Source organism: Heterodontus francisci, chromosome 19, assembly GCF_036365525.1.
Source record: "Heterodontus francisci isolate sHetFra1 chromosome 19, sHetFra1.hap1, whole genome shotgun sequence".
Taxonomy (NCBI): Eukaryota; Metazoa; Chordata; class Chondrichthyes; order Heterodontiformes; family Heterodontidae; genus Heterodontus; species Heterodontus francisci.
The window spans coordinates 31144457-31216545 of NC_090389.1; positions in this window are offsets into that span (position 1 = coordinate 31144457).

Sequence of the window (72089 nt, forward strand, 5' to 3'; positions counted from 1 at the left end):
ACCGTGGAATCTCCCTGCTCAGCATAGTGGGGAAAGTCTTTGCTCGAGTCGCTCTGAACAGGCTCCAGAAGCTGGCCGAGCGCATCTACCCTGAGGCACAGTGTGGCTTTCGTGCAGAGAGATCGACTATTGACATGCTGTTCTCCCTTCGTCAGATACAGGAGAAATGCCGTGAACAACAGATGCCCCTCTACATTGCTTTCATTGATCTCACCAAAGCCTTTGACCTCGTCAGCAGACGTGGTCTCTTCAGACTACTAGAAAAGATCGGATGTCCACCAAAGCTACTAAGTATCATCACCTCATTCCATGACAATATGAAAGGCACAATTCAACATGGTGGCTCCTCATCAGAGCCCTTTCCTATCCTGAGTGGTGTGAAACAGGGCTGTGTTCTCGCACCCACACTTTTTGGGATTTTCTTCTCCCTGCTGCTTTCACATGCGTTCAAATCCTCTGAAGAAGGAATTTTCCTCCACACAAGATCAGGGGGCAGGTTGTTCAACCTTGCCCGTCTAAGAGCGAAGTCCAAAGTACGGAAAGTCCTCATCAGAGAACTCCTCTTTGCTGACGATGCTGCTTTAACATCTCACACTGAAGAATGCCTGCAGAGTCTCATCGACAGGTTTGCGTCTGCCTGCAATGAATTTGGCCTAACCATCAGCCTCAAGAAAACGAACATCATGGGGCAGGATGTCAGAAATGCTCCATCCATCAATATTGGCGACCACGCTCTGGAAGTGGTTCAAGAGTTCACCTACCTAGGCTCAACTATCACCAGTAACCTGTCTCTAGATGCAGAAATCAACAAGCGCATGGGTAAGGCTTCCACTGCTATGTTCAGACTGGCCAAGAGAGTGTGGGAAAATGGCGCACTGACACGGAACACAAAAGTCCGAGTGTATCAGGCCTGTGTCCTCAGTACCTTGCTCTACGGCAGCGAGGCCTGGACAACGTATGCCAGCCAAGAGCGACGTCTCAATTCATTCCATCTTCGCTGCCTTCGGAGAATACTTGGCATCAGGTGGCAGGACTATATCTCCAACACAGAAGTCCTTGAAGCGGCCAACATCCCCAGCTTATACACACTACTGAGTCAGCGGCGCTTGAGATGGCTTGGCCATGTGAGCCGCATGGAAGATGGCAGGATCCCCAAAGACACATTGTACAGCGAGCTCGCCACTGGTATCAGACCCACCGGCCGTCTATGTCTCCGTTATAAAGACGTCTGCAAACGCGACATGAAATCGTGTGACATTGATCACAAGTCGTGGGAGTCAGTTGCCAGCATTCGCCAGAGCTGGCGGGCAGCCATAAAGACAGGGCTAAATTGTGGCGAGTCGAAGAGACTTAGTAGTTGGCAGGAAAAAAGACAGAGGCGCAAGGGGAGAGCCAACTGTGCAACAGCCCCAACAAACAAATTTCTCTGCAGCACCTGTGGAAGAGCCTGTCACTCCAGAATTGGCCTTTATAGCCACTCCAGGCGCTGCTTCACAAACCACTGACCACCTCCAGGCGCGTATCCATTGTCTCTCGAGATAAGGAGGCCCAAAAGAATTTCCTCCAACAAGTAAACCTAACAATCAGAAAATCAGAATGAATACAAAATTGGGTGGAGATCCAGCATAGCAGATCTCCTCCTATTTTTCTGATCAAGAATGCCCACTTCATACCCTGATTGGAAAATCTAACAGAACCTTCACACAAAAAGAGGTAGAATTGTAGAATAATGCAGCACAAAAGGTGATTATTTGGCCTATCATGTCTGCGTCAGAAAGCAGTATGAAGAACTGTCACTTACAATACATGTACACTTTTTGTAACATAAGATCAGATTCCCAATATAACGTGGTCTATACGCCAGGACGAGTTGATGTACAATAATGGATAGTGCAGAGAACATTGTTGAACATTTGCTCTAGCTTTCCACTTGGATCACCTATTTCCTGGTCACAAATGTTAATAAACGCTAAAGGCGTATTTAGGAGTGATTGAGACATCAAGCTGCAACTGTCAAATGAAGTTCAGCATTCAAGGAGCTAAAATATCTCCAGTATAATGACAGGGACAGCTCACAACTTATTCTATCAGATGCATTTATATTTGAAGGTAATCCAAAGCTAATACTTTATTGAGTATGTCTGGTGATGAATAATTTATAATCACTTTTTACCATTTGGAGATGTCAGTACTTCCAGTCCTCAATATTTTACATGGCCCTGAGCCTTCATAATAGAAGTTTTTTCAGACCCATCTGTTAGTTTACCCTTTAAGGTAACTTGGTGATTAATAATTCATTATTACTCATTGTGATTCATCACAAACTTGCTGAGAAATAATTCGGAAGACTTGACTTTCTGTCTTGCAAGGTTAGAATTTGGTGACCGTCAGTTCTGTGCCTGACTGGACAGGAACTCAGCAGCAACAGCTCCATTTCTGTTCCAATGATGCACTTTTTATTCATTGTAAATAAAATGAGATAAGATTACAAAATGCTGTTCAAAATCACACACAAGTGAGACCAGGATTTTCCCAGGGGTGTTGAGTGAAATTTTGCACCCCATAGTAATGTGTCCCCGATCGTTCAACCTTAAGTTCATTAGAACTTTTCAAGTATGCTTCCTAATCTCCACCAAGGAGTTGCAATCAGACTAAGTGCAGAGTTCTGCTTTGGGCTACTGTTCCAAGGGGATGGTGGCAGCAGTGAAAGTGGTTTCTTAAAATATTTTGAAGCCTCTTCTTTAGCCTTTGCAAAGCCAAGCTCTGTTAGCACAAAACACGACTGTGACAAATAAAAATAAACAATGACCCTCTTTAGAGGACTGTACGCCTTGGCCTAAGTGGCATCCCTTGAATCTGAATTTGAAACTTGCAAGTATTGTGAACTGTGAGGAGGATAATGATGGACTTCAAGAGGACATAGGCAGGCTGAGGGAATGGGTGGACATGTGGCAGATGAAATTTCATGCAGAGAAATGTGAAGCGTTACATTTTGGTTGGAAGAAAGAGGAAAGGCATGAAAAAATAAAGGGTACAATTCTAAAGGAGGTGCAGAAACAGAGAAACCTAAGATAATATGTGCACAAATCATTGAAGGTGGCAGGGCAGGTTGAGAAACTGGTTAAGTTGATTAAGTGGGATCCTGGGCTTTATAAATAGAGGCATAAAATACAAAAGCAAGGAAGTTATGATGAACCTTTATAAAACACTGGTTCAGCCTCAACTGGAATATTGTGTCCAATTCTGGGCACTGGGCTTTAGGAAGGATGTGAAGGCTTTAGAGAGAGTGCAGAAAAAATTTATGTAAAGATCTTGATTCAGGAGCACCATGTAAGTTGATTCTAATCACAAACAATGCTGAACTAGAGGGCCATGAGAGTCTGATAAAGCAGCTAAAGGATTGACTTATGAGGAGAGATTGGGTCGACTAGGCCTATATTCACTGGAGTTTAGAAGAATGAGAGAGGATCTCAGAGAAACCTATAAAATTCTAACAGGACTAGACAGGCTAGATGCAGGGAGGATGTTCCCGATGGCTGGGGAGTCCAGAACCAGGGGTCACAGTCTCAGGATACGGGGTATGCCATTTAGAACCGAGATGAGGAAAAATTTCTTCACTCAGAGGGTGGTGAACCTGTGGAATTCTCCACCGCAGAAGGCAGTGGAGGCCAAATCATTAAATATATTCAAGAAGGAGATAGATATCTTTCTTAATGCCAAAGGGATCAAGGGACATGGGGAGAAAGCGGGAACAGGTTACTGAATTAGACGATCAGCCATGATCTTTTTTGAATGGCAGAGCAGGCTCGAAGGGCCGAATGGCCAACGCCTGCTCCTATTTTCTATGTTTCTAGATCAGGGTGTCATTGGACGTGCAACATTGACTATGTCCTGTGTAGCAGCAATTAGCAAAGCAAACTAAATGCGAACCTATGTTATGAAATCAGCAGATCTTAAGTCTAAGGCAGTCATACTTGAAGCTATATTGCAGTTTGGCCAAGCTTCACTCTGAAAACTGCATTCAGTTCTGGTCAAGGGCATACAATAGAATTACCACCACCCACTCCCCACCCTCCTCAGCAGCAATGCACAGAATAACTATGTGTCACCATGAAGATTCTATAGTGTCAGAGGACTGATTTATGAGGAAAGTGTTACAACCAGGTGAGAAAAAGATCAACGGTTCCCTTTTACCCTTTACCTGGTCTTACCGCAACAGGGTTTAATTTTAAACACACTGTTTTTAGCTCCCCCTTGGTGAATCCTTGTTCACCGCTTTCCAACTAAAAGGCAAAGAAATGAGCACAAACAGGCTTTCCTAGGCTTAAAGAAGAAAAGTGAAATTTATTAAAACTTAGACTCTAATTCGGTTAACACCTACGGATACATGCTGCGCCGCATGCTAGCAGGCATACACATGCAAATATAGACAGAAAAGAGCAGAAGAAAAATAAAGTGGAAAGGTTTGAGGCAATAGCTGAAGAGTTGTTGTTACAGTTCTTCGAGCTTACTGTAGAGTCTTTGATTGTAGGTAGATCTTCTTTTTCATTGGGGCCCAATATTCTTCTTAAATCTTGTTCGCTGTGGGAGACTTTTCTCTCTTTGGGTTCATATATCTTCAGTGGATTCAGAGGTTTTTTGAGAAAGAGATGAGAGCAGACAGGAGAGATCTTCTCAGTCCAGGAGCAAACAGCTTTCTACCCAAACTGTTTGTACAAATTCAAAAACTCAAGTTACCCAGCAGGTTAGTCATGTGACTAGCTGGTTTGACCATGTCCATTTGTGTATTCGGCCATCTTAGCAGTCAACCTGGAATGCAAGCTCCCCCACCTTCAACGTCTGGTGATCAAAAATCCATTGTGAGTTGAATGTCAGGGAATGGCTGCTTTGTCCTTCCAAACACTGTCTGTTACTATGCAAGTGTCTTTTCCAGCCATGGCTGATCTGTTTAATAAATCCTTTCTTAACTCCAGTAACAGTTTAAAATCAATGTTCATGACAAAATTATGTGCCTCGTTCTTGGCAGGTGGGGCCTAGCATGACAAAGGTTTAAAACATTTTTTAAACTGTTCAGCTTTGAAAGGAGACTAATGAGAGAGGACTTTACAAGATAAATTAGGATAGAGAAGATAAATTGTAAATAAGAACAGAAAGTGCTGGAAATACTCAACAGGACTGGAAGTTTCTGTGGAGAGAGAAGCAGAGTTAATGTTTCAGGTCCGTGACTTTTCTTCAGAATTGATAATTGTGGTAAATTGTAAGCTGTCTATCAAGTTAAACCACAAGTGCAGGACAAGGCAGGATAGCTACAAACATTAAAGGTAAATTCAGGACTGATGTAATCTAGGCTGAGACTCCAGTGCAGTACTGAGGGACTCCTGCACCGTCAGATGTGCCATCTTTCAGATCAGATACAAAACCAAGGCCCCATCTTCCCTCTTTGCTGAACATAAAATGATCCCATGTGCTATTTGAGGAAGAGCATGGGAGTTTTTCCTGGTATCCTGTCCAATATTTAACTCAACTAACACTTGAAACATTGCTGCTTGTGCGAACTTGCCAAATGCACATTAACTACAATGTTGCCTGTCATGAGTTTCTTTGTGTTACCGTAAGCAACACAATGAGGTACATGGATTCCAGTTTCTTCAAAATCTGTAGAAGGTTTATTGACAGTTAAAACTAATACACACAATACAGAACAAACCATATACAGAATCTTTGTCCAGGGTTTTGCTGTGCAGAGTAACTATGGCTTCTAGTCATATGATTGCATCCTGGTACTTAGCTCATTAGCATACTGAGTTCTTAAAGGGACATCACTCTTATCGCGATCATACAAGATCCCCTTTCTTTCCAAAGAAAAATCTCGTAGGCTACAAGTAAAAGCACATAAGATTGGATAATATCAAAATTAGTTATACAGGGATAGAGATTATAAAATGTACAAGTATAAAGATAGAGATTGTGAAATTTATGAGGGCAGAAGCTTAAGAGTCCATATATCACTTTGGTGGTTTGACAACTTATCCAGATCTTGTTACGATATAATCATCTGGGGATGTGGATTTCACCCTTGGCTGTTTTTGGTTTGTAGACATGTTGTCAATGTGTTGGCTGTTGTCCTGTTGTTCTGTCACTGCATGTCGGTCATGCACATATCTTAATTCTCCCTTGTTTTTCGAGCAGTGTCTCCTGCACCTTGGAGAATTTGCATCTAAGCTGTTGCTATTTTTTCTGAAGTTTCTCCCTCCCTGCATTCAGTTTCTGTTGCTCTACCTTCAGTCTGCTAAAATATTCTGTTGCTTTTCTCAGGATGACCACTCTTGAGGCCTTGTCATTCTTGGAATGTTCTGGCACCTCATCTCGAAAAGCCAACTGACACTGCTTCAACTCATTCCACCTCTGCCTCTCCAGGACATTGTGTGTTCTTTGCCTCACCTAATCCTGTGCGTCTGAAAGCCTGGGGACTTGCTGCAGGAGGACTACTTGGCCTCATGGAGGCACCTGTCCATTCTGGCTCATTTTGATGCTGCCGGTTCTCTAGAGAGCAGAGATGAGGGCGCGGCATAGTTGTGCTGCTGCTGGATTTCCAGTCTACATCCTTTGATGCTGGCCAATGTCTGAGAGTGGGTTACGATCCTTGGAGATTTCTCCTTGTCAATGCTCCCCACTGCCAGCCTTTGCTTCTCAATGGTTAAAATGTCAACCTCTTCTTCTGAGTCACTGGAGCGTGAAGAAACACTGCCTGTTGAGAGAGAACTTTCATTATCTGAATTTGGATCTTCATTCTCTTGGTGTGCCATCTCTGAGAAGAGTGTGATACTCTCCAGACCAGAACTACTAAGATCCTGGATAAACTGTGACTCAATGTCAGGGAACAGGGGTCTGGACACAGGGAGTGCATCCTCTCTGAGGTGCAGTACAGCATCACCTTTGAAATCTCCTATGGCATCGAACCTGTCAGGGTACATTTGTTGTAAGTCCTGGACTGACTCAGTGTAGGTACCCTTGGTCTCTTCTGCTATAATGGGTACCTAGGTGACCTCGTGGATAGTCACAATGTTGAGGTCCTTACATGCTGGTAGTCCTGCCACTGCTGGTCCACTCGTTTCTATCAGAGAAAATATTTGTGGTTTCTACGTCAATTTGCCATAGCTGCATTGCATTGTTAGTGTGCCACTGATAGCGATGGGTGACCCATTGTATTCAATTAACTTTGCAGTTGCTGGTTGTATCATTAATTTCGAATGACCCCAGTACATATCCTTCAAGATTCAGACTGGTAGGATATTTGCACTAGCTCCCATGTCAATCGTAGTACTAAGTGTGTGTTTTCCAACTTTCTTTGGGTACGTGATATTAATAGTAGTAAAAGCTTCCAGTTGTTTGACTTCATCAACACAACATGTCGGGTTCACAATGTGAAACGCCTGCTGATCTTCTGGCAGAGAATTGCTCCACTCTGCATCTTGTTTCATGTCTATTTCGTGGTGGATTTTGTGTATCAGCTTGCATTTACGCTGGTCTCTGGCACTCTCCTTGCTGTTGTTTCCATGTTGCTGTGCCTGTCTTCAGTTTTTTTGTGTCGTATTGTGACTTCTGGCTGAATCTTTGGAGCCAGATTTCTTGCATAGGCGGGCCTAGTGTCCTTTTACACCACACACCTTGCACAGGTCTTGAAATGCAGGGCAACTTCGCAGTGAGTGGACAAACCACACTTTCCACACAGCTTGCATGCTTTTTGTGACCTAGATACTGTGCTGATACTGTTGGCAGCATCTAATGCTTGCAGAGGCTGTTGTCCAGCTACAATGGCTTCATATTTCCTATCATCTTCTAGCAACACATCAATCTGTGACATTTCTTTTTCCCCAAGGGGTCTTTTTGAAATGCTTCAATAGGTGTTGAGACAATCACCAGCTCCATTATTTGCTCCAACAGCTCAGTTTCTGAAAAATCGCATTTGTTGCCCTTACTACGGCAGCTACTGATGAACTGATCAATTGATTCCTGTGGCTATTGCCTGTAGAACATCAATTCCAGGCAATGAATTCTAAAATTCACTCTTACCCGAGGCTGAACTTCTAGTACTTCCCATATCTTTGCGGGATCTTTCTGGTCCTCTTCAGATAAGCCAGACATTTTGATTCTGTATAATCCTTCATTTCCAACTGTTATCAGTATTTTTACAGCCTGCTTCTCTAGTTCTGTAACATCTTGGTCTATGAAGCATAACTGCATTCTTTGTTTAAAAAGTTTAAACCCAGATAGGATATCAATGGCCTTCCAGTTCATGCTGGGAAATTTGATATCCATCCTTTATCTGTTCTTTTGTTTTTTGCTTTATCTTTAACTTTGTTCAGCTCTGTGTGTGCCTTCAGCACTGTACTTATTATGACTTTTCTATTTGTGACTTTAAACTTGTTTTAAAACTTGTTCTATAAACTCTGCACTGTTCCCCTTTACAAAATTGTTTTTTCAGTCTAGGTGCTTCGACGGGGTGTAACAGGTGCTTGACAGTTTTCTGTTCTTTCTCTTTCAGCACTTCACTTTTATGTTTACAGTTTTAATGTTTCTTCACTTGTTCCTTCAAATCTTCTCTTCTGTTTTCTGTGCTGCTTTTAAATCTTGGGCTGGAATTTTATGCCCCTCCCAAAAGAGTGGGATGATGATGGTGGTGGTGGGGGCCAGGGGGAGGGGGGGGGTGGGAGTTGGCTGGTGGTGGGGGAGGGGGCATGAATTGGAGTGGGAGGCCCAGGGGGCCCTTCCCGACCCGCTTCTGCCTCCATCGCAATTTCACGCGGGGTGGCTGCAGTAGGAAACGGCCCACCCACCCCAGGCCAATCAAAGCCTTTAAGTGGCCAATTGATGACCACTTAAGGGACTTTGCCAGCCACCACATGGATTTTACCCTTGGCCGGTTGGGCGGCCCAGGCCTAAGAAAAGCTGCCTGACAAAAACAGGTGGCTCTCTGACAGCCTGGGGGGATGACAGAGGGCCACCCTCAATGCCCCAACCACCCCCAACGTCCAGCACGCCCCTTGCCCCACCAATCGACCACCCTTGCCTTGCTGGGGTCCAACTGATGACCCCCGGCGAGGCCCCAAAAAATTACCTTTCCCGGAGCCATCCTTTCTTTTCTTTGTGAAGCTGGGTTGCAGTCCCAGCAGTAGCTACCACTTCTGGTGGCACTGCTGGGCCTGCCAGCCCACTGATTGGCCAGCAGCTCCATTAGGCAGGACGTCCTGTCTCAATGAGGTGGAAGTCCGGCCTCAGCACTATTAAGGGTCTAGGGGCCATAAAATCCAGACTGGATCCCCAGGCCAGGCAGAGGCGGCATTGCCACTGACTTTTCAGTCGGTGGATGGCTCCTGTCCAACGAGGGTAAAATTCAGCCCTTGTTTGCTGTTTTACCCATGGTCTTCAAGCTTATATCTTGTCTTGTCACCATCGCTGCCACCACATCATGAGTTTCTTTGCATTATCTTATGCAAGGCAATGAGATATGTGGATTACAGTTTCTTGAAGATCTCTGGAAGGTTTATGAACAGCTAAAAGTAATACACATAATACAGAGCAAACTATATACAGAACCTTTGTCCAGAGTGTTGCTGTGCAGAGTGACTATGGCTTCTATTCACATGACTACATCCTGATTCTTAGCTCATTAGCACACTGAGTTCTTAAAGGGACATCACTCTTCGAGTGATCATACAACAGAGACTGAGTGAGACCAGCAGAGTTTAAAAGTGCAGCGGCAGCAGAAAGGAGTTTTGAAAAAAAAAAAGCCAACAGTGACATCACAGCAGAGTTTAAAAGTGCAGCGGCAGCGGGAAGACGCGAGACTGAGTAAAACCGGTAGAGTTTAAAAGTGCAGTGGGAAGGAGCGATTCTGAGTGAGACCGGCAGAGTTTAAAAGTGCAACGGCAGCGGGAAGGAGCGAGACTGATTGAGATCGGCAGAGTTTAAAAGTGCAGCGGCAGCGGGAAGCAGCGAGACTGAGTGAGACAGGCAGAGTTTAAAAGTGCAGCGGCAGCGGAAAGGAGCGAGACTGAATGAGACCGGCAGAGTTTAAAAGTGCAGCGGCAGCGGAAAGGAGTTTTGAAAAAAAAGCCAAAAGTGACATCACAGAAGACCTGCAAGGTGATTGGTTGGTGAGTCACTGCTGGGTAAGTATCTCAGGTAAGAAACGTTTAAAAGTTTAAAATTTCAAATATAGTAAGTAGTGTTTTTTTTAGGGAGTTCTGTAGTAACGAGGACCAGGGAAGAAGGGCCCTAGAGTAACTGATATTATTGGACATTAAATCTTCCAGAAGGTTTAATTTAATTTAAAGGGTTAAGTCATGGCAGGAGAGCTCCAAGCTGTGGTTTGCTCCTCGTGCTCCATGTCGGAAGCCGGGAACATTTCCAGTGCCCGGGACCAACATGTGTGCAGGACATGTATCCAGCTGCAGCTCCTGGAAGCCTGGGTTTCGGAGCTGGAGCAGCAGCTGGGGACACTGTTGAGCATCCATGAGGCGGAGAGTATGGTGGATAGCACGTAGAGAGAGGTGGGCACACCGCAGGCTCGGACCCCACTGGCAGGAGGGGAATCGGTGACCACCAGGCAGAACAAGAGGACTAGGCAGGAAGTTCAGGAATCTCCTGTGGCTATTTCCCTGCAAAACAGATATACTGCTTTGGATACTGTTGGGGGGAATGGCCTCTCAGGGGAAAGCAGCAACAGCCCAATTCATTGCACCATGGTTGGCTCTGCTGCACAAGGGAGGAGTAAAAAGAGTGGGAATGCAATAGTTATAGGGGATTCAATTGTAAGGGGAATAGATAGGCATTTCTGTGTCCACAAAAGAGACTCCAGGATGGTATGTTGCCTCCTTGGCTCTAGGGTCAAGGATGTCTCAGTGCGGTTACAGGACATTCTGAAGGGGGAGGGTGAACAGCCAGTAGTCGTGGTGCACATTGGTACAAATGACATAGGTAAAAAAAAGATGAGGTCCTAAAAGCAGAATATAGGGAGCTAGGAAGTAAGTTCAAAAGTAGGACCTCAAAGGTAATGATCTCAGGATTACTACCAGTGCCACGTGCTAGTCAGAGTAGAAATAGCAGGATATATTGGATGAATATGTGGCTGAAGAGATGGTGTGAGGGGGAGGGTTTTAGATTCCTGGGATATTGGGACCGGTTCTGGGGGAGGTGAGACCAGTACAAACTGGACGCGTTACACCTGGGCAGGACTGCGACTGATGTCCTAGGGGGAGTATTTGCTATACTGGTTGGGGAGGGTTTAAACTAAAATGGCAGGGGGATGGGAACCTTTGAAAGGAGTCAGAGGAGGGGGGATCAAAGACAAGAACAAAAGACAGTAAAGGGAATAAGAAAAGTGATAGGCAGAGAAATCAAGGGCCATAATCAAACAAGGCCACAGTGAAAAATAGTGGAAAGGGGACAAGTAATGTTAAAAAGACAAGCCTTAAGGCTTTGTGCCTTAACGTGCGGAGCATTCGCAATAAAGTGGATGAATTGATCGCGCAAATAGATGTAAACGGGTATGATATAGTCAGGATTATGGAGACATGGCTGCAAGGTGACCAGGGATGAGAAATGAACATCCAGGGATATTCAGTATTTAGGAAGGACAGACAAAAAGCAAAAGGTGGTGAAGTTGCATTGCTGGTTAAAGAGGAAATTAACGCAATAGTGATGAAAGATATTAGCTCTGATGATGTGGAATTTGTATGGGTAGAGCTGAGAAACACTAAGGGGCAAAAAACGTTAGTGGGGGTTGTATATAGACCCCCAAACTGTAGTGGTGATGTTGGGAATTCCATTAAACAGGAAATTAGAGATGCATGCGATAAAGGAACATCTATAATTATGGGTGACTTTAATCTGCATATAGATTGGGCAAATCAAATTAGTCACAATACTGTGGAGGAGGAATTCTTGGAGTATATACGGGATGGTTTTCTGGACCAATATGTTAAGGAACCAACTAGAGAACAGGCTATCCTAGACTGAGTAATGAGAGAGGAATAATTGACAATCTAGTGCTGCGAGACCCCTTGGGGACGAGCGACCATAATATGATAGCATTCTTCCTCAAGATGGAGAGTGACGTAGTTGATTCTGAGACAAGGGTCCTGAATCTTAGTAAAGGAAACTACGAAGGTATGAGGCGCGAGTTGGCCATGACAGATTGGGAAATGTTACTTAAAGGGATGATGGTGGATAGGCAATGGCAAACATTTAAAAAGCGCATGGATGAATTGCAACAATTGTTTATTCCTGTCTGGTTCAAAAGTAAAACGGGAAAGGTAGCCAAACCAGGGCTTACAAAGGAAATTAGAGATAGCGTTAGATCCAAGGAAGAGACATATAAATTTGCCAGAAAAAACAACAGACCTCGGGTGCAGAGCAGGCAGATCATGACATCAATTAGCGTGCAATGCTGATTTGATGCCAGTGCTGTCATTTTGCAGCTCAGTACTCCAGCTAACACTCTCTCTTAATCATGCACAGATGAATATGGATTCAACAGCAGGAAGGAACCTTCACCAGTGCTTCTCTCAGCTTGCCATCCACTGTTGCATAAGGGAGGCCACTTCCGCTCTCTACTCAAAAAGAGCCAACGACATTTCACTTTCTCTTGCCAGAAACAAGCGGGTGGAGTGAGCACATAGCTTCGTGAGGATTGCAGGCTTCCCATGGTGCAAAGCACCATTGGCTGCACAAATATTGTTTTGCAGGCGCTGCATGTCAACTTTTCCCTATACCTGAACTGAAAGAGATTCCACTCCCTCAGCATCCAGCTGGTATGTGACCAGCATTAGATCCAAGGAAGAGGCATATTAGGTTGCCAGAAAAGAACAACAGACCTGAGGATTGGGAGCACTTTAGAATTCAGCAAAGGAGGACCAAAGGATTGATTAAGAAGGGAAAAATAGAGGACGAGAGTAAGCTTGCGGCGAACATAAACTGACTGTAAAAGTTTCTACAGATATGTGAAGAGAAAAAGATTGATGAAGACAAATGTAGGTCCCTTACAGTCAGAAACAGGGGGATTTATTGTGGGGAATAAAGAAATGGCTGACCAACTAAATACATACTTTGGTTCTGTCTTCACAAATGAGGACACATATATCATACCAGAAATGTTGGGGAACACAGGGCTTAGTGAGAGAGAGGAACTGAAGGAAATCAGTAATAGGAGAGAAATGGTGTTGGGGAAATTGAGAGGATTGAAGACCAATAAATCCCCAGGGCCTGATGGTATGCATCCCAGAGTACTTAAGGAAGTGGCCCTAGAAATAGTGGATGCATTGGTGGTCATGTTTAGTTTAGAGATACAGCACTTAAACAGGCCCTTCGGCCCACCGAGTCTGTGCCGACCATCAACCACCCATTTATACTAATCCTACACTAATCCCGTATTCCTATCACATCCCCACCTTCCCTATATATTTCCCTACCACCTACCTATACTAGGGGCAATTTATAATGGCCAATTAACCTATCAACCTGCAAGTCTTTGGCATGTGGGAGGAAACCAGAGCACCCGGAGGAAACCCACGCAGACACAGGGAGAACTTGCAAACTCCGCACAGGCAGTACCCAGAATCGAACCTGGGTCCCTGGAGCTGTGAGGCTGCAGTGCTAACCACTGCGCCACTGTGCCGCCCAAGATCATCTTCCAAGATTCTATAGACTCTGGAACAGTTCCTACAGATTGAAGGGTAGCTAATGAAACCCAACTATTTAAAAAGGGAGGTAGCGAGAAAGCAGGGAATTATAGACCAGTCAGCCTGATGTCGGTAGTGGGGAAAATTCTAGAGTCCATTACCAAAGATTTTATAGCAGAGTACTTAGAGAACAGTGGTAGATTCGGGCAGAGTCAGCATGGATTGATGAAAGGGAAATCATGCTTGACAAATCTACGAGAATTCTTTGAGGATGTAACTAGTAGAGTTGATGAGGGGGAGCCAGTGGATGTGGTTTATTTGGACTTTCAGTAGGCTTTCAACAAAGTCCCACATGAGAGATTAGCGAGTAAAATAAAAGCGCATGGGATTGGGGGTAGTGTATTGCGATGGATAGAAAATTGTTTGGCGGACAGGAAACAAAGAGTAGGGATAAATGGGTCTTTTTCCAAATGGCAGGCAGTGACTAATGGGGTACCACAGGGATCAGTGCTGGGACCCCAGCTATTCACAATATACATTAATGATTTAAATGAGGGAACTAAATGTGATATCTCCAAATTTACAGATAACACAAAACTGGGTGGGAGGGTGAGTTGTGAGGAGGATGCAGAGAGGCTTCAGGGTGATTTGGACAAGTTGAGGGAGTGGGCTAATGCATGGCAGATGCAGTATAATGTGGATAAATGTGAGGTTTTTCATTTTGGTAGCAAAAACAGGAAGACAGATTATTATCTGAATGGCTATAAACTGAGAGAGGGAAACTTGCAACGAGACCTGGGTGTTCTTGTACACCAGTCGCTGAAGGTAAGCATGCAGGTACAACAGGCAGTAAAAAAGGCAAATAGTATGTTGTCCTTCATAGGGAAAGGATTCGAGTACAGATGCAGGGATGTCTTGCTACAATTATACAGGGCCTTAGTGAGGCCAGACCTGGAATATTATGTGCCGTTTTGGTCTTCTTATCTGAGGAAGGATGTTCTTGCTATAGAGGGAGTGCAGCGAAGGTTTACCAGACTGATTCCTGGGATGGTGGGACTCACATATGAGGAGAGATTCAGTAGGTTAGGATTATATTCACTGGAGTTCAGAAGAGTGAACGTGCATCTTATAGAAACCTGTAAAATTCTAACAGGACTTGACAGGGTAGATGCAGGAAGGATGTTCCTGATGGTGGGGGAGTCCAGAACCAGGGGTCATAGTCTAAGGATACGGGGTAAACCTTTCAGGACTGAGATGAGTAGAAATTTCTTCACCCAGAGAGTGGTGAGCCTATGGAATTCGCTACCACAAAAAACAGTTGAGGCCAAAACATTGTTTGTTTTCAAGAAGGAGTTAGATATAGCTCTTGGGTCTACAGAGATCAAAGGGTAAGGGGCGAAAGCGGAACAGGCTTCTGAGTTGGATGATCAGCCATGATCATAATGAATGGCGGAGCAGGCTCGAAGGGCCGAATGGCCTACTCCTGCTCCTATTTTCTATGTTTCTATGTTTCTATTGCCTACATTACAACTGTGATAACATTTCTAAAGCACATCATTAGTTGGAAAGCATTTTGGGATATCCTGATGCCATGAAAGATGTGATGCAGATCTTTCGATCTTTCTTTTTCATGTTAGGAAGCATTTTGTTCCTCCACAAAGAGTGATAAATACCTGGACTGGTCTTCAGATAGGATACCAGAAGACAAATTCAAAAGACAGTGAGAAGCTCGAATGTAGGCTCAAAGGTTTCTGTGAAAGATGGGCTACATGACCACACCCCCACCCCCCCTCAACTGTACTTTTGATCTTTGTAATATCTGCTCTTAGATCGATCACTGAACTCATGGAAGTAATAAATCATGTTTGTTGAAGAATGACCAAGCAACAATCAGTGTGACCTTCTGGGAATTCACAGAGCAAGGCAACAAATTTTCACAAATTTAAGGACATTATTGCAGTGAAGAGTCACATGAAAATAGTGTTGATACTATCACACTCCATCGCCAGAGTGAAACCAAATAAAAATATGCAGTGACCCATATTTATCAAAAATTGTATATAATCATTTATATGCAGTTTAAATCTACCTAAAGAGGCTTATATGTTGCTTTGAAGATTAACAAGAAAGATTCCTCGTAATTTTAAAAGGGTAAATATGTATTTTAAATGCTCTGAGTAAGAGATTATGCAAAAGCAAAGTACTGTGGGTACTGGAAATCTGTAATAAACACAGACAGTGCTGAAAATACTCAGCAGGTCTGGCAGCATCTGTGGAGAGAGAAGTAGAGTTAACGGTTCAAGCTGATGACCTTTCATCAGAACTGGGAAAGGTTAGTAATGTAATAGCTTTTACGCAAGCAAAATTGAGTAGGGTGGGAAGAAGAACAAAACGGAAGGTCTGTGATAGGGTGGAAGACCGGGAGAGATTAAATGACAAAAGGTTTGATGGTGCAGGGCCAAAGGGAGTGGTAATGGGAGAAAAACTAAGGTAAGACTAACACTTTTGTTTTTCTTTTATTTGTGCTTTCGTATGGCAGCTGCTCATCATTCTGCCATTCACACCTCCTCTAGACACTTATTTTGTTTCTTTTGTCCCATTACCACTCCCTTTGGCCCTGCACCATCAACTCTTTTGTCATTTAATCTCTCCTGTCTTCCATCCTTTCACAGACCTTCCCTTTTGTTCTTTTCCACCCTCCCCCTTTCAGCTTAAAACCTATTACATTTCTAACTTTTCACAGTTCTAATGAAAGACCTTCTGCCCACATTGTTAACTCTGTTGCTCTGTCCACAGATGCTGCCAGACCTGCTGAGTATTTCCAAGAAATTATGCAAGCTGTGTTCTACAACAAGTAATATAAAATGATGATCAATTTAACGGAAGTAAATATTGTGAAAGCTCTGGTAATCTAAGAAATATGATAGTCTTAGGATAGATTTTGACTTTGTGTGGTAGCGTAAAATGGGTGATAGTGACTCAACAGCCCGTTTTACATCTCTGCCATTTTTTACTTCCATTTATTTAGATCTGTATCACTGGGGTGTGTGGTGGTTTGTGTTGGCAATCGCAGAGAGTGAGGCTCTCAGGGCTGCAGTGGCCCAGCCCTGGGTCCTCTTTTTGCTAGCATTCCCCATGCAGGGCTCCACTTAAAATTGCAGTCGGGGATCAATTGCTTCATTGGAGCCTGACCTGCATATCTAAAGAAGGACACCACTGGTTTCTGGTGGGTTTCCATCTTGCCTGCTGAGACAAGAAGGTGAAGAGTGGCATCTGCAAGAAGATTGTTGTGGCTATGTCCCACAGGACCTTTAGCTACCTACTTGTCTGGGCAGGTTTAAAATTAACCCTAATATCTTAGTGGAAAGAAAATGCTTTCAAAGTACATAGGAATGGGACATGGTGTCTGTGCCTTAAGTGGAGTGGGAAATTGGGCCCTTAATCAATACTGTTAATCAATCATGTTCAGTTTAAGATCCTGTACTCGACACGTTTGAATAAATAATGATGGGCTGGAAATTTGTTGGCCACTTCTGCAGTTGCAGATTCAAAATATATTTGGCTTGCATCACCTTTTAACTTATATTATTTTGCCATGGAAAGTTATCCTTGTAGTCTTAATTAAACATTAGGGGATAGAGTTTCTGCTTGTTTACGCTGATACTATCAGCACAATCTGACCATGATTGGCCAAATCAGCACAAAAAAAATCAGGGACCTTTAAACACAAGTGAGTTACACCCCAAATCACTTGGACAAGGACAGCAAATACATGGGAACACCACCACCTGCAAGTTCCCGTCCAAGTCACACACCACCCTGACTTGGAACTATATCGCCATTCCTTCACTGTCGCTGGGTCAAAATCCTGGAACTCCCTTCCTAACAGCACTGTGGGTGTACCTACCCTACATGGACTGCAGCGGTTCAAGAAGGCAGCTCACCACCACCTTCTCAAGGGCAATTAGGGATGGGCAATAAATGCTGGCCTGGCCAGCGACGCCCACATCCCGTGAATGAATAAAAAAAAAATTCATATTCTTCGTGATCTTTTCCCCTAATTTAAGATTCAGTGCACCTTGATCAGATCTTACCCACAAACCTTGCCATGCCCGCATGTTACAATTGCGAGATTCTGGCGATTATGACTGATTGCACTGGTTCGGGAAGGCTCTTCAAATTGCATTAATTTTCTTAGGTGCACAGGCACTAGTAGACACATTTTAAAAGTCTTTACTAGAAAGTCTTTAATTGAAAATATTCAATTTATTAAAAAAAAGTTGACTAGTGTACACCATTGGAAATAGTAATTGGTTCAGTATAGTTTTTAAAATTGTTTTCAGTGACTTTCAATTAGATTACTCACAGACGGAGGACTGGACACTTATTAAATATGTTTGTTTTTGGTGATAAAGCCATTTTCAGCTGTATTAATGAACCTACAACAGGTTACCACTCTTAAATACATCAAGGAGTATCTTTTATTGGGAAAAAAACTATTACATTCTATTTTGCTGCCCTATTGCACTGGTTTAGGGAAGGTTTTATGTTTGTTATTGTGCAAATTAATTTTAACAGAACCTTGAACTACAATTCAACCAATCCAATTTTGAGCACATTTTGGCTGTCATTTTCCGATTGTACCCATAGTGGAAACTCTAATCCCTAGGATTATACACTTAACAAGTGTGATGAATCTAGAGTGGTAAGTTTGATATTAATTTAATAAGGTATAAAGACCATACAGAGTAGCCATTAAACCTTTATTGAATACATTAATGAGCTCGTCCTTTACTCCAGCTTTGGATGCAGACTCCCTGATTATACTAGTGTTATCACTTCTTGTGGTTTCTTACTTATTGATATCCATTATCTGAGGTTCCTGCAGATGTTTTATTGCAATGACTTGGTAAAGGTAAATAGCATATTTTAAATCAAATGATAGGCTTTCAGAACTATCCTCAATTATTGTCAATGAATCAGTTCTTCAACTGTGGTTTACAAAAGAGGTACAAATCAAACAAAACATAATAATGTATGGTTTTACCAGCAAAATTGCTGCCAGAGGGGAAAAAATGGGATGTGATGGGTTTGGGAACAGTGCATCTGTGATCAATGATTCAAAACTCAGCACCTTCTCCATATTTATCAACTTAACAACTTGCAGTCTCAGCTCTCGGTGATCTCATTCCATTTATTTTTATTATCTGAATAAAATTGTGGAATAACTTTGTATGATTACATTAGTATCATTGGTTCAAAGTAATATTGTGCCATCCTACCAGCTGGTAAAGGCACTCACATTGCCAACAATGCTGCCTCGATCTATGGAAAATACCATGTTTTTTGCTACAACATATGAAGTATGAGCCTAAAATATACTGCAGCTTGTAGTAGGAATGGTTGTACGTGAGCTATGAAGCAATCATCAATCCATTGTCAAATGAGGCAACAGACAAAGAAGTACATTTGGCCATTATTTGCCATCTGCTTTGTTACATTTCAGCTCTGTGCTGTAATCTTATATAATTTGTTAATTTCACACCATCAACTGTGAAATAGCTTATCCATTCAATAATACAGCTAATGTAAAAACAAAACCTACAGATGAGAAATTAAATAGACATCTCTGTAAAGTTCAATCTGCCATTCAGTTACAGATTCTACAAACATAAAGAATGTTTCCAGGAAACCAGATATAAAAACTCTGGCAATCAGTGAAGCATGATGATCCAAATACAGACATCCACTCCTCCATTGCTTTGAGAATTTCGTTGTTTTAAAATGAAAGGTGTAATATTTTGCAATAAAAACTATGTTTCATTTTCATCTCATGCAAATTAGAATGCATGATGAAGAAAAAAGAGATGTTGTATGTAAATAGTTTTTGGTATTTACCTGTGTTTCACCTTCTATCGTTAACATTATCCTTTGAGCTTAAGCAGTGCTTCAAACAACCTATCATGGTGGAGCAGCTTTTTGTCTCAAGTGCTTGGGTGTAGGTGATTGCCTGGGTGGAAGATGAAGGGAATAATTTGGTGGGAGATTACATAGAATTAAATAGGATATACAGCACAGAAACAGGCCTGTCAGCCCAATTAGTTCATCACACACACACACGTAACAGAGCCCATCTGATCTTCCATCATAGAACATCAAGCAGGCTGTATTCCAGGCATGAAATCTCCATCACCTGATTTTCCTCTTTGTGCTTCATCTGGGTGCATCTTCGGATAATCTGTCGAGTGTGTCTTACCAATGTTTCCTAGTTCCACGTTGGCTCCTTTGTCGGTTTACTTCTGAACAAACAGTAAGCCAGCCACAGTCTATGAAGCAGTTCCTACAGTTAGGTTTTGCAGCAGTCTGTAGAAGATTGCTGTGCTGTGGTCCAACTTTCTTTGCTTTACTTATTAGTAACATTGTTTCCTGCAAGTTTCTCTGTGAGGTTGTTATTTTGGACACCAGGCTACACAGTTAAGTTTTTGTACTTTGTAATTTTGTGAGAAAAATCCTACGCTATTTTAACTTTCAGTAACCCCAAAAGGAAAACAAACAAAAAATCCAATGTGCATATCACAACAAAAAGAAATTATGTCATGTTCAGTGATAGGTACTGACATGTTGCACCATGGACATTTGACAAAATTATTGACTCAGCCACGGACATGGCGGTAATTAAGCTGTATCTAAAGTATATAGCCAATCAAATGCCATCAAAACATACTCTGATTTAAAACACATTGCTCCCTATAAATAAAGTAGCTAAGCATACAAACATCAATGGAGAGCAGTACAACTGTACTAGCTAGTAAGGAAGCAAAATAGTGCGCATTGCCAATGCGAATTACTTTTGTTGACAGAATAGAATTGGCTACACCACGTCACGGGGTGATAGATGGATCTTATCAGATGACCTCTGTGGATTCACACTGTATCAGGTGTGCAAATTCATCCAATAAACCATGAAACTCAAGAAGAGGATTGTTATTGTGGTCATTGAGGTGAGGCAGCAGAAAAATCAGCAGTAGGAAGACAAATCATTTCTCACACTGTTATTGTCACAAGACAATTTAACCCATAATGGTCAATGTTTGTGCAGCTTCTCCACTTGCTTGTAATATGTGTCTGAAGACAGGGCAGCCAACAAAAGGGCAATGATCTCCAAATCAGAAAAATTTTATGGAATGGAGTAGATAGTATTTCAGCAGAGTCATATAAAACAGAAAAACAGAGTGGGACAGGAAGGCACAGCAAGATTAATAGTAGGTAGCCAAGGTTTGTTTATTTATCTTGACAGGCTATCAAACTAGGTCTGGATTCTAAAATACAGAAAAAACAGCATCTCTCATGGACAAAATGTCATTTACTCAACAAAGTTAGTGGCAAAATTATATAAACACAGTTACAAATAAAGAGCACCCTTCAGTTCCTCCAATAAAGCAATCCTCTTAAATTCACTTATGTCTTTATCTCAGTCTATCATTGTCGATTCCGATTCAGTTCTGACAAGATAATTGTTAATATGGGTCAGCAGCATCTTGTTTTTGCCAATATCACGCAGCCCCATTACACAAACTCTTGTGTTCATGAGGAAATTACAGTGCTGTCTTCTGGAGATTCCTTGGAATTTCTTGCCTGTTTTCTCCTCAATACAAGTTTTGGAACAATGTGATTCCAAATGGACAGTAGCAGAATTGTGACATTTATATAGAAGTAAAGTCCAGTGTCAGGCAAATACCCCACCTGCCAAGACTGAGGCACACAATATTTTGCCACATGAACATTAAGACTTAAAATTGCAAGCCCCTGACTGGAAAGACATTTGCATATTAACAGACAGTGTTGGAACAATGGGGACCCAGTCGTTGATTCCCCAATACACAGAAGAAGTGGTCAGACCAGTTTTAGTCACATGACTAACTGGCTGTTGCAGAGCTTTGAACTGAGAGTTTTAAATTGGAGGAAACAGTGTTTGAAGTCAGAAAGCTCCTGGCTCCTGATTTGAGAACATCTCTCTCCTGTCTGCTCTCATCTCGCTCAGACCAGCTTCGGAAACCATTGAAGACACAAGAATCTCAAAGAGTGAAAAGTCTCCTTCATTGAACAAGGTTTAAGAAGAATACTAGGCCCCAATGAAAAGCAAGACTACCTACAATCAAGGATTACAGCGAGCTCAAAGCACAGTAAAAACCCCTCTTCAGAGGTTGCCTCAAACTCTTTATTTTTCTTCTGCTGTTTTCTGTCTCCATATTTGCATGTGTGTATCGTGTGTGCATGCTGGCGTATGCACGTTATATATCTGTAGGCTTTAACCGTGTTAGAGTTTAAGTTTAAGGTTTAATAAATTTCATTTTTCTTCTTTGAACCAAAGAAAGCCTGTTCATGCTCATTTCTTCATCTTATAATTGGAAAGCTGTGAACAAGAATTCACAAAGAGTGAGCTCAAAACACAGTGTGTTTAAAATTAAACCCTGTTAAAATAAGACCAGATAAAGACAGCAACAGACCCCTACACACCTTTCTCACCTGGTCATAATACCAGCAACTTTCAACATGTCACTGAGCTTGTGTCCCACGTGAAAGTAATGCATGCCAGTGTGTAGAAATTGTGACATTCTCTAAGTGAGTTTTATCTTTTTAAAACGAGTTTACATAACACAAGCCTTTAATCTTGTGTTAAAATAACCTAGCTGCTAGGTTATTTTAAAACACAAGTTTAAAGACTGTAAGATCTGGGGTTTGCTTTAATTTAGTTGTAAGACTTAGGTCAATTACAATTACAGTCTAGGTTGGGAGAGTAGATCTCAAAGGGGCTTACAGCTCAGACTAGCTACAAAACCACACGGGTATGAAGGTGCTTTCACAAGCTTCTCAGAATTTATTAAGTTTTCTACAATAAGCACAGAATCATGATACTTATCAAAGGGCAGTGGTCAGCAGTTATGTTCACAATGGAACACTAGTCCTCAACCTCCAGTTAACTGTGGCGTCTTGTCTCTTGATTATAAGATCATAAGAACTAGGAGCAGGAGTAGGCTGTCCAGCCCCTCGAGCCTGCTCCGCCATTCAATAAGATCATGGCTGATCTTTTCGTGGACTCAGATCCACTTACCCGCGCTCTCACTGTATCCCTTCATTCCTTTATTGTTCAAAACGATATCGACCTTAGCTTTAAAAACGTTTACTGAAGAAGCGTCAACTACTTGACTGGGCAAGGAATTCCATAGATTAACAACCCTCTGGGTGAAGAAGTTCCTTCTTAATTCAGTCCTAAATCTGCTCCCTCTAATCTTGAGGCTATGCCCTCTTGTCCTAGCTTCACCTGCCAGTGGAAATATCCTCTCTACTTGTATCTTATCTATTCCCTTCATAATTTTATATGTTTCTATAAGATCCCCCCTCATTCTTCTGAATTATAATGAATATAATCCCAATCTACTCAGTCTCTCCTCATAAGCCCCTCAACTCCGGAATCAACCTAGTGCACCTCCTCTGCACCCTCTCCAGTGCCAGTACATCCTTTCTCAAGTAAGGAGACCAAAACTGCACACAGTACTCCAGGTGCGGCCTCACCAGTACCTTATACAGCTGCAACATAACCTCTCTGCTTTTAAACTCAATCCCTTTAGCAATGAAGGACAAAATTCCATTTGCCTTCCTAATTACTTGCTGTACCTGCAGACCAACCTTCTGCGATTCATGCACAAGGACACCTAGGTCCCTCTGCATAGCAGCATGCTGCAACTTTTTACCATTCAAGTAATAATCCTTTTTACTGTTACTCCTACCGAAATGAATGACTTCACATTTATTAATATTGTATTCCATCTGCCAGACCTTTGCCCACTCATTCATTGTATCTATGTTCCTCTGCAAAGTTTCACAGTCATCTGCACACTTTGCACTGCCACTCATCTTAGTGTCATCTGCAATCTTTGACACCCTACACGTGGTCCCCAACTCCAAATCATCTATATAAATTGTAAATAATTGCGGTCCCAACACCGATCCCTGAGGCACAGCACTAGTGACTGATTGCCAACCAGAATAGCACTCATTTATCCCCACTCTCTGCTTCCTGTTCGTCAACCAATCCTCTATCCATGCTAATACTTTACCCCTAACGCCATGCATCCTTAGTTTATACAGCAGCCTCTTGTGCGGCACCTTGTCGAAGGCCTTTTGGAAATCTAGGTACACTGGGTCCCCATTGTCCACCTTGCTCGTAATTTCATCATAGAATTCCAAAAGATTTGTCAAGCATGACCTGCCCTTCATGAACCCATGCTGCGTCTGCCCAACGGGACATTTTCTATCGAGATGCCCTGCTATTTCTTCCTTGATAATAGACTCAAGCATCTTCCCCACTACAGAGGTTAAGCTAATCGGTCTATAATTCCCCATCTTTTGTCTACCTCCCTTTTTAAACAGTGGCGTCACATCTGCTGTTTTCCAATGTGCTGGGACTGTCCCAGAGTCCAGCGAATTTTGGAAAATTACCGCCAGTGCACCTGCTATTTCTCCCGCCATCTCTTTTAGTACCCTGGGATGCATTCCATCAGGGCCAGGAGACCTATCAATCCTTAGCTCCATTAGCTTGCCCAACACTACCTCTTCCGTAATAATGATTGTTTCCAGGTCCTCACCTACGTTTGTCTCTTTGTCAATTACTGGCATGTTATTAATGTCCTCCACTGTGAAGACCGATACAAAATACCTGCTCAATGCCTCGGCCATTTCATCATCTCCCATAATTAAATTCCCCTTCTCATCCTCTAAAGGACCAACGTTTACTTTAGCCACTCTTTTTCGTTTTATATATTTATAGAAACTTTTGCTATCTGTCTTTATATTCTGTGCTAGTTTTTTCTCATGTTCTATCTTACTTTTCTTCATAGCTCTTTTTGTGGCTTTCTGTTGACCTTTAAAGTTTTCCCAATCTTCTAGTTTCATGCTGTTTTTGGCCACTTTGTATGCCTTCTCTTTCAATTTGATAGCCTCCCTTATTTCCTTAGACACCCATGGCAGATTACCCCTTTTCTTCCAGTCCTTCCTTTTCACTGGAATATACTTTTGCTGAGCACTTTGAAAAATTGCTTTGAAAGTCCTCCACTGCTCGTCAACTGTCCCACCATAAAATCTTTGTTTCCAGTCTACTTTAGCCAAGTCCTCCCTCATTCTATTGTAGTCCCTCTTGTTCAAGTGCAGGACCCTGGTATTGGATTTTATCTTCACACTCTCCATCTGTATTCTAAATTCAACCATACTGTGATCACTCCTTCCAAGAGGATCCCTAACTATGAGGTCATTAATTATTCCTGTCTCATTACACAGGACTAGATTGAAGTCTATCTTCTGTCTTCTTCTTGATAATGATGCACACTTCTGGGGTCTTACAAGTTCTTTATGCACCTTACCCAGCTTGGTTCTGTGCGTTATTAGGTAAAAACCTGTTTCTGTTCATCTGCTTGGTCAGGCATTACCTAACTGCCCTTCGTGATGGTATTTTGAGCCTTGTTTAGGTCATTGGCATTGAGGGGGGCTGCAGATTCATGTTTCCTTGCTGTGTATTCATCCACACTGACCACTTAATGAGATTGATATGTGCTTGTCCTGTTTCACAGCTATTTGGCGAGACATATTTACAGTCTTTACTGGTTAAAAAGCTAACAGTCTCACTAGGGTAATCAACAGTCTAACGACTTTTAAATAAAAGGTCCTAATATTATCTTAATTAACTCTTTCCAACGCTTCTTGACATGTCATGACTCATATAGAACTTTAGACAACATCACACCATGGTTATGTTCCATACGGAATACAATTTTAACTGTTATACTTAAGGATATGACAACTAAATTCTAACAGTCCTATAATAAAGTAAACTCAATCCTACATGGCTTGGAGCATGGATGTCCAACCTTTTCATGTGGGAGGGGGGGGGGGCCACATTAAATTTTTCGCTTATATAGGGGCCAGTGAGACAATTTTGGAAAAATAAAGGCATGAAAAATTTATCTTACTATTAATCAAAACAACAATAAATGTGTATTTTTGTGAAGAATCTTTAAAATGAGAAGACTAATTAACTGATTTACTTTCTCATCACTATGTTGGATAATGATTTAGTGAGATACGTGGCATTTTTTTTTGTTTACACAAGTAGTCAATATCTGCCTGCACACTTGTAGCAATGAGGAGTATTCTGAATAGATATCCACCTGTAGGGAGTGATCTTGATCGCACTCTCTCCCTCCTCTCTCTCTGTCCGTCTCTTTCTCTTGCTCCCTCTCTGTGTCCCCCCTCTCTGTGTTCCCCCCATGTTCCCCCTTCTCTGTGTCTTCCCCCCTTCACTGTGTCAACCCCCCTGTGTTATTCACTCCCTCTCTGTGGTGATCCCCCATATCACCCCCTCTGTATCATTTTCCCTCTCCATGTTGTCCCCCTCTCTCTGCCCTCTCTCTCTGCCCATCTCTCTATCCCCCTCTCTGTGCCCCCTCTTTCTCTCTGCCCCCTCTCTCTCTTGGCCATCTCTCTCTGTCTCTCTCTGTCCCTTCTCTCTCTGTTCCCCCTTTCTTTCTTTGCCCTCTCTCTCTGCCCCCTCTCTCTACTCCCCCTCTCTCTCTACCCTCCTCTCCCTCTCTGCCCCCTCTCTCTCTCCACACACCCCTCTCTCTCTTTCTACCCCCCCCCCCCCACCCCCCCCCCTCTCTCTCTCTCTGTCCATTGCTGAAAGTGGGAACAGTGGTTTATGAACTGCAGACAGACATGTGGTTTTCTGTCAGGGTATTTTGAAAAAAGGAACCTGCCAGAAAACCCCAAATGTGTCCAAAGTTCAGAAACCACTGTTCCTGCTCTCAGCACCTGTCAGCAGTGAATATGGAAAGGAATGTTAATGAGCAATAGATAAAGATCTGAGCTTAGAAATTCCAATTCAGCTGTGAAGCTAACATTGCAATTATTTTAAAACCAGTTTGGTAGGAAAGATTTCATCCCTGAAATTACCTCAAAATGTTTTTACCAAGGGCACTGGTGTCCGTGTATGGACATGTTGCCGTCCCTTGGTCATGTTGAGAATGTTATGTCTCATTGTTCCCATGAGTTAGAAATTAGCACACTTTAGATCTTTTTTTATTCGTTCATGGGATGTGGACATTGCTGGCTAGGATAGCATTTATTTCCCATCCCTAATTGCCTTTGAGAAGGTGGTGGTGAGCTGCCTTCTTGTACTGCAGTCCTTGGGGTGTAGGTACACCAACAGTGCTAATAGGAAGGGAGTTCTAGGATTTTGACCCAGCGACAGTGAAAGGACGGCGATGGTGGTGTTGTTCCCATGCATCTGCTGCCTTGTCCTTTAGGTGTGGGTTTGGAAGGTGTTGTCGAAGGAGCCTTGGTGAGTTGCTGCAGTACATCTTGTAGATGGTACACACTGCTGCCACCATGTGTCGGTGGTGAAGGGAGTGAATGTTGAAGGTGGTGGATGGGTGCCAATCAAGCGGGCTGCTTTGTGCTGGATGGTGTCGAGCTTCTTGAGTGTTGTTGGAGCTGCACCCATCCAGACAAGTGGAGAGTATTCCATCACACTCCTGACTTATTCCTTGTAGATGGTGGGCAGGCATTGGGGCGATAGAAGGTAAGTTACTCACCGCAGAATTCCTAGCCTCTGACATGCTCTTGTAGCCACAGTATTTATGTGGCTGGTCCATTTCAGTTTCTGGTCAATGGTACTTCCCAGGATGTTAATAGTGGGAGATTCAGTGATGGTAATGCCATTGAACGTCAAGGGGAGATGTTTAGATTCTCAGTCGTTTGAGATAGTCATTGCCTGGCACTTGTGTGGCATGAATGTTACTTGCCACTTATCAACCCAAGCTTGGATGTTGTCCAGGTCTTGCTACATGTGGACAAGGACTGCTTCAGTATTTGAGCAGTCACGAATGGTGCTGAACATTGTGCAATCATCAGCGAACATCCCAACTTCTGACCTTATGATGGAGGGAAGGCTGAAGTTCTTTATTTATTTCATATAGCCCGCCATGCTGCTTGGAAATGGCTGCGTATAGTGGTGTAGAGATACATGTCACATGACTCCAGTGCAGCAGTGATATGTGGCCCCGGAACACAGTTACACACGATGATTAGTTCCTAGATAATTAGTTCCTTGCTTTTTATGACTAACATAACAACATATAATATTCCTCTTTGTTTAATAAACACAATGCCTCTAGATTGGTATGACTATTCCAATCATTAACTTTTGTTTTCTTAACTAAAGAAGATTTATAATTGAATCTTAGAAATAAAGTGAACCCCTTTTATAGTCTTTTATAATGTGTATTCTTTTCTAAAATATTCTACACAATATCGCTTAGATGGTAAGATGTCGTGCCTCCATCTTGTAGACTTGGCATTCTTTGCTCTCAGTGGTGAATTGTCATGCTGCACATGTGATGTGTGTGTTGCTCCTTGTGTTGTCAGAGTCATGCTTGCTGCTGCTTATGTTGTTTAACTGCTGGTGATGTTGTTAATGTTGTCTCACTGTGTAGTGATGTTTCTGGTGTTGTTGATGGCCTTTCTGTTTATCCAGCTCCAGTGGGGCGGCACAGTGGTGCAGTGGTTAGCACTGCAGCCTCACAGCTCCAGGGACCCGGGTTCGATTCTGGGCACTGCCTGTGTGGAGTTTGCAAGTTCTCCCTGTGTCTGCGTGGGTTTTCTCCGGGTGCTCCGGTTTCCTCCCACAAGCCAAAAGACTTGCAGGTTGGTAGGTAAATTGGCCATTATAAATTGTCACTAGTATAGGTAGGTGGTAGGGAAATATAGGGACAGATGGGGATGTTTGGTCGGAATATGGGATTAGTGTAGGATTAGTATAAATGGGTGGTTGATGGTCGGCACAGACTCGGTGGGCCGAAGGGCCTGTTTCAGTGCTGTATCTCTAATCTAATCTATATATCAAATATGGATTCTGTTCCTTCTCATTTGCTTACTGGTTTTGGTCTCAATGATATATGACCTTGGAATCTCAGCTTCACCAACAACTTTTGCTGGGCTCCAGGTTTTCATGATTGGATCCCGTGTGTGTATAGTTTGCCCTTTCAACAGCTCAGGAAGGATTTAGCATGTTTGTTGAAGTGTTGATCTCCTTCTACCTGTGGTTCAGTGCGTTGTTGTCTCACTTCCTCCTAAAGGATGTATTTTGCTTCAACAGCTCTGTTGTATTCAACAGCTCTGCAGGTGATTTCATGTCAGCCTTGAAAAGTGTGGATCAAAGTAACAATAAGGCAATGTTTGGATCTTCCTTCATCGCTGGCATTTTGCAAGGGTTCTTTCGGCCGTCTGGTTAGATTAGATTAGAGATACAGCACTGAAACAGGCCCTTCGGCCCACCGAGTCTGTGCCGACCATCAACCACCCATTTATACTAATCCTACACTAATCCCATATTCTTACCAAACATCCCCACCTGTCCCTATATTTCCCTACCACCTACCTATAACTAGTGACAATTTATAATGGCCAATTTACCTATTAACCTGCAAGTCTTTTGGCTTGTGGGAGGAAACCGGAGCACCCGGAGAAAACCCACGCAGACACAGGGAGAACTTGCAAACTCCACACAGGCAGTACCCAGAGTCGAACCCGGGTCCCTGGAGCTGTGAGGCTGCAGTGCTAACCACTGCGCCACTGTGGTTGTGCCTTTCTAGAAACCCCTGTCCCCATGAATGGTGTGGGGATGAGGTGATGGTGTTGAATACATACTGTTCAGCAAATTCCTTAAATTCTCTGGATGTGAAATGGGTTCCATTGTCACATATTAATCTTTCAGGAATCCCTTTCTCAGTGAACAAAACTCATACTGCCGAGAGGATTGTTGTGGCTATCAAGTCTTCCACCTTTTAGATCAAAGGAAAATTTGAGTAGTTGTCAGTGAGATACCATTCTTGACTTAGTGTGAATAAATCGTCTCCTACAGTATGCCATGGTGGTACTTCAGTTGCTAACATCTCTTTCTGCTGTGTGTTTCTGTACTTCTGGCATACATTGCAAGTAGACACCATATTTTCGATGTCTTTGTATATGCCTATCCAGTAGCAGAATGTCTGACCATCATTTTCCAGTCCTCACTGGATACAGGTGTTAATGTTGAGTGTAAACCTATATAGTCTTTCATGTAAAGCTCCCACCTAATGCTTTTTATTTCTGTTCCATAAAATGTAATTCTGATATTGGTGTATTATAGTTCCTTATTTCAGCTGCTTATATTTGCTGAAATGAATAAGTTTGGTTCGGACTTACACTGTTGACTACTATTACTAGCTGCAGTACAGTGTATCACCTTTCTGTTGACAGATATTCCCATAATAAACACTTGCTGAAGCACTTGTAGAGCATATTCCTATCAAGAACAAATGATGTTAGGCATCTACCTACAACGGGAAAAATACCAAGCAGTCAGGAGCTCATTGTTGGAGCTCAGCCAATGCCAATTGCCCACTTCCCCCCAACACAGCAACACAACCGTTGACAACAAAAGACAACAATCCCAACCAACATGGCTGTGACTGAACACTGCTAACATTTTAACTCTCAAGGCTCCCCCTGTAAAGCTTTGGCAGAGTGTGAACTGAGTCAAGTTACAGTTCAGTGTTTGTACTGAATTAGCTAATTTCTGCTATAAAAGGAAGGCTTGCATTTAAATAGTGCCTTTCATGACCTCAGGACATTTCAAAGTGCTTCCTAGCCAATTAAATGCATTGAAGTGTTTTCACTGTTGTAATGTAGGAAACATGGCAGCCAATTTGCACACACAGCAAGCTCCCACAAACAGCAATGTGATTATGACCAGATAATCTATTTTGAAGTTTTGGTTGAGGGATAAATGTTGGACAGAACTCCCCTTCTCTTCTTCCAAATAACGCCATGGGATCCTTTGCATCGATTGGAAAGGGCAGACTGGGCCTTGATTTAATGCCTCAGCCGACGGCACCTCCAACAGTGCAGCACTCCCTCAAGTGCTGCATTGAAGTGTCAGTCTGATTATATGCTCAAATCTATGGAGTGGGACTTGTGGAAATAGGAATGCTACAACTGATTTTACTGCCCTTGTGCTAGGAAAGGATCATATCAGCCAAGGTTCTTGTGTCTGATTACTATTAAGTGACACCTATGTAAGGTACAGAGTTATATTTGTGAATGGGAGGAAGTTATCAATTGGGAAGAGCCAACAGCTGTTGTTAAGTCACTTAGTTTAAGGAATTTGCAGCTTTAAAATATCTATTTGGGATACTGGCCTCTGCCAGTATCACTAAATAAATAAATAAAATAATGTTAATGTAATTTATTTTGATATCGTATGTTCTCCTGGTTATCTGCAGTACATATCAATCACACAAGCTCCTCTCCTCAGTAGCAGCATTACCTTTACCAGTTTCCAATGTTCCCAGTATCTCAAGTGATCCCTGTGCTCCTGAGGTGTCACTGACCTACACTCCATTTTGCTGAGGTATTTCACTCGCTCTTTTGCCAATCTCTCCATCTCCCAAGGTGGAAGTCTGAAATCTGCAGGTAAAAGGAGAAAATGTGTTGCATAAATGTACAAAAATGAGAGGAAAGGAAGGAGGCAAGATAAATAAAAGAAAAAACGAGTGTAGAAAGTGAAATAGAGGAGAGCTAGCAAGAAGTAAAATAAAACCAAAGGAGTAAGAAATGAAATAGCAGAGTAAAATACAGTGAAGTGGACAAAAAGCAAGAAGTAAAGTAGAAAATTGAGGGGTGTGAAGTAAAGGAGCAGAGTGAGAAATGGCAGAATGAAAGAGAGGAAGAAATGTCAGAGCCTAAGTAGTGAACAGACTCATAGCAGAGGGGATGGAGACAGAGGATGAAGTAGTGGTGGAAAAGAAGGGGTTAGAAGTGGAAGGGAGACAGAAATGGGAAGAAACAGAAGGGAAGGAACAGGAGTGAAGGAGGAGAAAGTGTTGGATACAAACAAGCAAAGGAAGTGTAAGATAGATCAATTTTTTCTGCAGATTGACCAGCACAGGTAAATTAGAATGGTGCAAGAAGCTGAAATTTTCTTTTTGGTGGGGCTTTACAAAAGGAGTTTGGGAATTATTGAGTTAAGTAGTTGAGCTGATGTTTCGTGTCAAAGATGGGCATGTAGTGAACCATGGGTAATGGCAGGACCAAAGATACTATTTGTTTTAGAAATTTACTCCAGTAAAATGAGTTGTGCCTATAATTGCCTGTTGGCCTTCTCAGACTCAAGGCACAGGCGAAACTAAGGTTTTCTGAGAGAAAACTGACTTGATTGGTATTTACAATAGAACTTCCTCCTTTAGATTCAAGCTTAAAAGCAGCTTCAAAGGAAAGAGCGTTGATCCAAGCTGATACAGTACACTGTCAATCCAGCTCTTATCTCTGCATAGCTGTGCAATTCAATTGGATTTAATATCACTGACATTGCTTCAGAGTGTAAGTCACTATAACTGCTGAGGAATTCAATAGATCCAAATGGAATTTGATCTTTATTTGAACTTAACTGTTGCCAATTTGGATTATTGTGAAGAAGCATGTCTCTCGCTTGTGGTTGTCTAATTGTGGGGCATGGACCTCCCCTTTACCACACAGTAATCATTATTTATACTCTATCTGGAGGGCTTGAACTTTTGATGCTGTATTTCCAATCTGTGTTTATGTAATGCTCATCCTTACTAGCCTCCTAAACCGAAGATTGAAGCAGCAAAGTCTTGATGTATTTCTGGAAGCAGAGACCTAGTGAAATAGAGGAGAGTGAACAAGAAATAAAAGAAAACCAAGGGAGTACGAAATGAAAAAACGTAGAAAAATGCAGTGGAACAGCAAGAAGGGAAATCAAAAAGTGAGGGAGTGAGAAGTAAAAGAGCAGAGTGAGAAACTACAGAATGAAAAAGAAAAAAGAAGTGGTGAAGAATGGTGTGTCTTTGCTGATAATACAAATATCTTGCTACAGATCATAGAGAGAGATTTTGGTTTATAGATTGTTTTGACAAATATTCTTTTAAGAAACAGTCAAACTGGAATTGGATGGCCTTGTCTTTCAGGACACATCCTTTTATTTTAGAAACGAAGGTGGCTAAATTGGATAGCCTCCAAAAATAGCCATGGGGATCTCAATGCGCAGTTAACCCATGCCCGGTCAGTGAAATGCAGGCAACACGCCAACTTCGTGCTGCCTGCTCATTTGAATGATTGTTGCCTGCAGGCAGTGCTAACTGTTGTGTTCATGGACTGCATGCATGGGCAGGGGACTTAAAATTGTATCTTCCTGGCACCACTTAAAGCTAACATGTACCTTTTAAAAGGGAGATGCATTGTGGCTGGAGAAGGTGCTGACAGCTGTGCAGCAATTAATTGCTTTCAAAAGGCAATTGGATAAGCATCTGAAGGGAAAAAAGACTTGCAGGGCTACGGGGAGTGGGATTAACTAAATTGCTCTTGCAGGGAGCTGGCACAGACTCAAAGGGCTGAATGGCCTCCTTATGGGCAGCACAGTGGCGCAGTGGTTAGCACCACAGCCTCACAGCTCCAGCGACCCGGGTTCGGTTCTGCGTACTGCCTGTGCGGAGTTTGCAAGTTGTCCCTGCGACCGCGTGGGTTTCCGCCGGGTGCTCTGGTTTCCTCCCACAGCCAAAGACTTTCAGGTTGATAGGTAAATTGGCCATTGTAAATTGCCCCTAGTGTAGGTAGGTGGTGGGAGAAGTGTGGGAATGTAGTAGGGGATATGGGATTAATGTAGGATTAGTATAAATGGGTGGTTGTTGGCCGGCACAGACTCGGTGGGCCGAAGGGCCTGTTTCAGTGTTGTATCTCTCTATGACTATGACTCTATGTAACCATTCTATGATTCTAATTGAATCTGACTGGGAAAACAGTGAAGAGTGGCACAACATGGAAGAGAACAGGCTCAAAGTTTTCAGACACTGCACTGGAGGCATTGGCGGCGGAGGTGGAAAATAGGAAAGATGTCCCAGACCCCCGAGGAGCCAGGAGGCTCTGCAGAAAAATGGCAAAAAGGCAATGGAAGTGGATAGTTGTAAAGGACAATGTCAGGAGTCAGGTCCTGGATGTAGTGCCACGTGAAATTCAGTGACCTCACACAAGTGGTCAAGGTCAGTGAATGCATTTTCAAATGTCATATCCTATCAACTGCACCACTAACCTCAGATACTACTCAAATCACCATGCCCCCTTCATTCACCTATCAACAATCTCTATTGTTCAGGATTCATACCTAACATTCAGATGCCTCACCTCACAGACGCACACATACTGAGCACTGCTGCGAGCCTCACACCCACATCTGACAGCTTAAATACATTGCCAGCTATTCAACCATGACAGCTACATCGGTCAAAAAGATTGCACCATATTCACTGATACACTTTGGTCTCTCTTTAAAGGAGAAAGTGGCGCACAACCAGAGGCAGGAGGAGCTAACCAGAGGGAACAGGCACAGCTGCATGTCTTAATCCCTAGCAGGAGAGGGTGCTGGCCATCACTGGGACACCCATTGCAGAGGCAGGGGCCATAAGCAAGGATGAAACAATAAAAGATGGTGGTATCTTCATACCTAATCCTCCTTCTCACATCCCACTTCCCATTCTTGCCACTCTCTTTTCTGATTTACAAGCTGCTGATGGTGTAAGCATGCACCTCTCACTTTCCCCCAACCCTGCAACACAACCAGACTCTTTTGCCATTTTCCTTTCAGATATCCAAGAGGTGCAATCTGGCCAGACAGTGAAGGAAGACCAAGAAACGAGTCACGATGAAGACACACTTCCACTCGACTTCACACCAGCAGCCACCAGCTCAGATATTGTGCATATCTTAGATGATAGATTAGAGGTGGTAAGACACCAGTCACAGTGGGATAGAGCCAGGGGAAGGGGGCAAGGATAACTGGAGGGCATGGTTGCACATAGGTTCTACTGCAGGGGAATCAGATGAGCATTTCGATGGGGTTGCCTACAGAAGAATGCGGATGGACATGCACAATGATACTTGGTGCATTGGGAAGTTTGCCAGAAAGCCTATGGTCTATGTTAAGGAGTATCGATGAATCCAAGACCAACTTTCAACAGGGATCTGTGCAGAATTTCAAGCTTTCCTACATAGAAGTGATCACCTAGTCCATTAGCACACCATGCTTTAATGTCTGATGGCCGATGTCTCAGTTTCCATTGCAGCACAAGTAGAAGCCACCTAATGTCTGAGTGCTGCAGTGCAAGTTCAAACTGCTGTCATTAAAGATCAACTTGCTGCCATGCAGGCATAGACAGCTGCCATCATGGCTCTGGATTACACTGTGCAAAGGGCCTTGCAGGGTATCACAGTGGTCCAGCAATCTGTCCTCCAACAAGTTACTAGGATTGCTGAGGCACTGCCCTGGGGGAGTGGCAGTGACTCCGTGAAGCACTAACCTGCTGATCTCTCTCAGGAAGAAAGCATTCATCCTCTCACCCCTGCCACTCCATCAGTGCCTTTGCTGTTGCCTGTCAGCCAGTCAGCCTAGACTGCTGACACCCACGGAGAGATGGTACAATTTTAGGCCCAGAAGTGCTTGAGGCCATCCTGCAAGGTCATCTGCAGACTCCTTCACTGAAAGTCAACAGCCTTCCACCAGCCATGCTGCAGCTTTGGGGTAGGAGCACTAAGACAGTCAAAGGAAATCAGAAAACAGCCACTAAGTGAATGCATAAGGGCGATTAGTTGACTTTTGTGTGCAATGACATGGATTGAGTTATAAATTTGGTTTGGAATGTTTATTTTGAGATGGCTTTAATTCTTGCATTGTGGCCAAGTGGGCACTGTGATAGTCAGTGACAGAGGGAAGGTAAGGTGTGGGACTGTAGGTGAATGAGCAATTGGGACTGTAGTTATTGGTATAGCACTCAGACAAGTTCTTCATGGATAGCTGGGCAGAAAGGGGTTGCTAAGGTTTCCTCCTCCCTTCCTCTTCTACCTCTTTATCTCCTTCCTCCTCCTCATACTCCTGCTCCTCAGCTGCTTGTCATATAATTGGTGGCAAAGACTCTATCCTCATGATGGTGCATACAGCAGACCACCATGAATCTTGACACCTGCTCTACTGAGTACTGTGTGGCTTCTCCAGCGCAGTCCATGCAGCTTAAGCATTGTTTCAACATGACAATGGGTTGCTTTATCACATTGTGTGTGACAGCATGACTTTAATTGTATGACTGCTGTGCACGTGTGCGTGGGTTTGCACCAGAGTTATCAACCAAGTTGTCAGCAGATAGCCCTTGCATTCCAATAACCACTATCGGGTTAACCATGGTGACTCAAATGCAGCTGGCATCGTGGACTGTTGCAGAATGAAGGCATCAAGACTGATGCCAGAGTATCAGGCATAGACCTGCATTATGTGCTATCTATAGAAACATAGAAAATAGGAGCAGAAGTAGGCCATTTGGCCCTTCGAGACTGCTCCACCATTCATTATGATCAGGTTGATCATCCCACTCAGAAACCTGTTCCCGATTTCGCCCCATACCCTTTGATCCCTGCAGACCCAAGAGATACATCTAACTCCTTCTTGAAAACATACAATGTTTTGGCCTCAACTGCTTTCTGTGGTAGCAAATTCCATAGGCTCACCACTGTCTGGGTGAAGAAATTTCTCCTCATCTCTGTCCTGAAAGGTTTACCCCGTATTCTGAGACTATGACCCCTGGTTCTGGACTCCCCACCGTCGGGAACATCCTTCCTGCATCTACCCTGTCAAGTCATGTCAGAATTTTATAGGTTTCTACGAGATCCCCCCTCACTCTTCTGAACTCCAGCGACTATAATTCTAACCGACTCAATCTCTCCTCGTACGTCAGTCCGGCCATCCCAGGAATCAGTCTGGCAAACCTTCGCTGCACTCCCTCAAGAGCAAGATCATCCGTCCTCAGATAAGGAGACCAAAACTGCACACAATATTCCAGGTATGGCCTCACCCAGGCCCTGCATAATTGCAGCAAGACATCCCTGCACCTGTACTCAAATCCTCTCGCTGTGAAGGCCAACATACCATTTGCCTTTTTTACCGCCTGTTGCTTCTGCATGCTTACCTTCAGCAACTGGTATACGAGAACACAGGTCTTGCTGCATATTCCCCTCTCTCAGTTTATAGCCGTTCAGATAACAATCTGCCTTCCTGTTTTTGCTACCAAAGTGGATAACCTCACATTTATCCACATTATACTGCTCTGCCATGCATTAGCCCACTCACTCAACTTGTCCAAATCACCCTGAAGCCTCTCTGCATCTTCCTCACAACTCACCCTCCCACCCAGTTTTGTATCACCTGTAAATTTGGAGATATTACATTTAGTTCCCTCATTTAAATCGTTAATATATATTGTGACTAGCTGGTGTCCTCGCACCAATCCCTGCGGTACCCCACTAGTCACTACCTGCCATTTGGAAAAAGACCCGACTCTTTATTTCCTGTCCGCCAAACAATTTTCTATCCATCGCAATACACTACCCCCAATCCCATGCGCTTTAATTTTACACGCTAATCTCTTACGTAGGACTTTGTTGAAAGTCTTCTGAAAGTCCAAATAAACCACATCCACTGGTTCCCCCTCATCAACTCTACTAGTTACATCTTTGAAGAATTCTAGTAGATTTGTCAAGCATGATTTTCCTTTCGTAAATCCATGCTGACTCTGCCCGATTCTACCACTGTTCTCTAAGTGCTCTGCTGTAAAACCTTTGATAATGGACTCTAGAATTTTCCCCACTACCAACGTCAGGCTGACTGGTCTATAATTCCATGCTTCGCTCTACCTCCCTTTTTAAATAGTGGGGTTACATTAGCTACCCTCCAATCTGTAGGAACTGTTCCAGAGTCTATAGAAGATGACCACCTATGCATCCACTATTTCTAGGGCCACTTCCTTAAGTACTCTGGAATGCATACCATCAGGCCCTGGGGATTTATCGGCCTTCAATCCTCTCAATTTCCCCAACACCATTTCTCTACTAATATTGATTTCCTTCAGTTCCTCTCTCTCACTAAGCCCTGTGTTCCCCAACATTTCTGGTATGATATTTGTGTCCTCCTTTGTGAAGATAGAACCAAAGTATGCATTTAGTTGGTCAGCCATTTCTTTGTTCCGCATAATAAACTCCCCTGTTTCTGACTGTAAGGGACCTACATTTGCCTTCACCAATCTTTTTCTTTTCACATACCTATAGAAATTTTAACAGTCAGTTTTTACGTTCCCCGCAACTTACTCTCGTACTCTTATTTTCCCTTTCTTAGTCAATTCTTTGGTCCTCCTTTGCTGAATTCTAAAGTGCTCCCAATCCTCAGGTCTGTTGTTTTTCTCTGGCAAATTTATATGCCTCTTCCTTGTATCTAATGCTGGTCACATACCAGCTGGATGCTGAGGGAGTGGAATCTCTTTCAGTTCAGGTATAGGGCAAAGTTGACATGCAGCGCTTGCAAAATGATATTTGTGAAGCCAATGGTACTTTGCACCATGGGAAGCCTACAATCCTCACAAAGCTATGTGCTCACTCCTCCCGCTTGTTTCTGGCAAGCGAAAGTGAAATGTAGTTGGCTCTCTTTGAGTGGAGAGCCTGAGTGGCCTCTCTTATGCAACAGTGGATGACAAACTGAGAGAAGCACTGGTGAAGGTTTTTTCCTGCTGTTGAATCCATATTCAGCTGTGCATGATTAAGAGAGAGTGTTAGCTGGAGTATTGAGCTGCAAAATGACAGCACTGGCATCAAATCAGCATTGCACGCCAATTGATGTCATGATCTGCCTGCTCTGCACACGTCCGGCAGATGTTCACTGCATCCTCGCTAATGTCCTCACCAATATGGTGCCCAATAAGAGTGCACTGCGGATGCCATTTTGGCGATCTAAGACCCTCATAGTACCCAAAAACAGGAGCAAATAATCCCAATTTTTTGCCTTAGGTTTGCATTTGGACCAAAGAGTGAAGATAAATATATCTTTCTCACAGCTGTTATAGATTTAAGTGTGTGAACTTGTGCATTCTTAATTCTGCTCCCAGAGGATGGGAAACTACATAACAAAAATGCATTTAAATCTGGCAGTAATTTGACAACCTCAGTTACACACAGACAGCATGGGGAATAGAAAAGCCATCCTGCTGAGGCAGTAGTAAGCCTGCTGAAATTACCGCTTCAACATATTGGGCAGAACTTACTGCAAAAATAACGGTAAGACTGAGAGTGGTCACTGTTATTTGTACCTAGATTGGACAGTAACTTTCGGCAAGTGCATATTGGGCAGTTAAATGTGAAAATCCAGAAGATGTTGTCTGAGATGCACTGCTTCTCCATAAACTGAATGAAAATGGCATCTCGCTCTCTGGATTCCCATTCAAATATATTGAGTGGTATTAAGTTCCTCTACTGACATCGTAGATGTGGACTACATTCACCACAGAAAGTCAGGACTTGTCCATTTCTAAGTACAATTTTTAACAGCATGATACATATTAATTACTGCCAAACAACCTCACTGGCACTGAAAATTAATGTTTACAAGTCTACAGTCTCATTCCTTCAGATTATATCGTTGGAGATTTCCTTTCTGTCTCTTTTCTTTCTATCTTAATTCAATCATTTTTCCCTCACTCTCTTTCACTTTCTGTATCTGATCTGAATTTAAATTCACTATTATAACTTACACTTCTTGATTCAGACTCTGCGCTGTTAATTAATGATTCTTTAATCTGATTGGTTAAGGAGATACACAGTTGCTTGTCCAGTTCCCATAGGTCCCAGATACCCTGTAGAGGATGCTTCACCATTTGGATCTCTAACTTACAGCAACTTCCAATGCAAAGGTCAGTGAAATTAAATGGTTCCAAAATTAAAAAGTCGAATGAATGATGGGTGCCATTTGTTCACTAGCTACAGTAAATTCTGGCCCAATGCACCCATCTTTCAAAGCATTTTCAACACTGCATGGTTATTTGTGATACACGATAAATTTTGCAAATCCCATCAGTGACAGCTTTGACTTCAACCTATTTTCAGCATAAGATTTATAGCAGATCACAAGAGCTATCATTTAAAATGATTTCCTCACATTTGGTGGTGATCTGTTAGTAAGCTGTCCAACTTGCTATTTTCAGATGAATTTTCCTTCCTACAAAACTATCTGTGACAAAGACCTGAAGCAAATCATTTTAACAATATCCATAAGAGATTTCAGAGTTTGGATCTGTCCTATATTAAAACAGAAAAAAATCCGTGGTGTGTATTTGAAGTCAGAGAAGTGTTGGAAGCGACATCTTTCCCTCAAGGGATGGCAGACCATGAGAAGATAACACATACATCAGGTGAAGACTCAAATCCTGTCCGGTGCTTTCTCAACAAGTAAGATAGAATTGAGTCTGAGATGACTTCTTGCTGAATCAATGGCTGGGCTTCTGATTTTGGTAATAATACTGACTATTGCTCTCACCTTTTTCAGCATAACTACCTTCCAAGTATCAACAAGTCACATTCCAGTGTTTCTGCTCCCTTGGCCAAAGAACTGCAAATTACCTCAGTCTTCTTTTGAATCAGTAACAGCACCAATTTTAACAGGCACTCCATGGCCTTACCATATAATAGGAGCTCCATGTTTTACTCTGATTTCCTAATGGCCTAGAAACAACAAACCATCTGAGATTGAAAACATGTTTTGAAACAGAAAATAATACAACTTAGCTGCAGGTAGCAAGATCACCAACATCCCTGGGATGGCACCAGACTGATTCCTGGGATGGCGGGACTGACGTATGAGGAGAGATTGAGTCGGTTAGGATTATATTGCTAGAGTTCAGAAGAGTGAGGGGGGATCTCATAGAAACCTATAAAATTCTAACAGGACAGATGCAGGAAGGATGTTCCCGGTCGTGAGGGAGTCCAGAACCAGGGGTCATAGTCTAAGGATATGGGGTAAACCTTTCAGGACTGAGATGAGGAGAAATTTCTTCACCCAGAGAGTGGTGAGCCTGTGGAATTCGCTACTACAGAAAGCAATTGAGGCCAAAACATTGTATGTTTTCAAGAAGGAGTTAGATATAGCTCTTGGATCTAAAGGCATCAAAGGGTATGGGGTGAAAGCGGGAAAAGGTGACTGAGTTGGATGATCAGCCATGATTATAATGAATGGTGGAGCAGGCTCGAAGGGCCAAATGGCCTGCTCCTGCTCCTATTTTCGCTGTTTCTATGTTTCTATTGCCAGCTCATCAAGTCATGCTGAGTCTCCTCCATTCCAGCAAACCTTTCGGACAGAATTTTGCTGGCCTTGTGTCGGTGGGAACAGAGGCAAGGATCCGGTAAAATGGTAGGGGCCTTAGTTGGACTGGTTCCCTGACATCGCTCCATCATTAACTCATTTTACGAGATGCAGGTAGCGGAACAGATGAGTGGCAGACACATCTATGTCTGTAGGTAATTAAGCGTTAAACAGCCAATTGTCAGGTAGTTTCCTAACTTTCTCCAATTTTACAAATGATGCACAGGATGCGTGGAGGCTCAGAGATTCATCTCCTCAAAGAAGGTGAGATCTGAGCAGCAATTGAGTTGTGGGCGGAACTGGCAGCCATACTGTGAAGCTGTCTGCATGCTGTGTCTTCAAGAAGTGACGCTATCAAGTTTGGAGGCACGGCAGAGGGTGGGGCCAAAGTGAAGTGCTGTTAGTAGAAAGGTGTCTACCAGGTCCACAGCAGCCACTGGAGGCAGGACAAGGTTCTTGAAAGGCTCATCGCAGTGGAGAGTTCATCTGGCTATGGGCTCAATGCTTTTAGAACTTGACTCTTCCAATGAGGAAAAGAGTGGCACAGAGGATGCAGCAACATGAAGCACCTGTGCAGCAGGCAGGGGAGCTTCAATGGGTTGAGGAAGCCATTGAGCATGGATGAGGAGGACCTATGGGGGCAAGAGGGAAGCCTCATGGTTGCAGAAGGCACTACCCAGCTCAAAGGGTGTACCGTTAGAGCTGAGTATCATGGAGATGTCCGAGCACCAATATCTACAAAGACTGTGTCTCTCCAGCGAGGTGGTGACGGAGCTGTGCAATATGCTGGAGCAGGAGTTGATGCCAATGGGAAGTGGCCGAAACCCAATGCTTGTAACATTAAACAAGACATTTGCACTCAACCTTTTCTCCTGTGGTTTCTTCCAGGGACCCTCTGGAGATCTGTATGGCATCTCTTTGCCAGCCATCACTGAATAAAAGAGGACACGGATACCATGTACCATCGGGCTGGTCAACATATCAAGTTCACAATCAGTTAAGCCAGTTAGGCTGAGAGGGAAATCGGCATCGGGACCATGGCTAGATTTCCCCAGGTGCAGGGATCATTGACTGTATTCATGTAGCCATCAAGGCTCCCTCAGAGCAGTCAGGCCATGGTGAGCAGGAAGGGGTTCCAATCCCTGAATGTTCAAGCTGTCTGTGACCACTGTAAGTGGATCATGCAGGTGTGCACAGTTTCCAGGAAGCTGCCAGTATTCCTACAACCTTAGTTGCCTCAATTGCCTCAGCTGTTCAGGCCATCAAGACAAGGGGTATCCACTGAAGACATAGCTTCTGACCCCTGTATGCAACTTCAACACAGACGCAGAGGACACATTCAACCGCTGCCATATGACTTACAAGGGCCACCATCGAGCAGGTTACTGTATCTGACCCGTGATAGGTTTATTAATTTTCCAAAGGAGTCATTAGCTGTAATTACACTTTACTGATTATATAACCGCTAGCTATCAGCAAAAGATATGCATGGATGTAAGCAGAACACAACAAGACCATAAACATCAACAGAGGTTACTTAGGTATAATCCAGCCAATGATCTTGTTGTTGACCATCTCAAACAGGAAGGCCTGAATTTTACACATCAGGCGGATGACCCGACATCGGGGGGCATATTCGGGTTGGCAGCATGTATGGGAGGGCAGAGGGATTTCCTCAGTGATTTTGTGAGGAAGAACCAATTCAGAGAGCCGTCAGATGGGAGATCTGGCCAATTAAGGGTGGAGGGCAAGTAAATGTCCCGGTAGCTCGCTGTGAGGCGCAATTGTTACAGGAATATGTGCAATATACAGGCAGACTGCAAGCACAGGCTGCAAAGGAGTGGGTCTATATTAATGGAGGTAGTGGAGGAATGGCTTCAGCATGAGGAAGAGTCACTCCACGAATCAGTAACGCTTCCCCGGAGGTGCTCCTGCAGGCTGTAAGACAATGGAGTATTGTCCTGTTTCCAGCAGATCGGAGGAGGAGGCCAGCAAGCCTAATGAAGGAGGCATGGCTGGAGGTGGCAGAGATAGTAGCAGCTGAGGGGTGGCTGCAAGACCTGGATCCAGTGCAGGAAAAGATTTAATGACCTGCTGCAAGTCACTGTGACACTTCATTCCAGCACAGCCTCCACCAGCGCTGATACACTCATCAGGATCCAGGGCAATTTGGCAAATTGGATCCAAAATTGGCTTAGTGGCAGGAGGCAGAGGGTAATGGTCGGGGGCTGTTTTTGCGATTGTAAGCCTGTGACCAGTGGTGTACCACAGGGATCGGTGCTGGTACCCTTGCTGTTTGTCGTGTACATTAATGATTTAGATGTGAATATAGGAGGTATGATCAGTAAGTTCGCAGATGACACGAAAATTGGTGGTGTTGTAAATAGTGAGGAGGAAATCCTTAGATTACAGGGAGATATAGATGGGCTAGTAAGATGGGCGGAGCAGTGGCAAATGGAATTTAATCCTGAAAAGTGTGAGGTAATGCATTTTGGGAGGGCTACCAAGGCAAGGGAATATACAATGGATGGTAGGACCCTAGGAAGTACAGAAAATCAGAAGGACCTTGGTGTACTTGTCCATAGATCACCGAAGGCAGCAGCACAGGTAGATAAGGTGGTTAGGAAGGCATATGGGATACTTGCCTTTATTAGCCGAGACATAGAATATAAGAGCAGGGAGGTTATGATGGAGCTATATAAAACGCTAGTTAGGCCACAGCTGGAGTACTGTGTACAGTTCTGGTCACCACACTATAGGAAGGATGTGATTGCACTGGAGAGGGTGCAGAGGAGATTCACCAGGATGTTGCCTGGGCTGGAGCATTTCAGCTATGAAGAGAGACTGAAAAGGCTAGGGTTGTTTTCCTTGGAGCAGAGAAGGCTGACGGGGACATGATTGAGGTGTACAAGATTATGAGGGGCATTGATAGGTTAGATAGGAAGAAACCTTTTCCTTTAGCGGAGGGGTCAAGAACAAGGAGGCATAGATTCAGGTAAGGGGCAGGAGGTTTAGGGGGGATTTGAGGAAGCATTTTATCACCCAGAGGGTCATTGGAATCTGGAACGCACAGCCTGAAGAGGTGGTGGAGGCAGGAACCCTCCACAACATTTAAGAAGTATTTAGATGAGCACTTGAAACGCCATAGCATACAAGGCTACCAGCCAAGTGCGAGAATATGGAATTAGAATAGTTGGGTGCTGTATGGCCGAAGGGCCTGTTTCTGTGCTGTATAACTCTATGACTCTATGAGTTGGCATTGTTACGTGTGTAGAACAGGTGACGCAATCTGGTAAGCACTGAACAGACGTGCAGGATAAGGTAATGGACTCGGTGAGAGCTTTCCTTGGAGGAAGCGATGCTCAGCTCCTTGGAGATGGCGAGCCTCGGGTGTCATCAGCAAAGTGGCAGATGCTTCAGCAACAGCATGAAATGTGTGAACATCTATCGGAGTTTCCAGAGCCAGTGTAGTCCCATGTGTCAATGATGGAGGAGTCCATCCATGCCTTGAGAGATGCCATTTCTCTGGCAAATGAGTGCATGGCATCCTTCACTGAGAGTGGTGACCCTCATTGAAAGGCACATGAAATATAGCACAGCGCATGCAGGTGATGTGCACAGACATCCATAGCACAGCCTCATCCATGAGATGTATGGAGTGATGGTTGGGTGAAATGGGCCAGCCACACATATCCCCATTGCCAGAAGCTGAACCACTCCAGGCAACCATGGGAGAGCATGTGGGGCCTGAAAGAGCAGAGGAGGAGCAGGCTGAAGGCAATGGGTGCCCCTGTCAAGGTGCTTCGATCACTGAAGGAAGATCCTTAGTCCCTTTGACGGTGATGCCATTGCTGCATGCTGGTCTGATGACTGAAGTGGGTCCTGCATAGATACAGGTGGCACCGAATGTGCCAGGCCCCAGTAGGGCTCAGGCACCCAGAGGATGCAAGCCACGGCTATCGAGGGCACAAGAGCAAGAAAGGCATCAGACTGCCCCCATGTTAACTCCAGGCACTGGAGAGAACCCTGCAGAAGTGATTGTTAGTGTGCATGTAAATGCATGGACTAGCACTTAGGGTTTTACTGGATGATAATTATTTGTTAAATGTTGCGTCTTTACTATTTTATGAGAGTTCAAGATCTTGACATGCAATGCATAAGGACTCATGTACTTTATTTTTATGCACCATTTGACAGTGACTAAATGGATTGTATGTAAAGATAGGTGCCTCATGAGTGCTTCATGAATGCCTTGGCATTTAGTGATGACGGGTACAGAAAGATGGCAAGGGCTTCTTATGAAACATCAGCAAGGGCGCATCTGGAAGTGAACTTCTTGGTTCAGTGATCCCCTGCACTTGACCTCATTTGAAGCGTCTACTGATCAGAGAGTCGCGGGTCTCCCTGCCACACTTCATATCCTGTGAGCTGGGCTCCATAGCACCATTTTCATCAGCTGGCAGTATTGAAGCACCTCATGCTCATTCTCCTCCTCTGAGGAGGTGGCTCGTTCAGTGTCTTCCTCTGGTTCCCATACTACTCCCCTCCGGAGCACCAGGTTGTGCAATGCACAGTAAGCAACAATAATGCAGGATACCCTTGAGGGTGCGTATTGCAGGGCTCCCCCAGATCTTTCGAGGCATCAAATTGTCATCTTCAAAATGCTGGGGAATGGGTTGTGCTACTTTGTGCAGAACATCAGGCTGGTGTTTGTACAAATTTTAAATTGCTTGATCAATCTATACCTGCTAGAACTTTTGCAAGCTCTTCACACTTTGGGGTTATTTCCTCTTCTGCAGTCCATTGGCTCTTGTGTGCACTGGTTGATACTATCCCAGCTTCCACCTGTTGACTTTCAGTTGTTAACACGTTTAAAAATCCTTTATCGTTAACGGGTGCTTGTATGGAGATTTCCATAGGTACAGTTTGGTCTTCATCTTTCAGAAATCACAAAATTGTTAAACATTAAAAACTAATGACTTTCATTTTACTTATAACGTTGTCAGTTTGTCATATCTACAACAGTTGTATGAAACCACTACAAAGAATTCAGAAGTTCAAGTAGAAGGCCAAACATCAGCTTCTCAGGCCATAAATGCATGTTTGGCTGAAGCCTAACACTTGGCCAAAGCCGAGCTGCAGAAAGTTGTCTTTTTGTCCTTCTAAGACTGACTATTTCCCTCCTGAGCACCTGCTTAGATACTTTATTTCTAGGGGCTGGTATTTCACCCTATGTCAATCACTTGTTCTAACCCTTCTAACCAATGAATACAGGACAGATATCCAAGGAGTCAGGGGTGGTCACCTGCCTCTTGTCCATCACTTTAGCTCAAGGTCATCTTTCAGTTTACTTCATAGTGGAAGCCAAATGTCAGCTTTCATTGGACACTTGTACAAATAACAGGGTACACAAGGCACTAGAAGACTCCCTCATATCAGCTTAGGAATGTCTATGGTGTCTCGTGGCTTCTATATGACCCCCGGATAATGTCACACTCCTCTTTCCCTGTCTTGTTTGCATCAGTAATCACCCTGGCATTAGGAACTGCTTCTCTGTCCCTTTTGAGAGAGAGAAAACATCTTTTCTGTGGGTCAGCTTCATACTATGCCTACTGTTTCTGTAAGAATTCTATTTTACTCTGAGAAGTATCATTTATTAAAAGCTCCCATTTCTTACAGGAGAAAGAAGTGTCAGACGCACATAAAGTCCAATGTTGAGTGACAAAGCAAAATCTGCTGACATGATAAAGTGGTGTAGCACTTTGTTCTATGGCTGGTGAAGGATGCCGCTGCACAAAATGGGTGCCAGGATTGTCTTGTTCAGTCCAGGCCCCGATTTTCAAAGGATGGTAGTGCATTTTTCCGCGTAGGTGGTGGCGACCTAGCACCATGCTGCAGGACATGGAAAAGATAAAGGACAATGTGTTCGACCTCTGGTTCTTCATTTATCAAAGAGAAGCCAGAGAAAAAAAATTCATCCAAGAGCATTTAGTTCAAGGAGTCTATGTGACCTGAGGCAATGATCGTGGGTGCGACATACATAAAGATACAGATAACTTATCAGCCTCTTTACCATGAGGTACTGTTCAAGGAATCTACATATAAATTAGCAATGGAAAAGCAACATCCATTCCAAACCTTACTTTTTTTAAATTTCCAAAATATACTTTATTCATAAAAATCTGTAAAAAATACATGACAAAACAGTTCTAAAATTCCAAACCTTACTGTTACTGACGTAAAGCACTATATTTTATCGGAGCACAATCTCAGCATATCAAGACTGCAATAATACTGAAAACCAGGCATTTTTTGGTTGTGGTAGTAAAGTGAACAACATCCGCACAGGCCTCCATATCAATTAAGTACAGGAATTCATCATCTACTGATCACTAAAGTTGCCATTTGAAGTCCTCTGCTGGAGAGGAATGCTTGGAGAAGACAGTGCTAAATTAAAATATTGATTAGGACTGTTCCTCAAATAATTGTAACAAAAATAGATAAAGACAGAGAAAATTCTCTTTGGGAAAACAAGTATTTTGAAAGTATTTTCTGCTATTGCTTTAAGGGAGAAGTATCCCAGATGCTGCAAACATCTGTTGTAAAAATTTCTACCCCCTATTAGTGATGTGTGAGGTGAGGTCTTGGAAACTCTACCCTTAAAACTGTTGCTTTGATAAAGTGGGCTCAAAAAATTTTTTGTCACCAACTTTCGTGTGAAAATCACTTTACGACTTAAGCATGCAAAGTGACATCACCTATGTAAAAGTTAAATAATTGACCATAGTGAGACACCTCTATATGAAATTAAATTCTTTCTATGTATCTATGAGAGGAATGTATTGTGAGAAATTACCTTTTACTACCAAACATTGCTTTGAAGCATAAACAAAACAAGGGCCAGAATTTTACACCACCCCAGCGAACCAGATGGTAGTGGAGGGGTGGCATAAAATTGAGCGGGAGGCTCCAGGAGGCCTTTAAAACCCGCTTCCGCCTCCACCCCACTTTACGTAGGGCAAGGGGGGTGAAAAATGGGCCGCCCGCCCCAGGCCAATCAAGGCCACTTAACGGCCACTTAAGGGCTTCGACCACTTCCATGGGGACTTTACACATGGCAAGTGGGCGTCCTGGAGCCGGGAAAGGCCGCCCAGTGAGAGTTGTCGGCCTCTCCACGCCCCGGGGAGTGGGGGGCCCTGATAATCGGACACAGGGTGCCCGATTGCGGGCTGCCCCTGCTTTCCCAACCACCCGCAGGACCCAAGACGCCCCCCTTCCCTCTAAATGACCACCCTTGCCTCGCCGGAGCCTGGCTGATTACCCCAGCAAGGCAACCCAAACTTACCTGCAGTCCTGACTCCATGTCCTTGGCTGGGCTGCGGTCTCAGCAGTGGCTACCACTCCCAGTGGTGCTGCTGGGACTAAGAGCTGCTGGCCCGATGTTTGGCCGGTAGCTTAGTGAGGCGGGGCTTCCTCTCTCAAGTAGGTGGAAATCCCGTCTCGGAATAATTAAAGCCTGGGGACCCGTAAAATGCGGGACGGATCCCCGGGCTAGGTAGAAGCGGGATCGCCACTGACTTTTACGTGGGTGGCCAGCTCCTTCCAACGTAGTCTGTATTTTTTTTTTTGTGCAGTATGCCAGTCGCTAAATTCTTGTTACACTGGGTGTTATAGCAATTACCACAACAAAGCATGTAATTTATTCTGAGCATCAGTGAGAAATGAAAAGTTCAAACAAGCATTCTATCACTTGCACAACAATGAACAATCATTTTAAGATATCATTTGTTCTTAAGGAAGGTTCTTTTTTTGCCAAGTATTAACTCAAAGACAATAAAAAACAAAAATCAATAAAACTACTGTGAATTGTACTACCTCACAAAATGTCTGGGTTCAAATCAACTCTTCATTTTGCTCAGTCATCATACCCAGCATGTTGCATTTTGATGGGATTTTTCTGTCTTTTGTTTTATGATAACTATAAATTTATACCAGATATATTCCAATTGAGTTGTTTTAAATGATTATTAAATATGAATGAATGTATTTAGAATACAAATATTTTCAAAAGTTGTAAAATGCAATTTAAATTTGGTTATTAAAAGAATCTAGTTGGCTATTATGAAAGTATTAAATTGCTACCAATCACTTAATAGAATTTTGAAACAATTGAACTATATCGAAGTTAACAGTAGGAATCCCAATTCATGTATGGATTCACTTTGTGAGATCACAAAATTTGGCTCTTTGCAAATTAACTTCAAAGATATTTCCAATGTGATCCTGCTGGTTTGTGTATATGTCTCCAAAATGGTATTGCGAAACTGATAAATGGGACAGTCCAGTACATTATTTCACTCTGCACATATATTGTTTTAAGAGAGCAATGTATTCTTAATCCGGATCGGTACAAAATTATGTTTTTATTTCACCCAAAAAGACCTTAATCATGGGATCAATTTGATGCAACGGAGATGTAGAGATAGAAGTTGTTAGCCGAACCAAGCAAAGGATGACTAAAAGAAAGGGAGAAAATAGATTGAGAGTAAACTGGTAAGAAATATAAAGGTATACAATAAGAGCTTCTACAAGCATATAAAAAAGGAAGAGAGTAGCTAAAGTAAACATTGGTCCCATAGAGGATGAGAGTGAGGAATTAATAATGGGAAACAAGGAAATGACAGAGAATTTGTTCAAATATTTTGTATCTGTCTTCACAGTGGAAGATATCAACAGCTGTATAGCTCATTGTCATGCAGACCCCCACCTGTCAAGAATGAGGCATATTAATTTTGTCATATGAACATTGATTTTATACTTTTGCTGGCGTGAAGAAAGGACTTGTTAAACAAAGCACCGAACACTTGGCTGGAAAAACATTTGCATACTAACAGACAGTGCTTAGAGACAAAGGACTATTCCCTGGTCCACTTAACCCAAAATGAATTGTGATTACCAGACATTGAAGGTGAGGAAGCTCATATTCCAGGATGACTGCTAAGATGGCAGAATCCACAAACAGAAGTGGTCAAACCAGCTAGTCACATAACTAACCTGCTGGGCAACCTGGGTTTTTTTGAATTGTGCCACAGAAAAAGAGACAGAAGGCAGTTAAAACTGAAGCTGGAGCAAGGAAGTCTCTCTTTCTCTCTCTCGCTTTCTCCCAAGCCACCAGACCCACAGAAGGCACATAAACCTCAAGAGAGAAAAGACTCCGACCTCGAAACAAGTTGAAGCATGAACTGGGCTCCAACGAATTGCAAGTCTGACCGGCAACCAGAGCAAACTCAAAGGACAGTAAAATAGAAATCCATCTATTGCTCAAACTTTTCCCCTTTATTCTTTTCTACTTTTCTGTCTCTATCTATGTGTGTGTTTATTGCATATGCATGCTAGCATGGTCATGTCGCATATTCATAGTCGTTAACCGGGTTAGAGTTTAAGATGAATAAACTTCTACCTTTCTTGTTTAAAATCTGTCTGAATTGATTTCTTTGCCTTACAACTGGAAAGCGGTGAACACGGTGTTTTTAAAAAAATTAAACCCTTGTTAAATCAAGCAAAGGCTGAGAAGGAACCCCTGGACCCCTCTCACCTGACACTCATTAACCAATCAAATTGAAGAATCATTAATGAGCAGCATATAGTCAGAACTTGGAAGTGTCAGTTAAGATAATGAATTCAATGTCAAATAAGGTACAGAAAGCAAAATAATGAGTGGGAATGAAAGATTGGACTAAAACGTAAGACAAAAGAGACAGAAAGAAACATTAAGAAAAGCATTTAAAATCTGCAACAATAATTAAAACCTGAAGGAATGAGACTCCAAGGGCAGGATTTTTATTCAAATGAGATGGTGGGAATGGGGGCAGGCGGTCGCTTAAGTACACCTCTCAACTCAGTGTGCCGGTTTCCTGACACAAAACTGACATGCTCTAAGTATAAAAGGCTCCAATGAGAGCCGGAAAGTAACCCGCCAAAATGGATAAATGGCCACTTAGGCTTCTTAATGAGCTTGTGGTCAGCTTGTTCAGGGCCAGTTTTGAATTTTCTTTATAAGGCACAGGATCCACGCAAAGTCTCAACCACAACCAGGAGGAGGAGGTACAAACATGGTGGGGAGCAATTCACAATGGCAGGACAGCAGCATGAGGCACCATTAAAAAGGGAAGGCCCTCATTCACAGGCAACCAGTTGTACAGAGTCCGGAGAATTATCTGTCATATCTCTTCACTATTGATAAAGGCATTATGTGGAGTGCAGCTTTGTGGGGGTGGCTGAGTCCTTCTGCTCACATGCCTCGTGTGGTCATGAGCCAGGGGGTTTAGGAAGATAAGATCAACCAAGTGTTGAGGAGCAGCATCTGCAGGAGCAGAGGCACATCCTAGGCAACAGGGGTGCAGGGGTCAGGAACAAGAGGCAAGAAGATAATGAAGGCGTACCCACAGCAAAGGATTTACCGGCAAAAGAGAAGCTACCTGAACATGTTGGAGCATCAGTGCAACAGAAGGCTGCCCTTGTCCAGGCAGTTGGTTACTGACTTGTGTGCCCTCACTGAGGGTTATCCAAGGGTTTGCAGGAATTGTCGCCTTCCCGTGACTATAAAAGTCACAGTGACCTTATACTTTTTAGCAATCGGTCCTCCCAACAGCGGTAACTGACATTGGTGGCATCTTGCAGGAAGCAGCACATCATGCATCATGGAGTTAGCAGATCTCTGCTTAAGGGAGCAGGGGGCTACATTGAATTCAAGATAGATAGCGGCTGTCAAGCTCAAATGGCAGTGGGATTTGCCTCCATTGTCGGATTCCCTCAGATGCAGGGGATCATAGATTATACCCACGTGGCCATCAAGGTGCCGAGACAAGCCAAGGAGATTCCTCAATAGGAGGGGATTGCACTCCCTAAACCTTCAGCTGGTATGCAACCACAGCAAGTGCTTTATTCAGGTTTGTGCACTCTATTCAGGTGCCTTGACCAGTCAGGCGGTGCCCTCCAGTACACTCCCTCATGGGTGGTGGTCATCTGCACACTCCATAACGTGGACCTCCAGAAAAGTGTGGATCTTGAAGAGGGAGAGCATTGGAATGGCACAATTCCTCGGAGGAGGAAGAGGATGAGGAACAGGAAGATGAGGAGGAGGCTGAAGACAAACTGGAGAATGGTCCCCATGCTTTGTAGGGTTGTCGCCATGGTAGACACAGGAGGTGGAGTGCTTATCAGGATGACAGGGACACTAGGGCCACTTTGATCCAGTCACATTTCACCTGAGCAAGACTCCGTCTGCAAGACATTTGGAGAGGAGATTCTCCTTCATCTGAGTGAGAGCAGGAGTCTGTTAAGAACAAAAGTCAGCAACCTTCCAATAGCACAATCACTGCAAGACTCCAGAGTCTCTACCTGATGCACTCTTCCATAATACACTTCTCTGCCCCACTATCCCTTATTTTCCATTCTCCTGCCTTTTGCCTTGATGAAATGAAAAAACACAAGTCTGCTTTAGTGCAATACTTTATCACATTGTGCTTTATCACATAACAGTTTGATGTCATGTACAACACTTAAGTGACCCACAAACTAACTATACCAACACAGTGGCCTGCACTCACAGCCACTCCTACGAGTTGCTCTCACTGGGGCTGAGGATGAGGTGGAGGCAGACTGCTTGCTCGTGCTTGTCTGGGACTGAGATGCCCGTGGCAGTTGGCTTTGTCATGGAGGTGCCCACAACTTCTCTGAAAAAGCTGCAACATTGGCTGTATAGTGTCGACTTATATTGATTTATGAATATTATTATGATATATTGAACTATGCTTATGGGTCATTAACAATGGCATGTACACATCTGTCCTATGGTCATGAGAACTCTATGCACCCTCAGGATAGAAACATAGAAAATAGGGGCAGGAGAAGGCCATTTGACCCTTCGAGCCTGCTCTGCCATTCATTATGATCATGGCTGATCATCCAACTCAGTAACCTGTTCTCGCTTTCACCCCATACCCTTTGATCCCCTTTGAGCCAAGAGCTATATCTAACTCCTTCTTGAAATCATATAATGTTTTGGCCTCAACTGCTTTCTGTGGTAACGAATTCCACAGGCTCACCACTCTCTGGGTGAAGAAATTTCTCCTCATCTCAGTCCTGAAAGGTTTACCCCGTATCCTTAGACTATGACCCCTGGTTCTGGACTCCCCCACCATTGGGAACATCCTTCTTGCATCTACCCTGTCAAGTCCTGTTAGAATTTTATAGGTTTCTATGAGATCCCCCCTCACTCTTCTGAACTCCAGCGACTATAATCCAAACCGACTCAATCTCTCCTCATACGTCAGTCCCGCCATCCCAGAAATCAGTCTGGTAAACCTTCGCTGCACTCCCTCTATAGCAAGAACATCCTTCCTCAGATAAAGAGAACAAAACTGCACAGAATATTCCAGGTGTGGCCTCACCAAGGCCCTGTATAATTGCAGCAAGACGTCCCTGCTTCTGTACTCGAATCCTCTCGCTATGAAGGCCAACATACCATTTGCCTTTTTTACCACCTGTTGGACCTGCATGCTTACATTCAGCGACTGTTGAACGAGAACACCCAGGTCTTGTTGCATATTCCCCTCTCTCAATTTATAGCCGTTCAGATAATAATCTGCCTTCCTGTTTTGCTACCAAATTGGATAACATCACATTTATCCACATTATACTGCATCTGCCATGCATTAGCCCACTCACTCAACTTGTCCAAATCACCCTGAAGCCTCTCTGCATCCTCCTCACAACTCACCCTCCCACCCAGTTTTGTGTCACCTTCAAATTGGAAGGTATTACATTTAGTTCCCTCATCTAAATCATTAATGTATATTGTGACTAGCTGGATGCTCCTCACTTTTGCATTCTGGTGACTACTAAATTAATTGGCCATCCACCTTGTTTGCTATTTGCGGGGCATTGTTTTGTACAAATTGGCTGTCGTGTTTCCTTACATGACAGCAGTGGTTACACTTCAAAATACATTATTGGTTGTGAAGTGCTTTGAGACAACCTAAAGTTGTGATATGTCCTTTCTTTATTACCGAACTCAATCAAGAAAAGTGGATACTGGTCTTAAACATTCCACATTTTTCAACAATTAATAGGCCAATATTTGTTCTGATTCTTATGGGAGATGGAGTGAGGCAAAAGAAAACAATGGCGGGGGTGGGGGTGGGGAAGGGGTCAATTCTACATTCCGAGTACAGATGGGGGTGGAGGCGTCAACTCTGCATTGTGTGTAAGGATAAGTGAGGGAAGGGGTCAACTCTACATTCTGTGTATAGATGGGGGAAGGGGTCAACTCTGCATTATTTAGTGTAGGGGAGAAACAGGTGAACCCTGCATTATTTTGAACTTTTTGCAATGCTGGCTGCCTTTTAAAGATGGCACCAGTATTCACAGCGTCACCAATGCTGCTCCCGCCACGTGATAGGGGAGGGCGGCCTCCATCAATATGTTAAGTGGCTGCCCACCGCGTAATCGCGGCGGCGTGGTGGCACAGCTCCCATGTGGGGCTGCCGCCATTTTCTGCACCATTTTCTGCAAGAATATCCAGCCCATTAACTCTGTTTATCTCTCTGCAGATGCTGCCTGACACGCTTTGTATTTCCAGCATTTTCTGTTCATATTCCACTTTGTGGGATATGACTTTTCTGTCGTCAACATTTTCTATTGATCACAGTTGTCCTTTTCCCTTCCACTTGAATATTATATAAATCCTGGACAGAATGTTGAATAATCATTTTAAAACAATTCCTACTATTCTAATGTTCCACTTCAATAGAGACCCGCTATGTGCAAAGGCTCATGGGTGCTGACAAAGGCTTATAATTGTATTTTTTTTTAGCTTTTTAGGTGTTATTATAAACTCTTGATAACACTCATGCAGTTTTTCAGCTGAACTGAGGGATAATTTATTTGATTGTTTCCAATTCACTGATGGACTTTTATTATTTTCTATATTGTCCCAATTTTTATTTGTTTATTTTGGCTGGCCTGTAGTTTTGATCTTGTGGGTTGGTGACCAATGATACCAGCTTCATGACTAACAATGGAATACCTTGCAAATTACAGCCAACAAAAATTGCTGCTAAAATATATACTGTGCAGCTCAATAACCTTCAATCTCCTTTTGTAACTTTTTAAACATGCTTTTCTAATCCTATTTATGTAATCCAACAAAAATTATGCAAAATTAGAAAAAATACAGTACAATAAATAAATAAAAATAAAAATAATACATGGTGAGCCATAAAATAATGCCAGGACCTCTCAGCTGCCAATCACTGAACGGTCATTTATCGTTATTTCTCAATTCCCTCGTGCTATTATCTGCTGATGTAAATGTTATAAAGTGAGCAAAATGATGCAGTAAAGGCTGCTATAAAAAGGAGCTCAAACACAGGCCCCTCTCGGATTAAAATGGTGCTTGGCTGTGTTGGACACAATTGACCAATACAACTCCACCGGAATGAATTTTGACTTCTCATGAACTTTATGATGGATGTCAGCCCAACACAGTAATACGTATACAACAATCTAGTCCGCGTGGATTTGCTCACCATCACAGGAAAGCACGACATGTCCTGTTTCTTTCTCCACAAAAACAAATCACAACAGGTCAGATGTGTTCGTAATATCTTAGATCACACCTAACCAAAACCAGATTTAAATCATTTTTGTTTTCTTGTTGAAGTAACTAAAATTATTTGTGCATCTCTTTTTTTTTGGTTTGATGAATGAATTACCTTTACCTACTCTTTGATTTTCCACCTCTGGCCTCCTCAGGCCTGCATTGTGAAGTGTGAAGGATGGTTCCCTTCAAGTATGGAGGCCCCGATATAAACTCGCAGCCATGTTGTGTTGGGGGAAAGGGGGCTTCCGATATCATGTAGGAAGCCTGGAAATAAGTTCAGTGCATCTGTCTGTGACATTTTAACACAGACTGCTCATTATTATTTTAGTTTTGGGTTTACCGTCAATTGTGCAGCAGCACACATGATGAAGACCTGCATGACGCAATCTCAACTTCAGTGTTTAAAGGACCAATCCAAAGATGAAATATAGAGGAGCTTGGAGCTGGAAGCAGGAGAAGACAAGGTCTGGCAGTGGATTCAGAATGTTCAAAGACTGTGCCCCACTTAAATGACACCTCCTTTGATGTACTGCTGAGGCTGTGAGGAACTGGAGAGAAATACTCTTCCCCAGCAACGGGACCAAGAAACCTGCTGCTTCCACAAAGTAGGCTTGGCTGGAGGTGGCCTAGGAGGTCAGCAGGAGTATTGCGCCACACTCCTGGATTCAGTGTACGATGTGTTTTAATGACCTAACTAGGTCAGGAACAGTGAGAACAGTTGCACATTCAGTTACATCCTGCGTGCACATCACTCTACTCCCTCATTCTGCCTTGTGAAACCTACTGCATCACATCACTCCTCACACCCAGTTACTTGACAAGCCCTCCCATCCTTCACTTTGTAAACACTTCCTCAAATACACATCTATCCATTCACCACTGTCACTTATCCTCGTTCTTATGCAATTTGATGCCTCTCTCTGATAGTCACTCACATCAAATGTACTGCAACCATTGGGTGAACACATGCCAATACTGGCACTCATAGGTCTGTTCTTTCTCGTATTGCAGGAGAAGAGAGCACATAACATTAGGGAGAGGGAGAGAACTGGAGGTGGTCCTCCACAGATCTCACAACTAACAACTGCAGAGGAAGCAGCACTGGAAATTAGCGGAGTTTTGATATCCCTGAGCATTGGAGATGGAGATAGCCCAGTTGTCTGATAAAATATCAACGAACCACATGTCGGGCTGAAATTTATACTACTGCCGCCGGGCGAAAACAGGGTGGACCACATGTTGCAGAGCCACCATGATATTAAGCACGGCGGCTCATTTAAATAGCTGGGCCGAGCCACACCCCCTGATGATGTGGAGGGGTTGGGCTGTCCGCCCTGGCAATGGCATCAACTGCTTGTGCGCAGGCACTGACACCATTTTTAAAGGGCTTTGAGCCCTACAGTTAATGAAAAAATTTAAAAGGACATTGAATAAAAAAATTGAAAACATTTATTTTGTCCCTGTCCCACCCCCCAATAACCACAGAAATAATTACTTGCCCTCTCCCCCCCAAAAACACTTACCTTGTTCACCTGACCTCCCCCCCACCAAAGTGCATAAACTTTAAACTCCAACTCTTCCTGCCATCCCCTACACCAGTGATGTTACTTTGACCCTACTCCCCACTCCCCCACCTCCTGCACTGAGAAACCTACCTCCTCTCCCCCTCCCACCAGTGTTCCACCGAGGTTCCCCGGATGGGGATCCGAAGGCACAGGAGTGCCAGCCAGCAGCGCGAGGATCACACCGGCACAGACAGCAGAAACGTAAATATTATTAATTCATTAATTTAAATATGTTAATGGTGGTCCTGTCGCTGAACCGGGTGGTGGGGAGAAGGGGCGCCACGAGGCCTCACCGCCGCCGGCAATATCAGGTTGGGCCCTCCCGGCGTTGGGGTGCGTGGCAGCCCTCTCCCAGATGCATCTTCCAGCCCCCGCTCTCCAGCCCGCCATGATCCCCGACGTCGGGGAGTCTGTAAAATTCAGCCCATAATGTAATACTCAGTCATGTTGATGATTTCAACAGAGAGTGAAATATGATCATCTCAATAATGATAAGCTGCAGCCAGCGCTAATTCATATCTTTTCTCTCTGCCAGACCATTCATGTGGGCTGCAGGAGTCTATTGACATCAAGGACAAAGAATGCTCAGGGGAGCTACTACATCCTGAGGGGCACCATCACACAATCCATGTTTAGCATGCTCCAGCTCAGATACTCGCCTTTCGGTGGGACCTGTAAGACAGATAGCTGGGTTTTCACCTGTTGATTCCCACTTCACAAGCGAGCAAGAACAGCTGGTGGAATCAGGGACAGCTGTGGAGAGACTGTGTTGCAGGGTACAGCCCTCTTCAAGCTCTGCTCACCTGGACACAGATGCTGTACATTGGGGGCTGTCGATGAAAAGGAGAAGCACTGAGGAGCAGCAGACTCCACCACAAGCATGAGTGTGATAATGTTGCAGGGCATTGTAATTATGTCTTCTTGTATGGATAGGGTGGTCAACTCCATGGAATATCAAATGTAGTAATCAAATGAGTTCAAGCACACTTTGGCCATGCTGTGCACGCTCTGGATGCCAACATGTCTGCCACATTAAATAGGGTAACACGCACCTCAGCCTTGGCCTTACAGTGCCATGCTGATCTGTACCAAAATGCTCTTCAGAAGAGTGGTTGCAGTGAAATGTGTGTTACCCGAGAAGGATGATAGTTAAAGGGGATGTGGAAGTGGGGACTCGGCTCAAAATGCTCCCATTTCTCACCTACTGCCCCATCTCAGTCAGTACCCAACATGCTGCCTCATGTACTGATGCACAGGTGAAGCAAGCTTTTGCATGACCCTCATTGGCTCCAAAACCCAGACATTGTCAACCAAGAGCAGGGATCTGAGCAGCCTGCCTTTACTGTGCTCAAGCCACAGGGGTTGCACCACTGAGGGAAGAAAGGAAGAGTAAAGCTGTAGTTGCACAAAGGTATGCACATGGGCATAAGAGAAAATATTATGTTGTGAAGTTTCTATTCTTTAGCAAAATCAAATAAGCTTAATTATTTTGCACCACTTTCCCATCTTGCCCATTCTTGGTTGCTAGTTGACATATCACCTTTTAACTTTCTTGTTAGTGAATGGGAAGACATGATTTGGCAGGGATCAATAGGAGGATGCCCAATGGGTGGTTGGTTGGGTGCGGGACTGCTTTATGTGAGTGGCACTGGAGGGGTGGGCAGAATGGCTGTTGCATGTGGTTCTGACATCACTCCACTGGTGGAACCTAAGTGAACTTTGCATGAATGCGGGCATCCTTGACATCCTGGGTGGCATTGCCCTTATCATCTTCCTCCTCTTGGTCTTCCTCATTTTCTTCATTCATCTCCTTGGAATTGTCCACAGATGATCTGCGCTTTGCGCCTCATTCCATCTGTAGGTCCAAACCTCGCTGCTGTACAATGTTGTGCAAGAGCACAGCGCACCATAACCATTCTGGACACCCTGGCTGGTGTGGACTGAACAGCACCTACAGATCTATCTAGGTACCGGAAACACATATTCAGCATGCCGATGGCTTGTTTGATCATATATCTGGTGGTCATGTAGCATTCATTATAGTGCTGTTGAGCTCGATCAGTCAGGTTCGTGAAGTGTCATCAACTAAATTTATAGTGGGTGTCCATTGTCTCCTAGAAACAACCCCTTAAGCGTGCTTGCAAGTCCAAAGAGGTCAGTGAGCGTGGGCTGCCAAAGAATGAAAGCATTATGGTGGCTCCCCGGGAATCTGGTGCACACCTGCAAAAATATCTTTCTATGATTGTACACCAGCTACACATTGAATATTCGTGGTTATTCTGGGGTGCCTGGATTGCCACATGTCTGTAGTTAATCACCCCCTGGACCTAAGGATATCTAGCCAGAGATGCAAACCTGAACCCTCACTCATTCTGACTGGCGTCCTGGTGGGCAAAGTTCACAGAATTGCTAACCCTGGCAAACATCCCATCAGTCACCTGTGTTGGGCATTGTGAGCTGCCAGCTGGCAGAGCCCTGGAAGGATCCAGAGGCAAAAAGGTTGTGGGTAGTGGCCACTTTGACAGTCACTGGTAATGAGTGGCCACCAGGTCCAGCAAGGAGCAAGTCTTCTAGGGGGCTTTAGATGTCTGTAACCACCTGATGCATTAACCTGAGCCACCTGAAGGACTGCTGTTCTGACATGTCAAGGAAACTCAGCCTCTGTCTGTACACCCTGTGTCATGGACAATGCCTCCTGCAAGATACACCCCTCTGCAGCTCTCCTCACGGCTTTCAAGCTGCAGATCTCTCAACAGCAGGCTGCTGCTGCTGGTGTTGATCATATTACTTTTCATCTGAGGTGCAATGTAAAGCAGCCCACACTGATGTGATTCAGAAAATCTCCAAAGTGTAGAGAGTAAACTCTCAGCAAAAGTATTGTGAACAAACCCTTTCACACAGTAGCTAAGAAAGCATCTGTGAGTACTGAGTACTTATTGCAATATTTCCATGAGTTTAATTAGCCCCCTCAATTATCATCATGTTCTAACCTTGCCTTCACTGTCGGCTTTCAGGAAGTCCAGGAAACAAATTGAATGATTTCCATAAGTTAATAGAAACCTGCCTGTCCTGAGGGAGTTGTGCGCAACCAACTTATCGTGCTCCTGTTAAACACAGAAATTGACAGGTTGGAGCCGGCTTCCTGAAGCGCTCACAGTTCTGTCAGATGAAACCACCCCCCCCCGACCTGCAGCCAAACCCTTCATGTTAAAATTCCTTCCAGAATGTCAGCAGTTCCAGCAAAGTGCCTCTGTGCGAATTGGCTTATCTCAGCACAGCAGAGTGATGGGATAGAGCAGATCACTTTCTGATGAAAGGTCACAGATCTGAAGGGTGTAATTTTATGAGCTCTGCAAGAGCCAATTTGGTGGCATGCGGGGTGATTTAATTAAGCGGGAGGTGTTTTTGCGGATTCCCGACAGCGGGATATTTTAGAGAAAATAAGTCCGCAGTAGGCTTGCGGCATTCCGGGGCTGCCCCCGCATGGTGGCAGATTGCAGCATTTACATGCCATGAATATTCATTACCATATGCTTAGTTACAATTCAGCCCGACCTGCCAGATTAAGTCAACGGCGAGCGCTATTCCCGTGCCACCCGATACATGTTTGTTTCACTGTGGCACACAACAGTCGGACTTATGTAGTTGAGTCTCAGGCCTGTGTTGTTTACTCATCAGCAAAACAACACCGACATTGGCATGGATGTTTGGCTACAGGTTCGGCATCAGCAAGGGTGATTCTTCTCAGGGGATGGTGGCAAAGGCATGGGGCGATCCACATGGAGGAGCAGGGGAGGGAGGAGAGAAGGACAAAGGTGGGGTGATTGGGTGCATGGAGGAACAGGGGAGGGTTCTAGAGGAGGACAAAGGGTGGGAGGTTGGGGTGATCGGGTGCATGGAGGAGCAGGGTAGGGTGGAGCGGAGCATCTAGTGTGTTGGGTGCTATTGCTGCTGAAGCTGGAAGTGGGCGGCTGTGGGGGTGGTGGATTGATTAGAGCATTTCAGTCAGAAGATAGTCGGCAATGGCCTAAAGGGAGGAATGAGTGCTGTCCATGTCAGGGACGTGTGGGGCAAATTGAGGGTACTGGCTGGCAGAGGGAACAGTCACAGTCAATGGGGGAAAATGAAGTCTGTAGGGGGGAAGGTAAAGACTTAGGGTTGGGAATTTTATGATGTCATATGGAGGGGAATGGAACTCGGCAACAATGTTCAGGTCGATTTGAGGAGGAGCAGGGGTCAGAGTCGGCAAGTCGATTGTAACGGGAGTAGGAACATGGGGGAGGGATGGCATGAATAAATTGATGAATACACTGTGCACAGTAATGGGGGGAGATTCAATGGTAACGGAGGGAAGGCAAACAGTAACACTGGGTGGGTCAAGTGTGATGGGTTGAGGCTGGAAGGTTGCAGGAGGAGGTTGGAAGGTGGGGAGGCGTGCCCTGACAGCCACGTGCACCATTTTCTCCAACGATAATGGGAACCACGTGGATACTTAAGGGTTGCAAGGAGAGTGGGAGGAGGCAAATGACAGTGGGTTTGTCTTCCACCTGGCTGCAATTCTAAGGTAGATATAAGGGAACTGCTTATTGCCTCAATGTTTCAGCTTACTGGCAGCAGAGGGCTGAATCGCCAAGCTCTGCTTATTTATTGTTCAGAAAAACTGCAGCAACATGGGTCTCCTACACCCAATTTGTCTAGTACCATGGAAAGAAGAGCAAAGGGAGTGACTAAGGATGGCTGTTTTCCCTCAACTCATGATGCCTGAGCTTCAGCAACAGGCAGAACAAGGAAGTGAGGATTCTCCGAATGATAATATCCAGGAACAGCCTTATTGAAGACAGGCACTGGCACGTCATCGCATCCTCAGGACAAGGACAAATTACATTCAAATGTCAGAGATGCAATACCAGAGACGCCTAAGGATGTATTGTGAAATAGTTATAGAAATTTGTAGAATCCTGCGGCATGACATGCAACTGCTTGGGTTTGGTGGGAATCCCATGCCGGTTGTCCTCAAGGTGACTGCTGCATTCATTTTTTTTGCTCGCGGGTCCTTCTAGGGATCCACGGGTGATATATGCGGCATATCACAGTCTGCGATCCATAGGTGCTTCAAAGAAGTGAACAATGCCCTTTTTCAAGTGCTAATGATTATCTGTAGACAAGGACAGCCAGGCAGCAAGGTTTGCGGCCTTCAGTGCCATCACTAGGTCCCCTAGAGTGCATGGGGTGATAGACTGCACTCATGTGGCCATTAGAGCACCCTGGGACCAGCTGCTGGCTTTGTCAATCGCAAAGACTTCTACTCTTTAAACGTCCAATTGATTTGCGACCACAGGAGAAGAGTCATGCATGTTTGCGCAGGTTTCCCAGGGAGCTGTCATGACTCATATATTTTGAGGAACTCCCAGCTGCCAGCAGTTTTTGAGGAACCAGCCTAAGGGGACAACTGGATCCTGAGTGGCAAGGGTTACCCACTTTGTACATGTTGATGACATCAGTAAGTCATCCCCAAAATGCTGCTGAAGAGAGGTACAATGTCACTCACGCATCCACCAGACCCTTAAGTGAGCACATCATTGACATGCTGAAAATGTGATTCCGTTGCCTTGACCAGACTGGAGCAGCTCTTCAGTATATGCTTTGTACAACCTTGCAATTAGACGCGGCAACATTCTGCAGGCAGAGGAACAGGAGGAACATCAGTCCCCCTCAGATGAGGATGACTATGAAGAGGGTGAGGAGGAGGAGGACAACAATGCCTATGATGCTGTTATAGGTATAAGGGCCATGGAGAGACATGCAAGGGACATCAAGGAGAATCTCATATTTGCACGTTTCAGCCAAGATCAAGGAATGTTAGGTGGAGATACATAAAAATTCCCCACATATATTCATACACTCCTGTAGTCTTATTCATTGCTGTAATCTAAAAGAAGCTTTGCTGCACTTTGATGTGACTAGCAGCTGAAATCTTCTATGGGCTATGATGGAACTAAATGCACACCACTACATGCAGAATTAGGTGTAAGGCATGTCAGTTGTCATGAAAATGTGCTATGCTGAATGATGATTTTTCATTCATCGGTTGGAGATCTAAATTAAACTTTTAAAAGGAAAGCTGGAATCCTACATTCAACTTTTAAAAAGATGGGAGCTAAGATGGCCACCACAATTTGCATTGAAATATCTCATATTCCAAGATATCGAAGTGGAGATGCATGTTTAAATAAGCTCTCATCCAGAATAATGGCTTGAACAGTTGAATGAACTATCTGATATTGCTTTCATTAGCAAGACATTTAAAGTCATCTTGGAAGATTACCCCAAGTGGAGACCAGCCTCCAGGGTGTAATCATTGAAACAATAAGGCCTGAGAGAGATTAAAATTCTGAGACTTGAATCTCATTGAAGTGCAACAGAGACTACACTGAGATAATCATGTGACAGTCTGTCCATCTCCCCACGAAAACTTGGAGATCCATTTGGACACAAGAGACAAGCTTTGATAGCTAATCAGTGCAGGATCCCAGTGGGGATGTATCACTCTCTCTATCTGTCTAGGTAATACTGCAAGTTTCAACCCTGTCTGCGGACTGCAGAACATCCAAGTCTATCATTGCAATAGACAGAGACACCAGGGAAAAACCATCTACATCACTGTCTCCATGTAAATCCTGAACCAAGGGTGCCACTTCTACCAGCCAGGAACTTTGGGACCACAAATTCAGCCAGATGACAACTGAATTACCAGACCCCACAGTCTGTATATTATTTTTATTTGTTCTGGATTCTAATCCAACCAAACTATTCTTCATCACTCTGTAACCTATTTGTGTGTGTGTGATTGTCATTGTGTGTGATTGTCATTGTGTGTGTGTGAAAATTGGAGCAAAGTTTATTATTTTTATTTAGATCGGGTTTTGATTTATAGTACAATAAACTAACCTCTTTCTTGTTTAAACTCAAGAAAACCTGTCCGATTGGTTCTTTGTTGATCATAGCAAGTAAAGGGTTAAATACTCACTGAATTGGTAAGCAAATTCACTGTTTAAACAAAATAAACCTTGCTGTGGTCAAACAAGGAAAAGGACAAGAGGGGAGCCTTTTGACCCCTCCTCACCTGATCGTAACATGGTAGTGACAAAAGTAAATAATCATCAAATGACAAACAGCCATCACTGAAGACTGAGGCTCAAATAGCAATGATAAATGGACACCGGACATTTTCTGAGAGGCTTTGCAAGCATCAATGCGTTCCTGCCATAAGCCTCCAATAAACATTTTCCTTTCCATGTGAAACCAAGCAACTGATTAATGAGAGTGCATCAAATGTTAACATAATTAAAGATATATTTAAACTTATTGAAGAGTTGCACAATATAACACCTGTGCCACCTTCGTGCTCAAAACTGTTTCTTTATCCATTTTCTCTGCTAAGTCTAGTTGCTACCCTAACATTAGTAGCTGAGGTGGAGGCAGTCTGCTCAGTGCACTGTTCTGTTGCTATGGATGACCATGGCTTTGATGGCTCCATCCTACTGGGGGTCTGCAGCCATGGTATTGAGTATCTCCATGTGCTCGCCTGCTGGAGGTAAACGGGTCAATACTGGGGGGTTGAAGGGGTAGGAAGAGACACCGCTTACCCTAGGGTTGTCCTGAGAGGAATGCCCCGGGTCGGCTGGCACACGTTGTTCTTCCATCTGGGTGCACGATGGCACCTACCTGTCTCCATGAGGGTAAGGAGCACCAGTAGGGTGGTCCCAGTTCCATGTCCCCTTTTTGCTTAGACTCTGCTGCATTCAGCCCATGGCAACAGTGATGGAGTGCAGGTCAGCTTGCATATGGCTCGAGTGCTCAACCAGACCCGGCACAGAGCTCACAGAATTGTGGACTGAGGAAGCCATATGCTCAAATGCCTGCGACATAGCAGATGTCATGGCTTGCATGGGCTCCTCAATGGCACACACAAAGCCAGGCATCTCTGACATATTTTCCACATGGCTATGCTGCACTTCCAGCAGACTTCTCGTAGCAACAAACAGAGGGTCGTCATGAGTGTGGGCTTAGCAGGGGCCTGGTCCCCAGTAGTCCTCTGATTGTCTGGGGACTCAGCTGGCATGTGGTCCCTCAGCTGCTGGGATGTGTCTGTGCCATGCACACCAACTTGCGACTCAATTTCTAATCTTAAACCAGCACCCACCCCTCCCCCCCTCCACAACTGCCGTGGACCGTGTGGATGTATCTGCGCTGGTGGGGGTGGAAGAAGAGGCAGGTGCTGGTGCACCCTCTGGGGCATTGGCTTCTATTCCTCCCCAGAGGTCTTGGGCCTCGCGGCATTCAGAGACTCAAGTACAGGCACCTACAGTGGAGCCACAAACAGAGGCACATGAGTTTGCATACTTTCATTGGGTGTGCATGCATGGCTACAAGACAGAAATTGACACTTTATCCTTACGCCTTGAGGATCCTGTCTCACCATTGGATATTGCCCTGCCTTCCTCCTCTCCTGCTCAGCTGGTTTCAGGACTCTGATGTCTGGGACACCTCCACATGTCTTTGCCCGCTTGCACTGGTGGTGGGTGCACCTGTCCTGCAGGAGACAGTGCAGATTGAATGACATGTCAAAAGATGCATCACAACCATTGTCAACATGCATCAGCATCTCTCATTCAGGGCTGGCTTTTGTACAACACATTCAAGTACATCAACAATGCCGATTGTCAATATTGCGCACAATCATTTAGTATATGGCACCAAGGCTGCTCATGTATACCACTGCATGCCTTGTCTTCCCTCTGTTTGAAAGAGATGGAACCAGGGAGAAAAACAATGCAACAGCTGTGCCAGGACTACTTATCCTTGCCGATCTGAGCAAGTCATTGATGTGCTTGCGACACTGCACCCAGGTTCTACCAATGATCCCACTGTTCGAGACCTCCTCTGCTACCTCCATCCAGGCCACGTTGGCCAGGCAGGAAGGTCTGCAAACTCCATCTGCAGGGAAGAGGACCTCCCACCTTTCTCTGACGGTCTGGAGGAGAACCTGCAGGGTGGCATCACTGAACCGTGGGGTGGGATGCTGCCTGCTGGCTGACATTTTTCTTTGTGTTGCTGCAGAAAAAAAAGTAAATGATGTGAATTTGGTGCTGGATTACAAAAATTAAGGGAGGCAAAAGCATTTTGAATTATTTTCAAGCTTCAATTCAGGTTCCTATGCAGAAACTTACATGATAGGAAGGCTTCTGATCTTTGAGGCTGCAAGCACAGAATGCCTTATTGCCGTGACGATCATGGTGCTTGGCCAAGTGACGGCTGGTTCCACCAATGAAAAGCCGTACCCGCCGCATAATCCCACGTGTCCCCGATGCCTGTCGCCACACATTGAATTTTACAGAGGAAATCGCGTGTGAAATGGGAAAGATGGCAGAAGTGAAAGTCATGCCAACTTCCGGTTCTGCCCCGTCGGGAACGCTGTGGGACTCATAAAATCCCGGCCATTATGTTAACTCTGTTTCTCTCTCCACAGATGCTGCCAGACCTGCTGTGTATTTCCAGCAATTTCTGTTTTTATTACTGCTAATGGACAATCTGATCCATTACCAGTTTAATGAAATCTGAATAGTTCCTCGGCTAATCCATCATTTATATTTACCATTTGACAACATCCTGGTAGGTGGCTTCTGTGCCTGTAAATAAATGATAGTGTAATGATGTTGGAAAGGAAATGTCATTAAAACTCCATCTCTGGATATGTTTCAGCTGTTACATTGAGAAGAACAGAATAAGGTCAAAATCTGTGGAATTTTATGACAAGAAATTTTATAAATCTTGAGCTTTCCTGATTTCTGAAATATTCACTGTATCTTGTTATATCGATGTAAGATACATGGCTCATCTTCATCAGGGCAGTAGGTGCTGCAATACAGGCAGATGGGCAAGGCCAGTCTTTTGAGGCTTCAACATAAAAGGGAAAATGTCAGAGTGTTGTGATGGCATGTTGGAATCACAGAGGAAATCAATATTCTGATGCAATGTTTAACGCTGAGTTCTTATAACTTTTCAGCTCAGCCACTAGAAGCTAGAGCTCTGTCTGTCTCAGTTAGTCAAGCACACTGACCAAAATGGTGGATTTCTCTTGGACTGGCATGGGAAGGAATGAGAATGAAAAGGCAGGAATATGGACAAAAATAGATACTTGTTTGCGGGAAAAACAGCGATTTTTTGAGGTAGACTAAGCTCTGCTTGGATGTATTCCTAGAGATTTCATCACATGACCTCCCGCCTCCAAGTGCCCCACCTCCACGCTCCTGTTATTAGTCACATGGTGCATCCATCCTCATGGCACACCACGTTACCATGACAATTGTAAAGTGAACAGACTCTTCATTAACTGACTGCCAAACAAATTTTTTCTCCACTTCCAATATTATTGTAACACTCAAAAGTGTTCAAAATAAATGAGAAAAAAAAAATTCATGACCCAGATTTTTCTCCGTTTGTTCACAGCACTGTCCAGGATATTAATCTTGGTGGGGGAAACTATTTACACTTTACATTAAAACATTTGCCTAGTTCCTGTAAAAGACTTGTAAGGAATATGAATGTGAACCTTTTGCTCTCCATCTCCACAACACAGTCTGACTTACAAGCAGACAAGGTCACTAGATTTTAGCATTTTTACCTTATTTCCTTTTACTTTATTGCAGGGCATTGTGAGAAAATTTGGACAATGGACATTGCGAAACATATTATAAAATGAAATATACAAAGCTGCTCCAATAGAGGAACAGATGTAGACATGTAGTATAAAAAGCAAAAGGAGCAGTATTCACAATTTAGTGCCTTGATATAATGATACACAGCCACAAAGGGAGTAATAGGTACACTTGTTAAAGGCTAATTGGAACAGTATGCTGCATCAATAAATTCTGGCTGTACACTGACGCACATTTATGGAGTGAAATAAAATAATTATTGGATGAATATTTTGAGGGTTGAATAGCATGCTCTTACCAATAAAGAAGTAATAAGATGATCTTTTTGGTCATCTGTGATTCAGAGAATGCTGGCAAAGAAAGAAATATTTTTTCACTCTATAAACAGTCTTTTGCATAAAAGCTACTTGATTGAAAGTGGGCGTTTGAAGACTGGAAGGAATATTGAGCTGACAATGGATCGGACGCCTTTTTGTTTTTGTGCAATTTTGATTTTGTTGGTGAACAGATGGAACTTTACAGCATCAATATTCATGAGTCTACTCCATTATGTCTGTCCCGACAAGGCCCTAACTTAATTTCTATAAGTCTCTAAGGACATCAAATGAGCAATCAGATGCCCACCCTCAATAGAGGCGTTGCTGTAGGAATCAAAGGAACAGTTAGATAAAAGAGATTGAACTCTCACCTGCCCTTCTTTACAGAACACATGGTGCAGCATGACATAGTTTTACACACTTTGAAAAATAATTGCAGCTCCAAAGGAAGGAAAGTTAATTAAATTGCACTGTACGTTTCATTAGAGTTGAACATCATATTAATTTAATATACAAGACTAAAACAGCTGTGTTGACCAGATGGGAAAAAATGACTTGTAATCCAACTCCTGAGAATATATTTGCTCATTTTATGCAAACAATACAGGCAAGTTTCTAGACCTGTATGTGAACTAAATCTATTGATTGCCCTTTATAAGGGCACAATTCAATCAAGCACAGAAGATTGATTATATCATTGTTAGTGTATTGTCAGTGCCTAGGGACATCATAACTAATTGCAATTAAAGTAAACATATGCATCTGGTTGTTGATCATGTGACTTTTTCAGAGCACATTAAAATAATCAAACTTATAATAAACAATATTGTGCCATACCAACTACATTATGCAGGGTGATTTATTTGCATGGCACATTGCTCTGGGTCTCTTTTGCCATTCGGAAATGACTCGTGAAACACATCATAACTAGTATGCAATTCTACAGATATTGCACCGGTGGCGTTGGGGGAAATGTTAATCAGATCAATCATCAAAAAGTGTAAGAGCAATTGCAAGCATTTGAATTTTTGTAGGTCAGTTGAGTGAGATACATTCTTAAGCCAGATGTCCCAGGTGCACTCCAAATCAGTGAGACTCGACAGTTCTGCATGTAACAGATATGAGGGACTGTTTCTTTATGAAGTTAAGCTCACTATGATATCCTAATTACTTGACAAAACAGCGTGTCGCAATCATTCACAGCAGGAGTGCACTGATTGCAACAGAAAACTGTTCAGAACTGAATAAAACCGTTCTGAAGTTTAAACTATATGGCTTGACATTTCCACTAGCTTTTGCTATTTTTCAATGTAATTCGCCTGAAGTCAGCCAAATCAGCTCAAAAGTCTATGGAATTTTAAGTGCAAATTGTGCTCCATGCAAATATAGTTTCCACAGATCTTTGGACTAGTTTAAAAAAATCATGCTAGAAGCCAGCCCCACCCACAATACTGACCAAGCTCCCAGATCAAATTAATTACCATTGCACCTGTTTGTGGGCCTTCATGGAGGGTCTTAAAATGAAACCTTTTTTTGCATCACAAGGGCAGTAATAAGCACACTTTGAAAGCTATTGAATTTTTTTAATTCACTAAGAAACTGACTACTGCACGGCAAAACAAATAGCAAATGATTCAGTACAGTGTTTTAAAGTCAATTACCATTATTTAAAATCAGGTCACTGATTGGTAGTGGACTACATACTCTGATTAAGAATACTTACTTTTTGTGATAAATCCATTTTCAGCTGTATTAATAGAAATGCACCAAGGTACCACAATTAAATATATAGAGGAATATTTTTTAAAGTTAATTTTTCTTTCCAAAAAATTATGTTCCACAATGCTGCCTGATTGCACTGGTTCATGGCAGATTTTATGTTCAGCGATATGCAAATGAGTTTGTGTGGAAACTTGAGAAAAAAAACACTTTAAAAATGAGGGCAGTTTTGGCTGCAATTTGCGCCCGGAACACTGATTGTGCCGAAGTGGAAACTCTACCTTAATGTATACTGAAGGTGAGTCATTTGTGATGATTTCAAGTCAATTACCAAATCCCAAGGCTCAGATGAGAGTTATAAAGATGACTATTTTGTAAACTCTCCTAGGTCTGGTTTGCTCTGTATATCAACCTTCCAAACTTGTTAATGAGCTTTAGATGTAGACTAGAAAGAATCTATACACCAAAACATTAACCCATCTTATCCCTTTTCATGGAGGAACAGGAATAGGCAGTTCAGCCCCTCGAGCCTGTTCCACCATTCAATTAGATAATGACTGATCCATATCTTCACTCCACTTACTCACCTTGGTTTCATAAACCATATTACCCTTGCCAAACAAACATCTATCAGTCTCAGTTTTGAAATTTACCAGTGACCTAGCCTCAACAGCTTTTTAAGGGAGAGAGTTCCAGATTTCTATGATTGTTTGTGTGACAGCGACGTCTGAATAGCCAAACACTAATTTTAAGGTTATGACCCCTTGTTCTGGACTCTCCCACCAGAAGAAATAGTTTCTATCAAATTTTTTAATCACCTTAAACACTTCAATCAGATCACCCCTTAATCTTGTGCATTCAAGGGAATATATGCCTAAGATATGCAACCTGTCCTCATAATTTAACCATTTTAGCCCCTGTAACATTCCGGTAAATCTGCGCTGCACCCCGCCCCCATCCCCGAGATCAATATATGCTTCCTGAGGTACTATGTCCAGAACTGGGTGCAATACTGCAGATGAGGTGTAACCAGAGCTCTGTACAGCTGTAACATAACTTCCACCTCTTTATATTCCAGATCTTGGGATAAAGGCTAACATTCCATGAGCATTTTCAATTAAATTTTGTACATGTCCACTAGCTTTTAGTGATTGCTGTACTTTGATCCTTAAATCTCTTTGCTCAAACACAATTCCTAGCTTTTTGCTGTTTAGAAAAAACCCTGATCTATCTTCTTTAGGTCAAAAGTGGATGACCTCATACTTTCCCACACTGAACTTCATCTGCCACAGATGTTAATATACCTGCTGAACATTTCCAATGATTACAGATAATTTAAATTGTTATCATTTACTAGGATGAGAGCTTTGTAACCTCTATCCATTATTCTCCAGCTTGGTATCATAATTGACCCCAAGATGAATGCCCAACCATATATTCGCGCAATCACTGAGACCTCCTATTTCCACAGCTGTAGCATCACCTGGCTCCGCTCCCACCTCAGCTCATCTGCTGCTGAAATCCTCATCCATCCCTTTGTTACCTCCAGACTAGACTATTCCAACACACTCCTGGCTGGCCTCCCACATCATACCCTCCATAAATTTGAGGTCATCCGGAACTCTGCTGCCCGTGTCCTAAATGATGTCAAGTTCCATTCACTCATCGCCCCTGTGCTCTTGGCCTACAATGGCTCCTGGTTAAACAATGCCTTAATTTTAAAATGCTCATCCTTGTTTTCAAATCCCTCCATGGCCTCTCCCCCTTCTTATCTATGTGGTCTCCTCTAGTCCCACAACTCTCCCAGTTATTTGTGCTCTTCTAATTCTGGCTTCTTGAAGCATTCCCAATTTTAATTGCTCCACCATGGACAGCCATGCCTTCAGCTGCCAAGACCCTAAGCTCTGGCATTCTCTCCTCCTTTAAGGCACTCTTTAAAACCTACCTCTTTGAACAAGCCTTTTGTCTCCTGCTGAAATAGCTCTTTATGTGGCTCGGTGTCAAATTATTTTTTACAAGGCTTCTCTGAAGTGCCTTGGGACAGTTTAATACATTACTGCACTATATATATATTTATATATATCTCTAGTTGTTA